The 72089-nt window shown below is 32.7% G+C and overlaps 4 protein-coding genes, 1 long non-coding RNA gene and 1 pseudogene across 7 annotated transcripts; 2 read left to right on the plus strand and 4 right to left on the minus strand.

Moving 5' to 3' along the window:
- The first annotated feature begins 5999 nt into the window (after positions 1-5999).
- On the plus strand, positions 6000-8588 carry LOC120180952. The gene is made up of 2 exons (XM_039186220.1): positions 6000-6847; positions 8459-8588. Exons 1-2 carry the CDS (start codon positions 6000-6002, stop codon positions 8586-8588), a joined length of 978 nt encoding a protein of 325 aa, XP_039042151.1.
- Positions 8589-10754: 2166 nt separating this feature from the next.
- LOC120180881 lies at positions 10755-11752 on the minus strand. Of its 2 annotated transcripts, none has more exons than XM_039186167.1 (2): positions 11462-11752; positions 10755-11360 (listed from the first exon to the last, which is right to left on the minus strand). In XM_039186167.1, exons 1-2 carry the CDS (start codon positions 11702-11704, stop codon positions 10848-10850), a joined length of 756 nt encoding a protein of 251 aa, XP_039042098.1. In that variant the 5' UTR covers positions 11705-11752; the 3' UTR covers positions 10755-10847. The 2 variants fall into 2 exon arrangements, with proteins under 2 accessions (XP_039042098.1, XP_039042099.1); XM_039186168.1 differs by having other exon boundaries at positions 11465-11751.
- Positions 11753-20141: 8389 nt separating this feature from the next.
- LOC120180883 lies at positions 20142-21091 on the minus strand (annotated as a pseudogene).
- A 1351-nt stretch (positions 21092-22442) lies between these two features.
- Positions 22443-39726, minus strand: LOC120180885. Its single transcript, XR_005521715.1, has 3 exons — positions 39717-39726; positions 38326-38332; positions 22443-22569 (listed from the first exon to the last, which is right to left on the minus strand). It is a non-coding gene; the product is annotated as an uncharacterized LOC120180885 (long non-coding RNA).
- On the minus strand, positions 22568-36013 carry LOC120180882 (probable E3 ubiquitin-protein ligase ZFP1). Of its 2 annotated transcripts, XM_039186170.1 has the most exons (8): positions 35760-36013; positions 35290-35407; positions 24931-25086; positions 23944-24690; positions 23459-23868; positions 23126-23224; positions 22899-23036; positions 22771-22788 (listed from the first exon to the last, which is right to left on the minus strand). In XM_039186170.1, the coding sequence occupies exons 3-8, from the start codon at positions 25034-25036 to the stop codon at positions 22786-22788; spliced, it is 1503 nt and encodes a 500-aa protein (XP_039042101.1). In that variant the 5' UTR covers positions 25037-25086; positions 35290-35407; positions 35760-36013; the 3' UTR covers positions 22771-22785. The 2 variants fall into 2 exon arrangements, with proteins under 2 accessions (XP_039042100.1, XP_039042101.1); XM_039186169.1 differs by lacking the exons at positions 22771-22788; positions 35290-35407; positions 35760-36013 and adding an exon at positions 22568-22732 and having other exon boundaries at positions 24931-25051.
- Positions 39727-56144: 16418 nt separating the features above from the next.
- LOC120180953 (zinc finger protein JACKDAW-like) lies at positions 56145-58495 on the plus strand. Its single transcript, XM_039186221.1, has 5 exons — positions 56145-56646; positions 56738-57134; positions 57265-57437; positions 57516-57805; positions 58484-58495. Exons 1-5 carry the CDS (start codon positions 56514-56516, stop codon positions 58493-58495), a joined length of 1005 nt encoding a protein of 334 aa, XP_039042152.1. The 5' UTR covers positions 56145-56513.
- Positions 58496-72089: the final 13594 nt, after the last annotated feature.

Below are 72089 nucleotides of genomic sequence, written 5' to 3' on the forward strand. Positions count from 1 at the left end.
GTTACATTCAATTTCACACGAGCACTCAAGAATTTCATTTTTAGAACGATATTTTTGCACTTCCTTTGTTAGAAGAATTTACAAGGCTTGAACAAATGAAAGATTTCAGAGAACTGAAATAGAAGGTTTAGTAATTGATTATGCTAGTTGCGTCATTTTGTTCGCATCCGATTGAAATACCAATCCAAGAAAAAGGGGCACATTGCAATATTTTGATGGCCAAAGCCTTAGAAAATAGGAGGCCAACCTGAACCAACTCATCAACTTAGACATTTTTCAAAGAACTATAACTCTGAAAGCATTAAAGAGCTATTGATTCTTTTGATATTCTTCTGAACTCATGTTTATGATTTGATTTGATTATGACCCTGAATTAAGGAGCAATGTTTTACAAAATTCTTCTAAATTAAGAGAAGTGAGAAAAACATTTTCAAACAGGACAGTCTCAAATATGAAAGGTCCTTGAAGCTGAAACCCGAGAAGAAAATGGGGCACAATCGATTCCCAGGACCAGATCGGCAGACGATGAACGGGACTCCATCCAGGAGATAAAATAGAACTAATTCATATTGCATGCATCTTAGACATACTTAAGAGCATCACATTCATTATTTTTCACATACATATTGTTTTGCAACTTTTAGAGTCAAGTTTCGACTCCAAAATAAAAGATATTCAATTCAAAAGCACCTTCAACAAAAGACATTCAAGTTCGATTACACTCAGCTCAAAGGCACATCCAATTTACAGCATAACTCAAGGCGAAAAGAGTTATCTGTCAACCAAGACCTTCGAGTTCTATTACACTCAGCTCAAAGGCGCATCATTTGTAGCATAGCTCAAGGCGAGAAGGGTTATCTGCCAATAAAAGACCTTCGAGTTCAATTACACTCAGCTCAAAGGCACATCATTTACAGCATAGCTCAAGGCGATAAGGGTTATCTATCAACCACGACCTTCATGTTCGATTACACTCAGCTCAAAGGCACATCATTTACAGCATAGCTCAAGGCGAGAAGGGCTATCTGCCAACAAAAGACCTTCGAGTTCGATTACACTCAGCTCAAAGGCGCATCATTTGCAGCATAGCTCAAGGCGAGAAGGGCTATCTGCCAACAAAAGACCTTCGAGTTTGATTACACTAAAGGCACATCATTTGTAGAATAGCTCAAGGCGATAAGGGCTATCTGGCAACACAAGACCTTCGAGTTAGATTACACTCAGCTCAAAGGCATATCATTTACAACATAACTCAAGGCGAGAAGGGTTATCTGTCAACCAAGACCTTCGTGTTCGATTACACTCAACTCAAAGGAGCATCATTTGCGGTATAGCTTAAGGCGAGAAAGGTTATCTGCCAACAAAAGACCTTCGAGTTTGATTACACTCAGCTCAAAGGCACATTATTTATAGCATAACTCAAGGCGAGAAGGGTTATCTGTCAACCAAGACCTTCGAGTTTGACTACGCTCAGCTCAAAGGCACATCATTTGCAGCATAGCTCAAGGCAAGAAGGGTTATCTGCCAACAAAAGACCTTCAAGTTCGATTACACTCAGCTCAAAGGCACATCATTTACAGCATAACTCAAGGCGAGAAGGGTTATCTGTCAACCAAGACCTTCAAGTTCGATTACACTCAGCTCAAAGGCACATCATTTACAGCATAACTCAAGGCGAGAAGGGTTATCTGTCAACCAAGACCTTCGAGTTTGATTACACTCAGCTCAAAGGCACATCAAATTTACAACATAGCTCAAGGCGAGAAGGGCTATCTGTCACCACAAGACCTTCGAGTTTGATTACACTCAGCTCAAAGGCACATCAAATTTACAGCAAGGCTCAAGGCAAGAAGAGATATCTGTCAACAAATACCCTCGAGTTCGATTCCATTCAGCTCAAGGGGATGTCAAATTCATAGCATAGCTTAAGTCGAGAAAAGCTATATGTCAACAAAAACTTTCGAGTTCGATTCCATTCAGCTCGATGACTTATCGACTACTTTCCGGCTAAAGTTTAAATCAAGGTCCTTAAGTCAAGAAGAATACCTCGGTTAGTCGTGCCTTAGTGATAAGAAACCATTTTCCAACAGCATAGATTAAGTCGAGAAAAACTATATGTCAACGAAGACTTTCGAGTTTGATTTCGTTCAGCTCAAGGGCCTATCAACGACATGGTGGAGTCAAGGAACTATTTTCCAGTCGAATTTTTAAACCAATGTCTTTAAATCGAGAAGAAGACCGAAGTTGATTACAATATGGTAACGAGAAGCCACATTCCGATTCAAATTCTGAATTACGGCTTCAATTCCATATCATTTTAAGATGGACTCGACTTCGCGATGGAGGAGTCATTTGCAGCTCAATTCGACAGAGAGTTATTCTTAAATGAAATACCATAATCAATTATCAATTCAATCGGGCGAAAATTTGTGTCCTTTTTATCTTTGTCCTATTTTTCGTTACACGAAAAAGGAAAAAGAGGGGCAACTGTGGACACTTACTTTCGTTCGGGCAAAAAGAATATATATATATATATATATATATATATATATATATTATATTAATATTATTAATTTTGTTTACAAGCCCACAAAATAAGACCCAGCAGTACATTTTAAACAGGCAGCCCAAGACCCACGAACCGGTCCACTGGAGCAACCCGAACCCGTGACTCGAATCAATTTAGATAGGGTTTGCAACCCTCTTCTCACGTCTTTCCTCACGTCACGCGCCTCTCCTCACGCCAACAACGCCGCTTTTCTCGGCAACCAGCACAACGAAGTTGTGTTGTGGGACTCCAAAGTCAGTCAATAAGCAACAAAAGCTGGAGTTTTAGTTTACATAGAATGCTAAAAATAGGATTTGTAATATTATATATAGACACATGTAAACTAAAGAAATGGAGGAAATTACACAAGAAATACGATGAAAAAACATGACCGGGAAAGAGAGAAGTTACATACGAAATACGGAGAAGAAGTATAGCAAAAAATACAGTTAGAAAAACATCAAAAAAAACCAAAAAGAGGAGAAGAGTAAAAAAATAATATCGAAGCCTTCCCTTGTCTGGAGAGAGCACCGCGCTTCTTTCATCGAGAGAAGAAGGATTTTCGAGCCTTTGAAGATAGATAGCCATGGTGAGCGGCGGTCGATCTCACTCTCCCTTTAACCCTGGCATGAACATACTCTTTTATTTAGAGATGAAATCTCTATGTTTTGTTGAAAAAGGTAGAATGAAGTTTGTGTTTCTTAATATCCAAACGTGGAAACAACAAAGATGAAAGGGAAGGGACCTACATGTCTTCATTAGGGGTTATTCGCATCCTAAAGGCTTTATCTTTTGTAATCTTTACGATTTGGTTACTAAATTTGATTCATATGCTGATTTGGATTTCCAATTTTATTATGCTTCTGTTTTAGTCACTATTTGGTATTTGGAATTAATTATTGTCTAGTCCTCCTAACCTTTTATTCTTTGTTTTTGTAGCTCATTTTTTTAATTCCAATTTGATCCATTCATTTCAATTGGTTTCAATTTAATCCTCTAAGTTTTTATTTTCTTTTCTTTTCTTTTTTGAATTGTTTTTTACTTCGTATTGCTACTTTTAAAATTTAACACTTTTTTTCTTTAATTTATTTAACATTTTTTAATTTGTTTTATTTAATTTGTTTTTTAATTAATTTTTTTTGATTTATTTATTTTTATTTCTTTCTTTTTCCTTGAATTATTATTCTATTTATTATTTTATTTTATATTTGGTTTATGTAATATTCATTATTATTATTATTATTATTATTATTATTATTATTATTATTATTATTATTTCCTCTAACATTTTTTATTCTTTTTTTAGAAGAATTCCAATCGATCAAAGGTAAGTAATTCGAATCGAATTTTTAAATTTTATTTTTTTTGCAATTAAGACAACCGACAAGTTAATTGGTACCGAAAGGGTTGTTCAAGGGTGCTAATCCTTCATTGACTGTAACCGACTCCCGAACCCGACACATTTCTGGTAAAACGTAGATCAGGTAAGATGGTGTCCGATCTACTTAAATGTTTTTAAAGTGATCGGTGACAACTCTAATCCAATTCATTCACGTCGAAACCCAATTCCAGGCCTACCCAAAAGACGGTCGTGACATTAACGATTTTCGGTTAATCTATAAAACTGGCAGATTGATCGATAAAGAAGGATATGAATTACTATCCTCTTTTGAGTGGTCATCCTTTTATCAAATTTTTAGTTTTGTCATGTAATATAGATTTTGCCACCATTATACTTTTATAGGGTTTTCTTAAGCAAATTTTGATATATCAAGAGATTTCATTGAAACGCAACATTACCAAAAGTGATTATGCACTCTCTATACGAAAGATGAGAGATGTATGATTTTCGATCTCCATCTTTTTATGAGTGTCAAAATAAATGATGTATTTAACTTAAAACCTCACAACCAACCGAGATACATATAAAAAGTTAACCTGGTTTAAATATCCGATAATGACATTAAGGAATGTTTTCTCGTATGGTAAATAAATAGATTAAAGATACGATCTTTCTCTCGTTAAAATTATATAAATTATTTATTAAAAGTATATTAACAAAATAACAAATAAAAATAACCTTGACAATAAAATTAGTTTGTTTTTCATTTGTGATAAATGTATTGAAATGTGTGTCCTATGCTAATCGTTGTTCTCTATTTTTTACAATCGAATAATAACTAAAACAAACAATATATTCATTATACTCATATAATAAATAAACTAACAATAATTAAATAATTACAAAAATTAAATAAAAATATTTACATCATGTTTTAAAATTTCATGATTTCTATACATCAAATCCATATTAAATAACAAATGTGGAGTATCCACCAAAAATATTATTGAGAGTGCAATTTATATTAATGTTATAATAATTAAAATAAACAATTTATTGATTGTTCGAATTTAATAAATAAATAAATTATACAAAAAATTAAATAATTTATTTTTAAATCAGAATTATGAACATCATATTTAAAAGAGTTCATGTTTTTTGATACACTACAAATGCAGAGCATACACAAAAAAGTATTCGAACTAAAAAATTTATATTTGGCATAAAAATATTAGTATTATATAATTAAAATAATAATAAACTCGTGAAATTATTATATACATTTTTTCAATTTAGTCTTTCAACTTTACACGATTTCCTTATTCCTTCAATTCTTCATTCATTTTAAGTTATTTTTTACCAAATTTGAATCACGTGTCTTAAACTACTGTAGAATAACTACATATCTCAAATTCTTAATTTTATAACAATTTTTATAATTTTCAATTTAGACTCTTAACTTTACATGATTTTCTCATTTCTTCAATTAATTTTTCATTTTAAGTTCATTTCTTCAATTTTTACCAAATTTTTATAATTTTAGATACCTAAATTTTATCTTTTTAAAATCATATTTAATATTTAGTATAGATTTTAATTGGTATTTTATCGTTAAAAAATTAAGAGAATTGTTTATATAATATTTTTTTACTTTTTTTCAAATAATGATGTGACACGTCAATATCATCGCTAAGTTTTTAATGGCAATATATCAAAATAAAACTTAAACTAAACGTTAAGTATGATTTTTGAAAGAACTAAAGTTTGGGTACCAAAATACAAAAAATAATAGTTTAGATACTATACGTGTAATTTTTCCATATCAAATAGAAACATAAAACCAAGCTAAAAGCAGAGAGAAAAAACAAACAAGGAAGGTGAGCAGAGAGCAGTGTCCAGCATTACCCTCTTCACTTTCTTACCAGAAGAAAAGACACTCATTCACACATGCTTTTACACAAAGACGAAATACGCCACTGAACAAAATCTTTTCAATTTCCAAACCCAGAAACCTTCATACAAAAACACTCAAGGAACTTGCATAGATAAAGATACAGAGAAGAAAGGAGAAGTCTTCAAAGAGGAAGAAAGGTTTATTTTTAGCTAAAAATGAAGCTGTCGTCGAAGCCCACATCGAGTCCGTGTGGGCCGGAGAAGTATCCGCCGCAATTGATGCGGTTTTTGAGAAGCAAAAGTGCAAGTAGAAGCAGGGGAAGGTCACGTTCCAGCCCAATGTTCGTTAAAAGAAAGAACGCAGCCAATGAAATCCAAGAGCCTTCTTCTCCTAAAGTTACTTGCATGGGCCAGGTTCGTGTCAAACAAACCCGTTCGAAATCCGGTCCACCGGGCAACGGCCGCTTCAAGTGGATCGCCGATGCTCTGTTTTGCCATAGTTTCACCGGGAAAGTCAAAGTCAAGCCTCTTGTTACACCCCAGGAGAAATGGGGAAGGTTCTTTTTCGGCTCTTGTATAAAACCCAACGCTAGAGAAGATTTATCGAAAATAGAAGGAAATGAAGAGGAAGCTAAGATTTTCACATCTTCTTCTTGTTCATCGCCACCGAAAATTGCTTTGAGTTTAACACATTGTCGATCTGCTCCGTACAGATCTTCTTCTTTAGCTTATAGATTTTGGGAGGCGCCTTTAGCCAGCCATGGAACAAATCAAGAAACAGAGATAGAAAACAGAGTATCTAAAGAAGAAAAACCCGAATCAGAGAAAGAGTCTATGTCTGAAAATTCGAATCATGGAACCCAAATGGATTCGGAAACTGAAGAAAACCCAGATTTTTGCAAAAAGATTGAAGAGAAAAATGGAAACAATGAAGAATCGAAAACAGAGGAAATGGGGAACGTACGGCCTCTAATTCTGACAAGGTGTGTAAATCAGAACCGGCAAGAACAGCTTAGGTGCCCGACTCCATCCTCAAATGAGTTTCTGGAAGAAGAGAACGTTGGGTTCCACGTGATTCATTTTATTTCATTTCGTTACCTTTTAAGTAATTTTCTGAATATTTTTCACCCCGTTACGAAAAAGCATTTGGATGCCTCCACTATGCCGCTTTCTCTGACCTTTCGGTCGCTTCTCTCTTCACGCGCGCGGCCGCCCCGTTACGAAGTAGCATTAGTCTGCATTTGGTATTTTTTAGGGGTAAATTACGTATTTAGTATCTAAGCTATCAGTTATCAGTTTTGATTTATTTTATTACATAAACTTTAATTTTTTCAATATCATACCTAATGTTTAGTTTTTGTTTCATTTTAATACTTATCATTAAAAACTTAATGCGTTTAATATATAAACTATCAGTTTTAGTCTGTTTTACTACATAAATTTTTGCTTAGTTTTTGTTTCATTTTAATACACATTGTTAAAAACTTAATGCATTTAGTATATAAACTATCAGTTTTAGTCTGTTTTACTACATAAACTTTTGTTTTTAAGTATGGTAGAGGTACTAAACATGTTTTGGTATATAAACTTTTGTTTTTCTCAACACTTAAGTTTTGATATTAAAATGAAATAAAAATTAAATTTTAAGTATGATTTTGTAAAAATTAAAAGTTTAGACCATTATAAACCCAAAAAAGAGACCTATGTGGTTTAACTTAAAAGAGATGGAAGTAATTGGTTTCCAAATGATTAGTGGGAGATTATAAAACTAGTTTGTTAAAGGAGTGGTTCATATTAAGCTAGAGATTTTGTGATTTTTTCGGTTTTTTATTTTATTTTTAGTAATATAAAATGATTACAAGATAATATATATTTAGAATTTTTTAAACTATTAATTCATATGGGTATAAAAGTTTATCAAGTAGATATTGTTATTCTATTTTCTAAAATATCCTAAAATAATTTATTGGTTCTAAAAATTTAGTATAATAATATTTCTATCATCAAATTCTATATCTTTTAGTTAATTTGATTTTTATTCTTAATTTAAAATAAATCAAACTCTAAAACAAAAGTTAATATAATTTGGATCATAAACTATAGCTAAAACATCAATTTATTTCTAAATAAAACAAATTAACTCTAAAAAATCTTATCTTCCTCAACTAATTCATTCACAAAATCAACCCTCACCACTCAATCATCGTATGATTCGTATCACCATCAATATTTTTTTAATTTTTTCACTCAAGTATCATTCATTAAAAATTTAATACTTATTTTAACCCTATTTTCTAATTAATTCTCAGATTATCGTTCTTTTTTGTTACATATAGAAAAGGTTCTCTCTGTCAGAAGCACCTTTGAAAGCTGTTTTTCATAGAAAAGGTACTATTTGTTCAACATCGATGTGGTCTATTAAAATAATATATCACATCAAACTCGTCACCTTAAGATGATGAGTTTTAATATGACGATAACATTTGTTGTATTCTTTAAAATAAAAATCTGGTACCTTAATAGGCTAAATAAAAAATCTGGATGGCCTATTCGAAAAAAAACCCCTAAATGTGATATTATCACACAAATATGGAAATCAACCCATACGAATCAAGTCTATTAGACCCGAGTTTAAACCCTGGTCCAATTAGGTTTAACTTCAAACGGCCCATTAGGCGCTCTTCGTCTTCTACTGAATCTCAAAATGCTCTTCGTCTTCTACTGAATCTCAAAATGCTCAAATACTTGACAGTGACCAACAAGAATCCCAATAGCCCCATTAGTCCCGGTCGATCATCGAATTAGTTTAATCGAGGAACAATTAATAATTTTTTAGAATTCAGTTAGCAGTTAATTCGGTTTGAAATTATTTAATTGACCGAATTAACCGAAATTAAATTTAAAATTTAAAATATTTTATATATAATATATAGGCTCAGCCCAAACCATTTAAAACATAATTGATAATTTAAGATCTAGTAACTTTTAAACCTAAATCAATATTAATTAATTAATTAATTAATTAATTAAAGAAAATCCAAAACTAAATGACCTTTTTTTATTTTATAATTAGATGTTATCTAAATTAATTGTAAACTGTTTTTTAATTAAAAAATATTCAATTTTTATATAAATTATAACATTTTAAAAAAAACCGGTTAATTTAAAAATTGACCGAATTAACCGAAATGTGTTCGGTTCGATTAATAATTTTTAAATAAATTTCGGTTCAATTAACGATTAAATAAAAATTTTATTAATTCGATTATGATTAATTCGATTCGATCGATAACCAAATTAACCGTTTGAATACCCTTATATATATATATATATTTGATTTTTAGTCCAAATCTATTGGGTCAATAAAATTTTTGGACCCACTTCCCATTATATATATATGCCCAAATGTCCCCTTGATCAAACCATCTTATCAATTTGAGGTGTTGATGGCAAATGTATACTCATTAGGGTTGGGTAAAGTTTGACTCAAAAAATTAATTTTTTTGATTAAAAAAATTTAAATTCAAGTCGAATTATAAAATAGAACTCGAATAACATAAAAATTTTAGTAATTAGATGATTAATTTTCAAGTTTGAGTCGAATCCCTCAATTTTATATGATATATGTATATCACATATGAAAAAAATGTGAAGAAATATATATGTATTGTATATGGTTATAGAAATTAAAATCAAACAGTATCATAATATTATAAATATTTACAATTCAATTTAGACATAAACTCAAACAACTCGACTCAAATTTTATAAACTCGATTTGATTAAAAAAAGTTCAAATAAAATTTGAGTTATAAAATAAGATTCATCAACTCAAATAACTCAAAATTTTTTTACTCGACTCGACTTGACTCGATCGAACACATACATATAATACTCATTATATTTTGTCTCCTCATTTGCAAATACTGAGAAAATAATGTTATGCTTTCATTAATTGAAGTCAGAAAAAATTCAAGTCATTAACTTTCTACAATCTCTCAACTTGAATAACTTAGAATTTTTTGACTCGACTTGATTGAACACTCATTACTAATACTCATTATTTTTATCTCCTCATTTGTAAATACTGAGAGAATAAGGTAATGCTTTCATCAATTTAAGTCATAAATATTCAAATCTTAATTTTCTACGATCTCTCAATTTGAATAACTCAAAAAAAAATTATTCGATTCAACTTAATTTGATCAAACACTCACCGCTAATACTCATTATAAGATTTCATGGTATAAAAGCATTTTGAGCCTTATATATACAGACATTTTAACACTTTTTAAAATCGTGAGTTAAATATATTAACAAGTGTGTTTAATTAATTTAGATGTTATCGTCAAATATAGTTTAATATATTTAAACACTATCGATAATAAAAAAATTAATTTGAAAAATGAAAGTAGTAATTAAATATAACTTTTAATTGATGCTAAACATAGTCGTATATGACACTGGGAAGTCCATAAATGCAAATTGTGTCCTGTCCAAGCATTGGTTGGTAGACCAAACTGAAAAGCAATGCCCCTGCCAAAACATGCGACTTGTTTTACATAGCTAGCATGGGACGCCATGTCTAAAGCCTGCCTCACCAAACTGTAAAATGATTGAACATGACAAAAAAACTACTACTTTATTAAAAATAGTAATGAAAACAGATCATGTAAAAGAAAAAAACAACTCATTTTCGTCTCCGATTTGATATGTTAAAACATGTGATTCGGACTGATTTGATTTGTCAAAAACATGAATACTGCAAGTCCGGGAAGACAAAACTGAAGATGGAACACAGAAACTGAGTGGACTCGTGTCATTTGTCTGCTGTTACAACTTACATCCCATCTTTTTTTGTCATTCTGTCTTTTACCCACAACTTGGTAGGACAGTCCTCTTAATGCCTTATCTCTTCTGCAATTCGGATGAACAAAAGATAAAGATCCTATTTTTCCAGTTCAAAAATGGTGACAAAAAGAGCTTTGGCTAATCTTTATTTATATACTCTCTCTCATTACAGTTTCTCTTTTTACAGTTTCATCAGCTAGGCTTAATTTACTCTTAGCATTCTTGCTGTACTACGTACGCAACAGTTTGAGCCCAACACTTGAGATGTTTCTTCATATCAGCAGCTGCAGACACCCTTGGTAATTTCAGATTCAGCAATGGTGAATCAGGTCTTTTGATCAGCCAAGCCTCTGATAAATACGGTCTCATAACACCGTTTTCCTCTTGTTTTCCGATACCATCGGCAGCGAGATTCGAATCGGTTTCGAAAAATCCGAGCCTGAGCAAGCCGGGGACAACGTTAATCATTCTTAAATCTAAATGTTCTTTCTTGAATATGAAACCGAGATCCATGAACCCTTTTACTTCTTCCAGTTCCAACTCTTTCAAGCTCTTACAACTCGTGGATTTCCATAGTTTACCCCCTATTGCACATGAAGTTGAGTGCCTGTGATTCCTTTGATTCTTTTGAGATGATGGAGATGAAGATTGTGAACGGCTTCTGGAGCTAACACTCCCTCTTCTAGCTCTTTTCTCCACTTTCTCTTCTTCACCTTCTTCTTCTTCCTAGAATTAGTCACCATGAAAACAACAGCAAAGTTATCAAAAACCGGTGAAAGCCTAAACTTTGAGAAACATATTTGAACACTGTCGAGGATCTTTATTATTACCGATGGAGTTAATTGTTCATGGTCAGGGATAGGGCAAATAGACGCTGAGAAATTTTCTTCTGCAAGAGATGATTCAGATCGGCTTGATATTGGAGTTGTGCCGCCGGGAGATTCCGAGTAGGGCTGCTGTGGCTTAAGGGTTTTATGGGAAAATAGTGAAAAGGGTTCTGTGTAAAGAACAGTCTGGTGAAACCAAAGACGATCCATGGCTCCTATTATACATGAGAAGTTGTCGGCCATGGCTAGACTCTAGAGAGAAGGGGGAAGAGAATGAGAGAGAAGTTATTTAATAGGAAAAAAATATGAGTGGATATAATTGTATATATATTATTTTGGATTTAGGTAATCTAAATTAGAATAAATTTATTCTAATTTTAAACTTGAATTATATTTTTTTAATATTATATGGTAATTATAACGTAATACATATTCAACACAAACTGATCTTGATGATAAAAGAATTATTATTATTTATCGAGATTTTAGGTTCGAACATCATGAATATTAAGAGTTTAAGCATTTAATATCAAATAATTGAGAGTTATCAACATCAAAACTTAAATGGTTAAATTATGATTATCAAGTGGAAAAAGAATAAGATAAAAGAAGATGCAAAGGAATATAGTAGAAAAAGTTGAAGTGATGGAGAACGGAGGAAATGGATTCCTCATTCCTCCAACTCCTTATCTTTCACAAGCTAAATTAGAGGGAGCATCAGTCCCATATTTGATGTGGATACTATTGGTTATATTCGTATAACTCAATTCCAATATCATATTCAACCATAGGGTAGTGCCAATAATAGTGGACCCAAGCCAAAACAGTCCAAATCCAATTAAGAACAACCGGGTCTTGTAATATGAACTCTCTTAATCCTTGTTTAGGGATCAAATGTTCAAAGTGATAGATGTGCCATACATATATATAATTATCTTTCTTTATGTTATATCGTTGGGTTTTTGAAAATCTCCAAAATCTCCGTCAAATTAGATGTTAAAAATATAAGTTCTTTATTAGTTAAGGTTTTCAAATTTCTCCATTTATTAAAGTCACCAATCAGCATACATACTTGTAATATAGACTTATAGCCAATTATAGTGTATAGATAAGACTTCTAACAAGTTCATAAATATGTCAAAATGAAATTTAAGGTCTAACAACTAGATCTATTTAACTTTTTAATCTACAAATAACAATAATGACCCTACGATCGATGCACGCACTAAAATCATACTTCAACAAAGACTGAAAAGGAACTGGAAACCCTCGCAATCTGAATATCGTCTTTGTCATCCTCGTGATGACTTATTTTCTTCTTCACTCAAATATTGATAAAAGATCGTTCTCTTATCAGTTGAAACTCTTCGCTCATGAATAAACTACCAACTGCTGACGAGACAACCACTTTTAATAGAGAAAATGTCATGTCTTAAGGTGAGATGATCAAGTTTAACAACGGGATTAAACAAGTAGTGTCTGAAGAAACATTTTTGCTCCAAATCCACAGCCATTGGATTGCTGTTTTGTAATGGAAAGTTACAGTGCGGAGCTAAAGTGACATTTCAGTAGCTTGCAAACGTTGTTTGTCTTTGCTAATCTGAACCTTTCAAGATCTATATATAGTAAACACGTGATAGTCATGGGAGATATAACATATGATACGTTGTTTGTGGACCAAAAACATATATTTCATAATTTATTCAGTTGTTGCTTTTGATTATGGAAGTAAGGGAATAGAATAATACAAGACCGAGTTGATGTTACGTGGCTCTTACAACACGTGAAATGGTCTGAGAAGGAAAGAAAAAAAATATATGGAATTTTGAATGCAATTGCAAGCTTTGTTTCACACTTGGGCAATTAGGTTGAACGAAATTGAGAAAATCGAAAAATCGATAGGAACCGAGTAAAACGGTTTGATTTGTTTTGATTTTATACGGTTCGGTTTTCAGGTTGGTTTAAAGTCTTAATTCTATTAATTCGGTTCGGTTCGGGCATATGGAACCCATTTATTCCATATTGAACCGAATAGACAATTTTTTTAAAAAAAATTATAGTTTCAAGTGAATTTTTCATTGAAAAACCGATAAACTGGACTGTTAAAAAAAACCGAACCGAACCGAAAAAATTGATTTCACATAATTCAGTATTTTAACTATTCGATTTCGGTTTAAATTCTAAAAACCCATTTATTTCGGTTCAGTTCAATTTTTAGTAAAAAACCGAATCGAACTGAATACACCCTTATATACAATATGTGATGGCATGTCCCCAAGGTCATGTTGTAAAGTAAATTTTGAGGGATAAAAATTTTCTACAACCCACATTCGTTACCAACCCTTTTAATTAAAAAAAAAACCTTAATATATATTTTGAGTATGTGAAATTTTAGCTTTTATTATTTTTTAGGGTAAAGTATATAAATGGTCACTGAACTTTTCAGATACTTGCATTTAGGTCCCCCAACTTTTAAAACTTGCAAACAGTCACTAAACATTTAGTTCGTTTGCAATATGGTTCCCGATGTAACGGTCATTTCACTACCATTAGGGTAAATTATATAAATGGTCACTAAACTTTTCAGGCGCTTGCATTTAAGTCCCCCAACTTTTAAAACTTGCAACACAATCATCAATTACATTCTAGACCCCAAAATCCAAAATGCTTCAATTACATTCTAAACCTCAAATTCCAAAATACTTCAATTACATGCCCAACCCAAATTCATAATTCATTCTTAAAATCTATCATAACAAATTAAACTTGAAGCAGCAACCTTAAACCCTCAAAACATAACTGTTTCAAAAAATTTAACCAACTATAAGTGAATAATAAGTGATTATGTTTGATTTAGGGTTTAGGGTTATATTAGACCTAAATACTTGTTAGGATTTAAAGAGGCTCAATTTGAACAACCGAAAGAGTTGCAAATCGGGTATATAGATAAAAATGAGTTTAGGGAGAAAGGAGAGCAAAATATAGAAAAAAACAATTGGCACAAGGATTTAAAGTGATTCGTCTTATCAACCAAGTCTACATCCACAACCTTAGCTCATCACTAAGGATTTTCTAAAAAATTCACTATTTTGTTCTTTCTTTTTAAAGGATCAATAGATAACCTTTACAACTCCATATCTTTTGAATTGGCTAAGATAGAACTAAAACCCCTTTACAAAAGGTAAAAAGAAGTAAACAAATAAACCTCTCAAAGGTAGGGTATTTACAAGAATTTAGCTCACACAAACACAATATTTACAAGAGAAATGAAAATAAGAATGAAAAAATCTTCTCTTGTGTTTGATTGTTTGGATAGGTGTTTCTAACCCTTCTTCAAGTGTCCTCAACTTGTATTTATATGTTTGAATGTTGTAGTGACTGTTTCTAGTCGTTGGGAGTGTTTTGGAGCCATTGGGGATCAAATTTCATGCAAAATAAAGCTGTCAAGAACAGAGGGTATCGGTACTCCTAAAGGGAGTATCGGTACTACCTTTGTTATATTTAAATTAACTAGCCATTACTAGTCGTTGGGGCCTGATGGTATCGATACTATGCTCATGGTATCGATACTACTATGTAGAGTAGTATCGGTACCCCTTTGGGTATCAGTACCATTTTTGCATTCTGGAATTTGAGCAATGTTGGTAGTATCGATACTACCTAGTGAGTATCGGTACTTCCCTTACCTTTGGTATCGATACCATATGAACAATATTGGTACTGTTCATGAGGTATCGATACTACTTGTCCAGAAAATCATTTTGTGCTCAATTCCATTTTTAATTGGACTTTGAATTATTTTTGAAAACTTTGAATAAATTCAATTCAAGTCCAAAAACATTTTGCCTTAATTGTTATATCAAAATATAGTTCAACAATCTCTCCCTTTTTGATATAACAAAATATTTGAAAAATTGTTTTTGACAAAACTCCCCCTTAATAAAATGTTTAATGAAAAAGATATCAATTGTTGAAAAATATGTGAAAATGTTCAGCTCTCCCTTTTTCATTAAAAAATTGAATTTTTCAAACCCATACTTCTCCCCTTTTTGTTATATAAAAAATAATTCAACTTTAAAGTTCTAAAATAACTTTGGAGAGTAAGTGTTAAATTTTATCATAAAATCATTTGAAAAATCAAAAGCTCCCCCTCAAAAAGTGCATTCCAAACAAAAATTAGCTTTAAAATCTTGACACTTAAAAAAAATTGAATTTCAAAAAATAGTAACAAACATGTTAGTAACACATGAAATTCAATATATCCAAGTCTAAAATGAGTTGCAAAGGGGGTGAATAGATAAAAATGAGTTTAGGGAGTAAGGAGAGCAAAAGATAGAAAAAAAAATTTGGCACAAGGATTTAAAGTGGTTCGACTTATCAACCAAGTCTACATCCACTACCTTAGCTCCTCACTAAGGATTTTCTAACAAATTCACTAATTTGTTCTTTCTTTTTAAAGGATCAAGAGATAACCTTTAAAACTCCATATTTTTTGAATTGGCTAAGATAGAAACAAAACTCCTTTACAAAAGGTAAAAATAAGTAAACAAATAAACCTCTCAAAGGTAGGATGTTTACAAGAATTTAGTTCGCACAAACACAATATTTACAAGAGAATGAAAATAAGAATGAAAAAAATCTTCCCTTGTGTTTGATTGCTTGGATAGGTGTTTCTAACCCTTCTTCAAGTGTCCTCAACTTGTATTTATATGTTGGAATGTTGTAGTGACCGTTTCTAGCCGTTGAGAGTGTTTTGGAGCTATTGGGGATCAAATGGCGTGCAAAATAAAGCTGCCCAGAACAGAGGGTATCGGTACTCCTAAAGGGAGTATCAGCACTACCTTTGTTATATTTAATTTAACTAGCCGTTATGAGCCGTTGGGGCCTGATGGTATCGATACTATGCTCATGGTATCGATACTACTATGTAGAGTAGTATCGGTACCTCTTTGGGTATCGGTACCATTTTTGCATTCTGAAATTTGAGCAATGTTGGTAATATCGATACTACCTAGTGAGTATCGATATTTCCCTTACCTTTGGTATCGATACCATATGAACAATATCGATAGTATCGAATACTACCTAGTGAGTATCGATATTTCCCTTACCTTTGGTATCGGTACCATATGAACAATATCAGTATTGTTCATGAGGTATTGATACTGTAAGAACAGAATCGGTACTATTTGTCCAGAAAATCATTTTGTGCTCAATTCCACTTTTAAATGGGCTTTGAATTATTTTTGAAAACTTTGAATAAATTCAATTCAAGTCCAAAAACATTTTACCTTAATTGTTATATCAAAATATAGTTCAACAATACTCAATTCAGTTTATAAAATAGTTGACTCGAAATTTTTTCGATTTGAGTTTATAAAATTTAAATCAAGTCGAATTGAATTGAATTTTCGAGTTTCTGTTTAAATTTATTTATAAATATTTATCATATTATAATATTATTTGATTTTAATTCAGTTCAGTTTATAAAATAGTTGGCTCGAAATTTTTTCGATTTGAGTTTATAAAATTTAAATCAAGTCGAATTGAATTGAATTTTTGAGTTTCTACTTAAATTTAATTATAAATATTTATAATACTATAATATTATTTGATTCTAATTTAAATAGATTTTTAACCATATACAATACATATATTTCTTCATATTTTTTTCCATATATGATATACATATATCATACAGAGTTAAGGGATTTGACTCAAACTTAAAAATTAATCCACTAATTACTAAAAATTTTGAGATAATCGAGTTGTATTTTACAACTCGATTTTAACTTGAAATTTTTTAAGTTGAGTTTATGAAATTACAACTCAAAGTCAATTTGTATCAAATTTTTTGAATCAATTCAAGTCGAAAAATAATTTTTTCGAATCGAAATGAGTATTGTTCACTTATAGTTGGTTAAATCTAACTTTTAAATCCTAAACCCAACATAATCACTTATTGTTATGGACCCAAAATGAACTAAATGTTGTTGATTATGTTGGGTTAATTGGTGGGGAAATTTAGCATTTAGGGTTATATTTTGAGGGTTTAAGATTGCTGCTTCAAGTTTAGCTTGTTATGGCAGATTTTGAGAATGTATTATGAATTTGGGGTTGGGCATATAATTGAAGTATTTTGGAATTTGAGGTTTAGAATGTAATTGAAGCATTTTGGAATTTGGGATTTAGAATGTAATTGATGACTGTGTTGCAAGTTTTAAAAGTTGGAGGACCTAAATACAAGTGCCTAAAAAGTTCAGTGACCATTTATATAACTTACCCTAACGGTAGTGAAACGGCCGTTACGTCGGGGATCATATTGCAAACGAACTAAATATTTGGTCACTGTATTGCAAGTTTTAAAAGTTAGGAGACCTAAATGCAAGTATCTAAAAAGTTCAGTGACCATTTATATAAGTTACCTTTTTTTATTCTATTGAGTGGCTAGAGGAGGGTTATTTTTTTTCTTAAGGTCTTAGGTTATAGCAGCTCCATTTATAAGGTGTATATATGTTGTCAATGGTTAAGAAAAATTATGAATATATACTACTTTATATCACTCCAAGACTATTTGAAAAATTATTTTATTTTTTAGTTAAGTTACTATTATATATATATATATATATTTGTCTCGGATCAGGTTAGGTACAGATTTTTACCTTAAAAGTAACATGTGAAGAGATATTATACTTGAATCAAATTCTAGTGAGCTAAAAACATAATTCCACCTTACCCATATTAAATTTGACATAATGATAAAATTATCTCTCAACATTTGCACAATGATTACTTTGACTCTTATTCTTTTTCTTAGAGTATTTTAGCTCATAACATTTCATTTTTGTAAAAATAGCTTGTATTGGATGAAACCTATTAGTTGACTAACAATCAACGTGTGTCGTTGACGTATAATTTCAACATATGTTTAATTGCTGACATGACATATGCAACATTATTAAATAATAGTGTAGAATATATCATGTTTCTCAAAATAATGATGTGTCATATATCATGTCATTCAAAATAATAATGTCTACATCGCCTAAATGATGACATGATATATACCACGTCATCTGAAGTGATGACATAACATAGATAATGTCATCCAAAATAATAACATGACATGTGTCACGTCATATAAAATAATGATGTGTTACATGTCACATCATCAATTAAACAACTGTAAAAATACAACGTTAATAACATTTATCGATTGTTAATCAATTGACAATTTTCATCTAACATATACTCAAGGAATGAGCCAAAATGGAACAAACTATAATTAAAAATAAAAAATTGGAGAGTAAAATCTAAATAATGAAAATTTAAAGATCTAAATAGGTATTTATATATTTTCTATTGATAAAAATTAAGAGGACAATAGTCCCCGGACTTCTATACAACTCTGTCATTGTAAAATTTATTTTAATAAAAAATTAAAACGTTAGAAACTAAAATAATTTAAAAAAATAAAAATATGTGCCCAAAGCGACCAAAGCTAACTTTATGCCATTAAATATTTGAAACTATATTGGATTTTTTATTCACGTATTAAAATAAAGTACCGTGAAAGATTTTACAATGTCGTTTTAGTATTTTGTTCCCACGCTTTCTATCGCCTCATCAATAATTCAACATTTATCATAAGAAATTCCAAAGTGGAAAATATGAATTATTGATTAAATATTTATTGAGATAATTAGTTGTCTTAGTTAATTAACTTGGCCCTTCCAAAAGCCATGGTGAGAAAACAATAAGCATAATTGCACTTAAATATATATTTAGCACCTACGCTAACTATCTATTCTTTTAAGTTAATGTCTAAAATAATTTTACTCTCAAGTTGATCTTTATATTAAACATTTTTTTAAATTAATATTTAAAGAATTTTTTTCTTTCAAACTTTAATCTCATCTAATTTTTTATATATATTTTTTAATTTCTAAGAAAACACACATATAATCTTTTATTTTTAAATTATCAAAAATTAATATTAATAAAAATATTAAACAAAATCAAAGTTTAAGTACCAGTTTAATAGTAAAATTTGTTTAAGAACCAATTTAGATGTCAATTTGAGAGTATAGATTCTTAGTAAAAACTTGAAAATAAATATATAGTCCCAATACTAAATATATATTTAAGCTTTACTAAGAAAGGGTAGAGATGGAACTAGAATGGAATATTAAGAGAGAAAATATTTAGGTGACTAATCTTAAAACAATAATAACTTATTTAGTATTTAATTCAAAAAATTAGAAGAACAAAAGTTTAAATTCACAAGGATTTTAAAATATTATCAAACCACCAACCCATATTATTTTAAGTGATAAGTAATTTGATACCACTAAACATATCTTGAATTCAAATATTTATGTATAAAAAGAACTCGTTAAAAGATTCACCAATCAAAACCAGACGTACAACTTATAAATTGATTCAAATTGATTCGGATTAGTTATTGAGAACCAGAAAGGGAAAAAATACTATCAAACCATCCTTTATTGTCAAAGGGTATTTAGGAGTATTTTATTATCCGATTGCATGCAAAACCAGATTATATCAGAGCATGATTTCAAGTTAATATACGTTAGGGAAGAAGAAGAGGTTAGTATATTTTCTTTTTGTTTAAATTGACTTAGAATTTTTGGAAAAAGTAGAATGTTTAACTTAGAAATTCAAACAATATTAATGGCATTAATCCCCAATTCTTTACATTATAGTTTCAAGAAACCAACCCCAGAAATCAAAACATAAAACAAGCACTTCCCTTATGGCTTATTATCACAAAATCATAATCTTTTAAACATCAAACAACACAGGTTATTAACTTTCTCATACAAAATTTACTGCCCACCACGGAGACGAAGAACAAGGTGAAGGGTGGACTCTTTCTGAATATTATAATCAGCCAAAGTCCTGCCATCTTCCAATTGTTTACCAGCAAAGATGAGCCTCTGCTGATCCGGTGGGATCCCTTCCTTGTCCTGAATCTTAGCCTTAACATTATCAATCGTATCCGAGCTTTCAACTTCCAAAGTAATCGTTTTCCCAGTCAAAGTCTTTACAAAAATCTGCATCCCACCACGCAGCCTCAATACAAGGTGAAGGGTCGATTCCTTTTGGATGTTATAATCGGCTAAGGTCCTCCCGTCTTCGAGCTGCTTCCCGGCGAAGATCAAACGTTGTTGGTCCGGTTGGATCCCTTCCTTGTCTTGGATCTTGGCCTTGACGTTGTCGATGGTATCGGAACTTTCGACTTCAAGGTTATGGTCTTGCCGGTCAAGGTTTTGACGAAGATTTGCATGCCTCCGCGAAGGCGTAAGACAAGGTGGAGAGTGGATTCTTTCTGGATGTTGTAGTCAGCGAGGGTTCGACCGTCTTCGAGCTGTTTTCCGGCGAAGATGAGACGCTGCTGGTCGGGTGGGATACCTTCCTTGTCTTGGATCTTCGCCTTGACGTTGTCGATGGTATCGGAACTCTCGACCTCGAGAGTTATGGTCTTGCCGGTAAGGGTTTTCACAAAGATTTGCATCTTTTGAATGGGGTTTGAGATGTTTGAATGGATTCTATGAATCTAAATGGATTAGGGATGTTTAAATAGGAAGGGAAGGGGTTGGAAATTTGGATTTCTTAGCTATGAAGATGCCAAGGAAAGGTCGGGAGAATGCGAGAAAGTTTCGGGTCGGTTGAGTCCGCCTAACTTTAAATTTTAGCCACTCCTTTGTCCTTCAAAATACTCAACTATTATTATTTTCCTATTTTATTGTCCGCGTAATTTAGAAATCATATCAAGATTTTTTTAAGGAAAAAATTGGGTTTTAAAGTTTTTATTATTAAATATTTTTTAAGATGTAGAGTCAATTTATTTTTTTAAATGTGTCAATATCTTTTTAAAAGTTGTCATTTTTTATTTTATATTATATATATAATTTGTAGGGTAATTTAAAAAATAAAATTTTAGAGTGTCAATTGACACTCCGAGATATATATTGGTTTCGTTGGTATTTGTAGGGAGTGCATTCATTGTTAATTAATTAAGAAAATTTTGAATAAATATTATTTTGTAATCAACTGAAGTTAATAAAAAAATCCAATAAACTAGAAACATATATCGTTATCTTATGAGTGCAAACTCAAGAAAATATGAAACTATTTAAATAAAGTAATTATTATATAGTTGATAAAAAAAACAATTTTTAAGTTAAATTGTTATTCAAAATTTTTATGGATGATTTTTATTTAATTTTAAATAATTAAAATTTATATTCTATTATAAATATTATAAATATAATTTTAGAATAATTTAATATTAAATTTATAAAAATAACTATTTAGTTATTTTTTGTTTTGAAATAATGTTAAAAATAATTTAATTATTTTAATAATTATATATATATATATATATATATATATATAACCATTAACGTTGATGAAATATGAACAAAATCTTAACTTAATGAATAAACACTTGATTATTTTAATGAAAAATTTTAAATTTAAGTGATCAAATAAATAATTTGTCCTTAAAATAAAGTAAAAATAATATATTCAAAAAATTAATTAAAATAAATAAAACCAAAAGTTATCATCTCAAAATCCTTTAGTTGTTGATTAACAACATGAATAAAGTGATTTCAGTAGTTTAAAAATGATTTTTATCCCTAAAAGTTTTGAATTCGAGCATAACGTCTGTAAAGATGTTTGAATATTAATTGTCAAATAATTGAGAGTATTTCTAACAGATACTACCATATAACCACCCTAGATTAATTAAAAAAATGTTGATTAACACGAGTGCAAATGATTGACCTAATGGCCGAGGCAACTTCCGAGAGGACTCCACTGCTTTCCTTTATTCCATCCATTTGTTTCACAGAGGAAGAAGGTCCTAATGTAAGCAATGGAATTAAGTGCATTTTATCTTTTGCAACATATGATATGAACAGAAAATTAGTCCAACATTAGGCTCTAATTAATTGAGAAAGAAACCAAACAAATTGATTGAGAATCAATCTAACATTACAAATTGCCCTAACCAATGTTTGTGATTCTGTTTGAACAAGTCTAACTAACATGTATATACAAGAATGATAAATGATAAACTATAATGAGTTATTATTTATCCTTCGTAACGTCGGCCGCAACTGAAGCTTTGCAGATCGGACATGTGATCTTTATCAACAACCACTTCTTGATACAAGGGGCATGGTATTTATGACCACAAGTCTTTAATGCCCCAACTTCATCCATGTCCTTGTAATCTTCCTGTATATTACCAAAATCGAAGTTTTTAGGCGATACAGTTCGGACAAATGGGATCACTGAAAAGTAGTAGCGAACCATAATCAACGTGTGCTCAATCTGTTCTCGATAATTCCTTGTTGAAACATAATACAAGACATTTATGCTTCAAATAGAATAAAATTCTTACCAGGCAGATCACACAAGAGGTCTCATCCTGGTATTGGTCTGAAGAGTGGTAAATTGTTTCGGCTAAGCACTTAGATATCGAATCTTCTGACAAACCTGTATTAACGCTCCCTATCCTTTCCCCTAATGCAAGTAGTTCCTGCTCGAGAATTCGTCGAAAGTCATTTTAAAGAAAATACTATGAAGAATGAAATAACACCATAATAAAGAGGAGAAACGGGTACATACCTCGTAAGTCATGTTGTCTATGTCTAATCTCATATCTCTATGCTGATCAAACATATTTCTGGATCCATAAAAGGCAGAGTGGTCCGCAATCATAGAACCCTGCAGAGTGAAAATAGATTATAACATACTGCTAATATGCAAGAAATTTTCCAGCATCTCATTGGCAAAACACTTGATCTGAAGTAACAGAGTAAAAAAAGTGCATCAAGATGAAAAATACAACACACTAGAAATACAACGTGCTCAAAGCTAGTCAAATGGGTTTTCGATACATGTAAGTCCACCTCAAGTGCTGATATGAAAGAACATAATTCCTTCATAAGTGGTAAATACCTCAGATGTAAATCGACCATGGAAAACTGCATCATCAGCTAGAGACCGGTATCTATCATGAGATATCCTTGGCCTCCCATTCCGCTCATTATTACGCCATGTTAGAGCTGATGATGACCGAGGGTGCCTGGATGAATAACTTTCAGAAACAACCTGCATCCCCTCTTCTGAGGGTGCTGCATGTCCTAAGCGCATACTGCTGGAAGAAGTCCTGAAAATTGGGCCAGGTCTCTGGGAATAGTTTGTTCGAACACCTCTGACAGATTGTCCTGAGTTTCCATGGAAACCCTGGGGAAGAACAGGATTTCTACCAGAAATGAAATCATGCTGAAGTGCACCGACCTCAAGAGAGGCATTTCTAGCACTACCACCCGGAAAGCGGTTTATCTCATTATTAAAAACATTTGAATCTGCAATTCCACCAGCAACAGACTCAGAAATAATGGGAGGATCAAAATCAAGAAACACAGAAATGTTCAACTAACCATCAGGTAGAATCCTTCCATGAGTAGGAGACATTCTCAAATGGCCCCACTCCCTTGAAATTGCATTAGAGCTCTGACCTGAGATATCCACTGAGCTAGAATGTTCAACTGGGTGGCTTGTAGGGTAAAATGTATGAGAACTATTGCTTGATAAATTGGTCCTAACAAGGTTGGATTCAAGATCAAGTGCTGGACGGCTTCTCACATTCCTCATAGAATCCTCGCCCCTAATTGAGAGGCCATTGCCTCTACAACTCGGAGGAATGCCAACATGATCCCAAAGCATGTGCTGAGGATCTAGATTAGGTTTCTCTTGCCAAACAGAAGGCATGGGAATATCAGATGAACTTCCAGCACTAGCATATCTGCTTGAACCACCCCTCTCACAGACTGAAGGAACTCCCGGGCTTTTTCTCTTGTGAGGTCCTCTACCACTGCCCTTTGTGAGATCAACAAAACCACCCTCAATTCCATGGAAAGTATGCCTATCATAATTGGAAGAAGATGCACGATGCATGTAGTTCTCAGGGGCTGCACCAAATGTTCCAGGCGCCGATGGATGTAGAAAAAAATCATGAGATGGACCTGAAGTGTCAGGTTGGCAGCGTGGAGCATCAACACTGTGGCTTGAGGTAGCAAAACTACTTGACATAGGCACAGGATTCCAGTGGGAGGAATAACGCACTGCATCAAAAGACATATTTTCTACAGGACAGAAGGAACCATGTTCTGTAGTGCTTGACCTAGCTGCAGAAAAAAAAACAAGCAGTAATAACCATCAGGACAATAGCTTTTGTACAAACAAAGGATCCTAATAATGGAAACCCCAAAACCTAGGCCCAACTCTAGATAGGAGAATATGATGAGTTCAAACCCAAACACATTGGGAACATGTTTTCATACTGTAAATCAATATATATTTGTCATCAACATCAACCTTTTCCCCTTAATTAAAATGCAAAAGTAAAGGCAATAAAATAACAATACCTAGATTTGCATAAGGTTGCTCCTCATGCATATGATTCCAGCCCTGCTCATGCTCATTCTCATTCTCAAACATTTGGGATGAGCCAAATAAATGTCTATGCCCCATAACAAAGCCACTTAAGAGCAAAAGATAAATGTCTCAGAAGAAGAGTCAACCTATAAAAAGGGGAAAAAATCAAATTTGTAGAAGAGAATAGAGTTATTAAGAACATTTAATTTCCAATCCCAATAAATAATTAAAACAAAGGATGCATTCACCGTTTCCATGACATTTTTACAAGCAAAACAAACTGGTTATACAGCATTCCATTCCTTATCAAGAACTTCCACAAGTTTGGCACAAATACTATCATTTTTTGGATCTCATAATTTTCAGCAAAAAGAAGAAAAATGCAACATTAAATTAGTTGATACTGGGCAGAGAAATACTCGATACAAAGTTATACTCATTGTGTTCCTACCCATAACTGTTTAATCCATTTAAAAGAGAAGAAAGTCATCATGCTAGTAAAACCCTAATAGGATGAAGTGGCAAACACTACAAAGAACCAGAATACACATACAGCCTTATATATTTCACTCTTCTGATATCAAATAATAGTAAAACTATTCAAGTAAAATTTATAAATATATCATGCAGGCAATTCCAGCAGAATTAAGGTCAGCCACTGCACAGGCACTAGCACAAACTGATAACTGAAAGGGCCATCTAGACTAGATTTTTATGCAACTAAAAAAAACTTACTTTGGCCCACTAAATAAAAAATGTGCATCAAGAACAGTAGTCACATGTGAGTTGATTCTTAGGAGTAGGACAAAATGAGCTGCAACAAAAGCATTAGGGTGCTTTTTGCCGTAGGCTTTTGCACAGGAAGTAGACAACCCTAAAACCAAGTGTAAAAATATGGTCTTAAAAACTGACATGTCAGCCATAGACCATAGTCCTGTCTCTTGTAATTATCTGCTTATACATTGCTCACCATTCCATAAAATTGGAGAGCATCCTTCATATTCTGGGGTAAGAATAAGTGAAGGCAAGATAGAGAACACTAGATTGTAATTAAAAATAGACTTTAATAGGTTGCCAGCACTAATCCATAACCCCGATGCAATAGTACCTCAGATTCAGGAATCAGGCTAGAGGAAGCACTAGAAGCAGGATTACACATCAGGACATCAGCCGGAATTGATTTATAACTCAGCAGACATGAGGGATCAAAATGGTAATAACTTAACCAAGAATGGATACAAAGCTTGTGAAGTCACAGTAACAGCAGAAGAATAAGGCCTCCTACTCCAGTCATGAAATTAGTAACCGAAAAAATATAGAAAAAGACCAGTCCCTCTTTGGTTCAATAAAAGAAAATAAATCAATTTGCATATAAGTAACTTTTGTGATATTGAACTTCCAGTCTGTAAGACAGGACAATAACCTATCTATTATGAAGACAAGTTAGAAGAACAGAAACATTAAGATAGTAAAGAAATGAAGATTTCAAATTCAGAGTATGCTGTAAACTTTTAAGGGGTTACAAGTTGATAAACTGACAGTAACATATAGCAGAAGCAAGCATCCTCAAAGAAATTGAAGAGGCAAAATACAAAACAAACTACAGTTTTGAAATCATTCATCTTCATATGGAACTTAAGTAAAATGCCATGTGTAAGTATAAATTGTTTATTTTTTTTTTTATAGGAATAGAAGGCCTCATTAAAAACCTCCCTCATAGATAGCCCTTTCCCAACAGAAAGGATCCACTATTAGAGGGAGGAAAAGAGTGCCTCGTTTTATTGCTGAACCAAAATTACATAAAACTTAACAATTACACCAAAAATCCTGACATAAAACTTAATAACTCCACCTACTTGAGAAACCTACTGACTGGGAAGGAAAATAACAAGTATCTATAGTCTTACAATCAACCAATCCCCATCTTTGCTAAACTATCTGCCTCCCCATTACAAGCCCTTGGAATCAACCTAATTAACAACACCTTTTCAGAGAAGAGTGATAGAATTTCTTTAACTAGAGGCAATAAGAAAACAGGTGCCAACGCTGGAAAGTGAACCTACTCCACTGCTGACTTGCAATCACTCTCAACAATCAGCCTAGTAACAGAAAACCATCGTGATGCCAAAAAGATTCAATGCCTCTTTTAATAGCCTTTAACTCAGCAACTGGTGGGGAACCTTGACCGATATTCTCTGAAAAAAGTCAACAGAGTGCAACTATTCCAATCCCTAAGGATACCTCCAATACCACCAACTAAGTCACTTAACCTTACAGCTCCATCGACGTTCATCTTCAAAAAATCAACAGGGGGTAGCCAGCAAAGCACAGAGCAATCCTTTAATTCAGAAACCGAAATTCCATCTGCAAGTGAAGGATCCCCAATGAGCAAATCCTCCTGTATAGGAATTTTAGGATACTTGGCTTTAAACCACTTAGATAGCCTAAATCTTGCAATGAAAAACAGAGAAATCCTATCAAGAGATAATCCTTCAAACACAATCTCATTCCTTGCTTTCCAAATAGACCAAAAAATGACTCCCGGGATAAACTTCCAAATCAATGAATTCACCCTCAAATTCCCCCACGAGATAAGTAAAGAAGGAGGGTCCTTAGGTAAAACTACAGATAAATCCCAAAAGCTTATTACCTTATTCCATAATTCCCAAACTACATTACACGTAATAAACAAATGTTGCACTAATTCCTCATGCTTCTTACAAAATGGGCAAAGGATATCTTCCCCTAAGGACATTCCTATGTTAACCAACTCCACTTTTACTGCCACTTTCTGATGGGCTAACTGCCAAAGAAAGGCTTCAACCCTTGGTGGGGACAGTCTTAACCACACCCCTTTTGACCACAGATCCTTGTTCCCAACTTCCAACCCGAGCGCATTCCTGCAAGATTTGACCGAAAATAATCCATCCCCACTAGCTAACCACGAGAGACTATCCTCTACAGAATCTGAAATTTTTATATCCTTCAATTTCAACATCAAATCCATCCATTGATCCAACTCCCAGTCAGACAAATTCCTCCTAGTGCAAATATTCCACACCCAACAATTTGATTCATGACTGCCAAATTCAGCCACCTTGCCCCATTTGTTAGGAGATAATGCATAGATTCTAGGGAAAAGATTTTTAGAGGAACCTCTTCCATCCACGGATCAATCCAAAATAAAATAGACTTTCCATTACCAACTTGCAGCTTCGAATTTGATCTAAGACATAAACCCACCGAATCATTCTTCCAAAAATTGTTGCCAATACTTCCCAAAATCCAAGAAGATCCAGGTGAAATAATCTTGCTGATAGACATCGAGTTGCAACTAATCTTGTGCTTGCTACATATCATTCTTTTCCATACGGAATTCTTTTCATTTGCGAACTTCCACACCCATTTCCCCAATAGTGCTCGATTCGTAAGATTCAAATCAAGAACTCCAAGGCCACCACTGCTCATAGGTTTGCAAACTGAACTCCAATTAACCCAGTGAATCTTCCTCTTATCCTCGTTGTCACCCCATAAAAATTTAGCCATTAAAGAATTTAACTTCTTGCCTACTTTGCAAGGCATTTTAAAAAACGATAAGAAGAATATGGGCAGGGAAGATAACACAGACTTCAACAGGACTGTCCTACCAGCCAAAGAAAGAGAAGAAGCTTTCCACCCGGCTAGTTTAGAATTAAATTTTTTAACGACTGGCTCCCATAAAGCTTCTGAATTCTTCCTAGCACCGATGGGGAGTCCTAATTATTCTGTTGGAAAACGATCAACTGAACAGCCCACTTCCAACGCCCAATCAAATAGGATTTCCTCATCAACGTTAATCCCAAAAAGTTTACTCTTCACTAAATTTAAATGCAACCCCGCCATTATACTGAAAATCCTCAAAATTCTTTTAACGTTTTTAATCTGGGTAAGTGAAGCTTGAGAAAAAATGATGAGATTGTCAGCAAACTGAAGATGTGATAGCCGAAATGAATTTTCAGAATTCCCAATAACAAAACCTTGGAACAGACCTTTATCCATTGCTTTAGAAAGCATCAAATGCAACAGCTCCCCTACTATATTAAATAAAAGCGGCGAGAGACTACATCCTTGTCTAAGCCCTTTAGCCATAGAAAACTCATCCGAGGGGGAGCCATTTACAAGAACCGAAATAGAAGCCGAGGAAAGACACTGTGAGATCCATGAGCACCATTTCATACCAAATCCCATCTCTTTCATTGCTCTGAGTAGAATAGGCCATTCAACAGAATCGTGGGCTCTCCGAAAGTCAACTTTTAGTACCACCCCTTGTAGCCCTTGTTTTCTCTAATAGTCAATCCCTTCATTAGCAATAAAGGCACAATCCAACAACTGTCTTCCCGATATAAAAGCGAACTGGGAAGGACTAATGACATCACCAACACAATAGCTTAGTCTCTTAGATAAGACTTTTGATAGAATCTTGTACAAACTGCCCACAAGGCTAATTGGTCTAAAGTCTTCTATATTTTCCGGATTTAATTTCTGCGGAATTAGAGTAATAAAAGAGTGATTTACCCCATGCTCCCACTTCCTTCCAATATAGAAATCTTTAAAAAATTTCAACACATGCTCCTTTAATGCAGGCCAGAATTTCTTGAAAAAACCCATTGTGAACCCGTCCGGTCCTGGAGATTTAGAGTTGTCCGAAGTAGCAATTGCTTGCCAAATCTCCTGTTCTGAAAACTGCTCCTCTAACTTAGATGCCTGATCCCGTGACAGTTTTGTAAAGTCCAAAAGCAATTCCTCCACTTCCATTGTCAAAATTGAATTAAACTCGGTCTTGAAAAACTCTGAAATATGAGTCTTAATCAAGATATGATCTGAAACAACACTTCCATTGATCTTCAAGCTAGTAATGACATTTCTTCTACTTCTATTTAGAGCACACAAGTGAAAAAAATCTTGTGTTTCTATCCCCATCTTTAATCCATCTTGTTCTTGCTCTTTGAAAACAAATACTTTCCTCAATCCTGTATAACCTCCATAGATCTGATCTAAGTTGCTTGACCTGTTCCCATTCCTGAGTAGAGAGACTACTACCTTGCGCCTTAAATTCCAACTCATTTATTTTCCTTTCGGAATCTTCAATCGACTCAGAAATCCCATTAAATTTCCTGCTTGACCAGATTCTAATTGATTTTTTAGTTCCCTGTAGAATACTGAAGATGCCACTTCTTTTGTTCCTCTCCCTCAAGCCATCCATGGTTGATTTAACCAAGTCCTCAAAACCTTCTTCCTCTAATAGATAATTATAAAATTTAAAAGGTTTAGGGACCCACTCCACAGACGATTCCTCTAAAAAAACTGGATTGTGACTACCCTGGAAAACTGGTAAGACAATTCCCAGAAATTAAGAACCTATCCAGTCTGACCCAAGTTGAATCTTCTCTGTTATTACTCCAAGTAAAACTTCCACCCACCAAAGGAAGATCAATTAGATTCGTTAACTGCAGGAAATTTCTAAGAATATAGACATAATGCAAATTTTGAGACATTCCCAACTTCTCAGCCGGATCAAGATACAAATTGAAGTCCCACCCCCAATGCAAATTGAATTAGTTTGAGCAGAAACAAACTCCACCAACTCCCTGAAAAATTCATCCTTTTCTGATTCAATTGACGGACCATATACATTTATAATCACACTCATCTTCCATAGTCTTAAACTTCCCAAATATAGCTATAAATCTGCCACTTATATGAGTTTCGGAAACTTCAAATTCTTTCTCATTCCACAGTACCAACAGTCCACCTGCAGTCTCATTAGCTGATGAAAAAACTCCTCCCTTAAGAAAATTCCCCCCTATCCTTCTCCTAAGAGCCATAGAACAATTAGCTAGCTTTTTTTCTTGGATGAGTAAGATGCACGGCTTATTCTTTTTCACCAAACGGTACACTGCTCTGGATTTCTCCTTTTTACCCAGCCCCCTAATGTTCCATGAAATAATATTGATAACTGTCGTAAAAACAAAACAATAATAACCCAACAGCCTCTGAACCACGTAGCACCAAATCCCAGACCGCTACTTTCAGCAATTCCTACTATCCCCCAAACCCTCCTCAAGCTTTACTATTTTTTCCAAAAAAGCCTTCTTCCCCTCTTTGAAGGAAATCCCCAGCATCCTACTAACTTCCCACGTAGCCAATGCCTCATCCAAAAACAACGAGAAAGAAGGAGAGTAGGCCGTAGGAGAACTAACTTGCTTCCCTTATTAAAATCCTTCTCTCTCTCCTTCTCTGTTTCCCTGCCCCTGCTCCAGATAAGCAACCTGCTTGAACCTCTTCTCCAATCTCAAAATGCTGGAATTTATCAGCATCTTCTTTTGGAGAAGAACCACCTTCCTCATCTACACAAATGTCCTCCATTAAAATTGGAACCGAATGAGTGTTCACGATATGATTGGATGCTTTTCCATTTTGGTCAATCAACTCAACTGAATGCAATAGCCCTTCTTCTCTACTCGGATTGTACCAAACCTTTCTTACTTTTGTTCTTCTGTAGACTCTATTACAATTACCTCTATTCCACCTTCTAACCGGAACGGTTCTAATAGCCAAACTTCTAGATAAATGAGCCAAAGGACTCCAGCTCCTTAGACCATTTGATAACAAACCCTTAGAAATTTCCAGTGGTTGAATTCCAGCTGGTTCAACCGGTAAAGCTTCCTTTTCCACCTCTATATCTACCACAATCTTAGCCACCTTGTCCAAGTCCACCCCATCCTCCACCACTTCATTCCTTGGCTTATTCAAATCCTGTTTAAATGGGGAATAAATCTTCCTTTAGACCCTTCACTAATCCACTTTAAATTATACGCAGGCCCTGAAGGACACAAAGTCTTCATATTTGACATTGAACTCCAACTATCATCCTCTTGGGCTTGAACATCAAGGCCCATTTCTTCCCTCAACCCAAGACCCACGTGATCCCCTTTATGATATTTTCCTTTTCCAAGAAAATCTGACAACCCAAAAATATAGGTATCAGTATTTGACTTTTCTGGAATAAACTGCTCCACGTCCCCCTCTTTCAGCCAACTACTCTGACCCTGATCAAGCAACCCATCTACCTTATGCCTAGAGTCCTCAGATTTCTTGTGATTGTCAACTTCCTCCAGTGACTGTCGGCGGCTTCTCTCTTCCTCGGAAAAATCATTATCACTGTTCCCAAATTTTGAAATTTCACCAGCCTTCTCCCCTGAGAAATACTCCGATTTTGAATCAATCGAACCCAATATGACTTTGACTTTGTCTGATTTACCGTAGGACCCAACCGTGACCGATTCCGGGACGTCAAATGGACTCGCCACCCTAATCAAAACTCTTGCCAACGATAAGTCTGACCTGTTTTTTGAGGATTCTTTAATGCAAATGAATTTCCCCCATTTCTGAACAAGTTTCTCCATAAACTCCCCGTTCCAGCACAATAACGGCAACCCCACTAATTCCACCAGGCAGAACGCTAATGGCACTCCTTCATTCAGCAATGGAGCCATCCATTCAAACCAGTAAAACAGATCCTCCTGATTTTGTGCCCATACTTCGGAATATTCTTCAATCGAATTAAAAGTAACGACACAGGCATTCCATGAATAACCCCCATCTCGCTATTTTAGCCTGCATACCTTCATTCTCCAAAGCTTTCTGCACAAAATCCTGCTCGAATGGAAGCTTGATTACCCCTGTAAAGGACCTTTTAACCCAGTCCGAATCCTCCTTAGGAATGTGCATCTCCCAAACATTCCTTAACCAATTTGCAGACTTCATTGTTCTGTCTCTAGCTCCCTCAGTAACATTTTCACTCTCCTTTCCATTAATCGTTTCCACCACCTCCTTGTATGATCTACTATCCCTCAAATTACCCAAAAATCCCACATGATTCAGTCCTTTTGTTTTCTCCACCCTTAATGCCTTTGAACCGATCCTCTTAGTCCTACTTTCAGAAGCTTCACCTTCCCGACTTTTTCGATATTTTTCTATCCCTACTGTAACCCTTTTCCCGTCAATCCAAGTTCCATCTACAGACTGTATAGCCCTCCTTCTCCCTTCCTCACTTGCAAACTGAACAAACGCAAAGGTAGAATTTGTATACCTTGGCTTCAGAGTAAACTTTGGTATGAAAATCCTCACAACTTGACCATAATAATGAAATATTTCCCTTAACTTTCCTCTTGAAATCCTCTTACTAAGATTATCAACGAAAATCGTCCACCTCTCCCCAACAGAAGAATGTCCTAACACTCTTTCTCTCTCTACGTTTTTTACTCTCTCACTCATGTTATCAGAGATTTATATCATAGTTGTATAAATTGTTTATTAGACAAGAGGAAAAGTAAAGTAATTAGACCATATATTAATGTACATGAACAAGAGCATGAAGTTCCACCATCTCTAAGAGAGTACAGCCTGCTGTGATCACAGATAGTTACTTTCACCAACAAAACAGAATAGATCAATCTTCACCAAAATAAAGTAGAAGGATCACTTAAAACCAGTAATTTATATTTTCTTGATAAAATCACCAAAAAGAAAGGAAATAAGAAGAAAACATGAATGTCTATAGTTTAATTAAAAAGTAGGTGACGGTCACCATACCCAATATAACATTTCTATCCATCGAAAATAGTTTTTGCTTCAACATGAAAGGTCTAGAGAGATTCCTACATTACCTTCTTATCATGCAACATTTGAATTAGAGATGAAGTGGTTACATGATTGTATCTCTTATATTGTGCGTCATAATGTCTGTCAGAAAATTTTCTAGTTCACACAATTAGGTGAGTATTAACAAATAAAATATTAACTATATATTATGTACATTCATTAAAGAAATCTGCCATCAAATCAAGAGCTTGTTCAACAATCGTGAAATGATTCCCCAGGAAGCTTTAGAAATAGAAATCAAGGGAAAGATATTACGAGAAATAGAAAAGCTTAAGATGTTATTCGAGAAATAAAAAAATTTCAAAATGTGTGAATAAACTCCCCAGAAAGAGGCACATACAAGAAAGCCTAACAAGAAATCAGCAAAACCTTACAAAACCCAACTCCACAACTCCAGTCAAGAAGGTTCAATGCCTTGAATCTTCAGAGTAATAATCGTAAATTTTGGCTTATACTAAGCCACTACATCCAAGTACAAGTCAGCCGTCCGCCTCAATAAAATATGTGAACCAATGTTTGCAGAATTATCCATCCTCTGAGGCAATAAGTCTCCACAAGCATGATTTCAACTGCTAGTCTGCTAGTGTTTTTCCTTAGTTTTTAACTACATTCATTGATAAGCAATACAGAGATGGTCTCCACAAAAAGGATGTAATGGTTTTCCAGCAGACAATACCAGTCACAATGTTCAGCAAAGTCATCACATAGCCACTATAACCAGAAACCAAAGATTGGTTGACTAGGGGAACTGTAAAGGCCACGGAGATGCCCCCAACAACCCCTAGGGGTTTCTCAGGTCATTACGTTCATAGAACTGCACACCAGAAGACAATATTATCATTTCCCTAATCTCAGCACTCCCTAAACCAGTGGTGGATCTTCACACTCAACTCTGGATAAGGGGAGGCAACTAATTTTCTTTTCTGAAGAAAAGGGTATCATATGATGTGTGTATATATAACGCAAAACTTCGACTAGTATTTCTTCAATAGAATGAACTCTTAAGAGTTAAATAAACCAAAATGAATTTGCCTCTATATATAGTAGAAAGGAGCCTAAAACTGTCTAAATACTATGTGAGATTGTATAAAAAATTTCAATTTTCCATCAATTAAAAAAATGCCATGGTTTGAGAAATAATTAAAAACAAAAGACAAAAAACTAGAAAATAACTAGCTTGTAGGATAAGCTAACATTTTGAAAAATAACTTTAACTCACATATTTGTTACTTATCATTACGATAATTTCAGTCAAATATATAAAATTTATATTTTTAGGGTACCAATTTAATTTAATATTAATATATATTAATGGGAGTTTTTTTAATAAGGGGAAATAAAAAATACTTTGAAACATTTTAAGGGGGTCAAATGAAAAAAAATTAAAAATTCAGGGGGCTATTAATAATTTTTCAAAATTCTAGGGGGGCATGGCCCACTCTGGTCCTGCTTACAATCTGTGATTGCCCTAAACCTTCTGTGACATCCTAAACATTAAGGAGGAAGGTCAAATATGATAGATTTAAGATAATGGCATGACTAAATCATCCCCCCCCCTCCAGTCTATGGAGTGAAAAGATCCTGATGTCAAAGCAAATTCCAATTGAACAAGGTCTAAGAATTCTGCATATCGGTAGCTCAAATACCATTTACTTGCTCTCCGTGTATGACAGCAGACTTAAACACTCCAAAATGAGTGCACATGACCCTAATAAAGAAGACACGGGAAGTTTTCCTTCTGTTGCCCAATCCATCAATGCTTTCCTGCAATACCATTTGCAATTCAAAAAAGAGAAACAAGAAAGACCACAACTTAGCTATTTAACAACTCCAGAAAAGTGTCTATGTATGGTTAAGTCAAAGGAATGCTTCATCTACATCAAAACCATTTGCAGCTGAGAAAACATTGATAAAGTGAGGGAACTAGGAAAGGAACTATAAATGAAGTGAAGGCGCTGCAAGACATGATGAGGTAGAGTATGATGGAATGAAGAGAATATAAAAGTTGCTGGAATACTACTTAAAGTTTACAGCTATAAGAAATATTGATGTATAACTTCTAAGCAACTACTTCAAAACAAATTGCGCGGAGACAGGATAATGATGAAACCCATACCTTCAGATGTAGACAGCTATCTTTGCAAAACTGGCATACTAATCAGTGTGCATGCTCAAGGGTAAATTCAAGATGCACTGCAGGAACGAAATGCCAATGACTAACCTGCATAAGGAAACATCTAAACCTAGGTGCTGCTAAAGCAAAGCAAGAGAAAACTATGTCCAATCCTATCCAATATAGCATCTTGTCCAACAAGCAGTTAGTTACCGAACATGATAGAAGGTACAACAAGTTAGTCGACTAAGATTAAAACTCAAATTTCTACCGCTACAGCAGCCCAAGGGGCAATTTATGAAAATTATGTTCTATTTCTTTCCATAAAGTAAATCTTCAAACCAACATTGACAGTGTCAATGTGCTGGACCAAAAAAATGAAATGTCAAGCTTAACACAGATATCATGCAAGGAAACATTTGAGATTCAAAATCAGGAAAATTAGTAACGCAAAATACAGGGTATAATATGCCAAAAAAGCCAAATTCTGTTCCCTTGATTTGCTTCAATGAACTCATTTCATGGCATCAGAAAATAGAATACCCAATGACAAATTGGCTAACAATTTTGTACGTCAAATCATTCCCATTGAAAATATGAAAATGAACTCTTGTATCAGTTTTAAAATTCTTAGCATCAGGATTCTCTGAAAAAAAGGCAGACAAATTTTCAGTTAAGTCTACGAAGACCGAACTTGTAATTACTTCCTACAAATACAGTTTAAATATGATAACACCATTAAAAAAAATCTTTCCTTAAGCTACAACAAGTACAATCACGTCAAATTTAGAAGCAACCGATTATCTTTAAATCAAGCCCAATAACCGATGATCAACAACGAAATATCTCAGCTGATGGTGATGGTCATGGCCACGATAACGAGTTCGGAACTAGGAAACTAATTTTAACGGCAATTTTTTTCTTCAACATCTCAAATCAATACAATATTTTAAGAGGATCTAAGAATTTTAAATAAAAAAAAGCAGAAACCATTACGGATTAATATGTACAATCCAGATAAATAATTCGATTAACGAAACTAATCAAATGATCAATAATCATACCTCAGATAAACAAAATTTCCAGAATCAAAGTAGGTTCAAAACAATTAACAAAATAAAAGACAAGGAAAACCCACCTCGATTTTTTAGGATAAAATTCTGAGAGAAATACTAAAATTATTGCTTATAAAAGAAAAGGGGGAGAAATGGTGAAAGATTATGTTTGGGCCAAGGAAGAAAGCCGAAGGAAATAAAGCGTTTGGGTGCGTTTATCTGGCCTTGTTCAGCATATAGGCAAAAATTACCACCGATTCTTTTTAAAATAATCTGTGCAATTTTTATTGATAAAATAATTCAAAATTCTTTGATTCAAGATTTAATTCTTATTCTAATTTTAATATATTAGATCTAATTACTAATTATGATGTCACCTCGTCACACCGAAGAAAAAAGTATTTTTTTAGAAAACAATTAAACTACATTTTAGTTTTTATTTTATTTTAAAATGGGAAATTTAGTTTACTTTTTCAAAAATAATTTTTTAAAGTGAAAATAAAAAATAAAAAATTTAATTTAATTTAATTTCATATTTAAATAATATAGTGTACTTGCATAAATATATAGTAATTATTACTCAAGTACTTACACTCACTTATAATTATAGAGAATTTTAATTTTTATATTATCTTCAATAACAAAAATTGTAATTATACAAACATTTAAATTTAAATTTTATATTAATTATAAAATTAAAAATATAATTATGCACGTAAATATAAGTGTAAGATAATAAATTATAATTATAATGATTGATGTACTAATAAAATTTTTAAAAATTGGAAGAAAAATAAATTATGTAACTTAAGAAATTAACTCGGATGTAAATCTAATATAAAATGCTAAAATATTTTTTTAATAAATTTTAAATACCAAATCTTTGATCATTGTTTGAATCATTATAACTATAATATTTTTTAGGGTTAGGATCCGTTTACATAATCTAAAATTCTTTTAGTTTTACACAAGACCGTTGAATAAGTGAAAGTATATAGATAAACTCTTTTTTTTATAGTAATATTTTCTCATTTCTTATTGTTAATCTCAGTCATCTATTTTTACTCATCTAACGATCTTAAGTATGACTAAAAATAAAAGATTTTACATTGCATAATAGGGTCTTATCTTTTTTTTATATTACTTTTCATATTTCCATCGTAACAAAATAAATATCATAATATAAGCAAAAAAATTAAATAATGGGGGTGAAAAAAAGAGTGACTCATTTAAAGTGTAGGAAATTTATTTGTTAAAATAAAACATTTGCTATAATATGGGTGAATACAAGTAGACTATTTAATGTCTTTAAAAAAATGTCTGGACCACTAGACGTCTTCTAATTTACTATTTTGTTAAGTTTTATATTTTCACTATATGCAACTTGAAGTAGATGTTATATTTTTCAGACGTCTTTTTAAATTCACTATATTTTTCTATTAATATTGTAGCAAATATCATATTTTAATAAATAAATTTCCCAACACCTTAAATATGGTAATATATTTACCAACACATTATCTAATATTCCCCCAAACATAAGATAAATTTTATAAATATATTGTTACATTTAACTATTTCGTGAAGTTAGATAATACCCAATATGCAAAGAAAATATTAATCATTCAAATGTCAACATCATGTCAAAATACCGTAAACATTACAACATCCACTTGTTTGAAGATTGACTAATTATTAGAAGGGAAAAGTACATATTTAGTATCTTAATTGTTACTTTTGTTCTATCTTGGTCATTCCATTAATTTTTATTTAAAATCATATCTTGGTCAATAATCATACCTCAGATAACAAAATTACTGACATGCTATTTTTAAAAAAAAAATCAATAATAAAATGACATTATCTTATGATGACATGTGAACATCACCGCTAATCAAAATGTAACGTTAGATATGATTTTGAAACAAAAAATAATTGAGTGGCTAAAATAAAACAATAGTTGGGGTACTAACTAGTAATTCACCGTTATTATTAAGATACAAACTGTGTAATACTTTTTATTTAAGAAAATATTGTCATATAATACATAAAGAGAATGGAGATGAAGAATAAACATTATTTTTACTGGTATCTCAATTCATCATCACTTTCTCTTTTCCCAAATCCAATTTTATACTCTTCTATTATATTAGAAAGGAACCCTACCCTTACAAATCTATGGCTAACTTATTGTCCTTAAAAAAATGGAATTTAATGGCCATAGTTATAAGTCATGTGCAACTCATACCATTCCAAAGTTCAATAATTGATACTAATAAAAAATTTATTGAACGGTCGTAAAATAGTATTGTTTTCTCTAAAGGCTCTTAACAAATAGGTCATGTGCAACTCATAATATTCCGAAGCTCAATCATCAATACTAACAAAAAATTTATTGAATGGTCTTACTAGTAAAGAAACGTTAATTTCGAGTCTGAACAACTACATCTGAAATATATGTGTACATTATAAATGGTTTAAAAAGATTCTTAACAGATATTGCATTATAATTACCCTAAACTATTAAAAATAATAACAAAATCAAGCATTATTTAAATTGAAAGTTCAATGCTTCAATTAATAATAAATAAAAAATTGTTGCGAATAAAAAAAATATACAATTCAAATTATATAATATGTTATAAATTCTTGTTTTATTTTATCTTTATTTAATTATTATTGAATTGAAAATTGATGGTTCATCCGCAGCTAAATGAGTAGCTAACGAAGATTTTGGAGCCACATAATAATTGGTCAAAATATGGTTGTTGGGTTAAAGACGAAAATCATCCTTATTCCTTGGGTACTTTTTAACATATAAGAGATTAGAAAGGCAAAATTAGAAAATTATCGTGGGCAGAAAAGAATTTAAGGAAATACGGACGGTGAAAAATTATTTAAGAACTTATAACATTTGTTATGGCGATTTGAAACTCGTCACGAATACATGACGAGTTATATGGTCAAATTTCATAAAATATATTTTTTTAGATAAAATTTATCATGTCCTCGTAATAAATTTTAATAAAAAAATTATATTTATGTAACTCATCATGTCTTTACAATGAATTTTTAAATACTTTAAATCCTTCAATACTTTTTTTTATCAATAGCCTATTTTAGATTATTTTTGACACCAACATAATTGCGCTAAATTTACCGATAAGAAAGGCATGAAAAAGAATATGCCGTGAAGTAATCGAGTCCCACGCAATCCGACCATTGTGTGTTTACGCAACTTAAGTAGAAGTATTCTCATTCCATAAGTTATTGTATTAGAATAAATGGTTCATATTTACCAGAAAACAGTAAAATTTTAATTATTGAGTAATATTATTAAAACTAGATATGGGATATCCATCCTGGCGGTGAAAACTAATAGAAAATGTTAACAATATAAAGTGGAAGATAATTAAGAAATATGGGGAAAATATAAGAGATAAAAGGAGTTTTTTTATTTTTAAAAGCTTAGGGGTTGGAAAATATATGATTGGTTTTTAAATGAAATTAGGATAAATTAAATAATTTATAATTACAATTTTTCACTTTTATTTTGATCATTAAACTTTAAAAAATCTCAATTTTGTTACTTACTTTTTGAATTATTTCTGTTTTGATCACTCTGTTATTAAATATGTGACCACGATATGAAACGATAAACGACACTAAAATGATGTCGTTTTGAAAAGTTAAATCTACAACAAAATGACATCATATTGGATTCCTATATAACTATTTTTCTTCTTCTTTCTTTTTTTCCCACGCCTCTCAATCTACTCATATTTTGACCATCGTTCACCACGAATAGTCATTGCATCGACCACCGTGAGTCATCATCGATGGTGACTGACAAGTTCTAAATTTTTATACCGAACTCATTTCACCTCCTGAATATTAATCAATTTGTTCATTTAATTAAAAAAACCCCCTCAAATCGTCGTGAATCTAACTTTAAACATTTCAATTCTTTATTCTCTAATCTCCATAGTTTAATGGAACCTAAACAAAGATATATTACTCTTTGACTCAATAGGAGTCTATCTATTGTTGGTATCTTCAAATAAAGACTGATAATTGAAGATACACCATAATTGTAACACCCGCTATTTGGTTTAATTATAAAGATCGGTGGTGATTCCATCAATTATATTTTCTTTTTAATCAGGTATAATATCATTTTTTATAATATTAAAAAAAATTACTTTAATTCTCAAAATGTTTTTTTATCATCGGATTCGGAAAAAAATTCAAATAAAAAAATCGAAGATGTTACAGATTATGTTAATGATATCTTCACAAACCATTGGTTGGTTGCTTTGTTGATCTCCAAAGAAAGCTCAATGTTTATGTGTCTGGAGAAATATCAAACACTGGTTTACAAACTCAAGCGGAAGAAGAAAAGTGATGGGGGGAATATTATTGAAGATATTTTCTTCTCATGTTGATTGTTGAACTAACCAAAAAAAAAACTGAAGTTTAGAACTAAGTTGTTAGTTTATTGTATGTAGGGGTGAGCATTTAATCGAGTTGAGTAAAAAAATTTCGAGTTATTTGAGTAGACCCTATTTTATAATTCAAACTTGTTTAAATGTTTTTTGAGTTAATTCGAGTTTATAAAATTCGAGTCAAGTCGAGTCAAGTAGAGTTGTTCGAGTTTCTGTTTAAATTTAATTGTAAATACTTATAATATTATAATACTATTTGATTCTAATTTAACAATTTTCTATAATCATATATATATATATATATATATATATATATATATATATATATATATATATATATATATATATATATATTATATATGTGATACACATATATCATACAAAGTTGAGGGATTCAACTCAAACTTAAAACTAATCTACTAATTACTAAAAATTTTGAGTAATTTGAGTTCTATTTTATAACTCGATTCGAATTTGAAATTTTTTCGAGTTAAGTCGAATTTATGAAATTACAATTAGAAGTCAATTCAAGTTTAAATTTTTTGAATCGAGTTGAAAAGATCAATTTTTCGAGTCGAGTCGAATGTTGTTCACTCCTAAAGATGGTTAGCTTGTTGGGCTTAGGAGTGTTGCTCATGTTTTTATCAAAAAGGCAAATTGCACCCCAAATTCCCCGACTCTCACATGTAATCTAAACCCTTTTTACTCTATTTAGCCCTATTTCTCTCACTTAAAACAAATCTTAACCCAATAATCCTAGTCAAGCCCACCGTTTGATGTAATATGGTTATATGGTTCGGTTTAACTTAGAATTTTGGGTCATTATATGCTCTTACAAGTTTAGTTGTCGTGCGAATTGAACCTTACATATTATGCTAGATGTTAAGTTGAATTTTGCTAGATTGATTATGACGTGAGAAGAATTTTAATTTAATCCTTGTCTAGAGTCTAATTTTGAATCTCTTTAAAAAATCTAGAAAATTATTCAATCGTGATATCAAATTGTTCTGTAATCTCAATATAATATTATTTGTTCTGTAATCTGGTAAAGGAAGTATATGGTGGTTTGGTGAGCATGGCAGGAAAAATGTTTTGATACGAGGGGCTTAAACCACAAGCAAATTGAAAATCTTTGGCAAGACTAACAAATGTATTTGAATTCCTTATTGTCATTCGTATAATAGCTAGTAAATACAGCCCACGTGAGAACCGTGCATGTTTTATTAGTTGTGTATTTTTAAGTTTTATAACTTTATTAATACAAAAAAAAATCAATAAATAATCTTCCTGTTTACTTTTATTTTAAGAATACACGTGAAAAAGAACCTTTCTTGTGAATCACGATGTAACTTCTCACACCATTCAAAGATTTCAACATTTTATGTTTTTCGGCATTGTCTCTATAGTATTCGATCTGAATGAATCGATTAATGAATTTAATATAGTGGTTATATTAATAAAATGAAAAATGTCGTAAATTATGTGGTACACCTAAATATTTTTGCATGTTAACATGATGGGAAATACATATATTTCAATCGATGGGCATTTTAAAGTCTTCATTTAGCTCGAAACATAAGAAAGCAAATATATTTGTCTAAAGCAAACTAATTTTATAATTGAGATGGTGCCATTTACAAATTGGAAATCTTCCAGTCTATGAAAGAAATTCACATTTAAATTTGTTTATGAACCATATTTCAAGTAATATATTAAAAAATTCTTTCCTAAAAAGCATGATTTCTTTTAAATCATAATAATCTCAAAAAATTAAACCCGACTTGAGCTAAAAATAGGGTTGTAAATAGGGATGTTCATTGTTCGATCTTAACTGATCAAACTGAAATTTAATTTAATTAATCGACTGAATAATTTGCGGTTAATGGTTAAGCTTTTTTTTTAAATTCGGTTATTAGTTAATTTAGTTTGAAATCGATTAATTAATCAAAATTATTAAATATTTAATATTTTATATATATTACATATATATTTTAAGTTCAAAACCTTTATGAGTTAAGATCCACAGGTTTTTTTTTCATCACTAGACCTATTAAACTTTCAATACCCAATCAAATTTTAACCTAAATGAAGAAAAAAACACCTCTAATAAATTCAAATTTATAAAAAATTTCAATTAATTCAATTAATTGATTGAATTAACCAAAATTTATTTGATTCGGATAAAAATTTTCAAAAATGTATTTGGTTTGACTAACAGTTAAAGGGAAAAAAAATTTATTAGTGAATTTTGGTTAGTTCGATTCGGTTAGTTAACCGAACCAACCGATTGAACACTTCTAGATGTAAATGAACAAAGTATTTAACGAACTGTTCATTAACTGTTCGTACAACATTCATTTACGTTCATTAAATAAACATATATGAACAAATTTTTTATGTTCATTTAATAAATGAACGAACACGAATACAAGTGTGTTTGATTCGTTTATGTTCATGAAAAAGTTCAATTATTGGCTCATTTATAAGATCGTTTATCGATTCGTTTATGTTCATGAACAAGTTCAATTATTGGCTCATTTATAATGTAACACCCCAACCCGTACCCGACCCGAATACGAGTCCGAGGTGTCACATTGACTTTTAAAACCTTGACACTTAAAGAAAATTCCCGGGAAATTTAAAACTTTATTTAAAACAAAATACTTTAATTTACATAGAAGAGACTACAAAATACAAACTCGATCAGAGTGCTCATAATTAACGACTTATTACATGCCAACACTCTATACACAACAAAATACATACTTTGTCGATTACTTCTGATCTGATCTTCTAGTAAAAATACTATCATTGCCACTTCTATTCTTGCTCTTCACGTTTCTTGGTACCTACGTGTAAATCACTTACACGCTAAGTCATAGACTTAGTGAGGCCATAAATAAACATGTAACAATAGTTTCATGAATATGCATTCTTACCATTTGATCATGATATTTCAATATGCATGGATATATTTCCTATGACATATATAACCAAGTCATGCACACATGAAACTTACCTTCATGCATCACTTTCACTTTAATTTATATTTCAATTGTCGTTGTTGTTGCCCATGTATATTATTGAGAATAGATGTATGTGAGTATATTGAGGTTGTGCACCAATGCTGTCACCACAGCTCGTATAATTTCCCTCATGGGGCACCGAACATTTGTTCAGTATTCGTCCCAAAGGACTGCTATATATGTCCCGTAGGACCACTACAATCCCTCGACTCTTGGCATGCCAACTATACCTATAGCTCTCGTTTCATATACTATGGGCATTTACGATGAATACTTTTCTCATCACTTGTTCTTTCTTTTCTGTCACATACCCCATGTATGTGTAACCATGTATTTCATATCATATCACATGTATCATGTATTGCATATTCATATATCATTTCATATATTCACATAACTTATCTCATTTCACATTGATCATGTCTCATAGCATATATCACATATGTATATAATCATGTATATCATATCATATATTTTATGTTTCATGCTCTTATGTCTATGCATATCATATAACATATATAATAACCTATACCCATTTCATGTATTCATGCATATATAAGAATCACAAATCAATTAATATTTTAAGAGTCACTTTTTACCATAGTAACTCCATCACTAGCTCATCGCAAGCAAATGTTCAATAATATAAGTACAATTAAAATTGCCCTCACCTTAGCCTTGCTTTGATTTGATTATAATCCTTTGATTATTCCGGAACTTGTTTAGGCTCAATATCTACATAAATATAACATTTCAAAACAACTATCAGAAGCCTAAACCTTAAACTTAATGTTAACAACTTAAGCCAGATTCTTGAACCCAATTTCATTTTTCCTTTAGGGGGAATCGATACCCCCCCATGGGGAATCGATACCCCCTGGACATACTGGAAATTTTCTCGTTCTAGAAGGGGAATCGATTCCCTTCATAGGGTATCGGTTCCCTATGCCCAGAAATTGTATTTTAAGCCCGAAAATCATCAATTTTCACTTAATTCTTCTATTTTAAACCCCTATCATGTCATTAAACTCAACTACCATCACTTAAACCAACTTATATCCATGAAAATCATCTATAACTTCAAAATCCTATTTCATATGAAATTCAAGAATCATACTCAAATTTCAATATGTTCTAAATACAATTCTAACACTTCATATTCCTTAATTATCATGATGACAAGTCAAATTTAACTTCAAATTCAACTTATCAACTCTATTTCAAGATTTCATATAAAAACTCGTTTTCTTAAATCTCTTATAACTTCTTCATATTTTGATTATAAGACAACTTAAACTTTCCTTAAGCTTAGTTATCATCTAATGATCAAAACCTAACCTTTAATTTAACAAATAACCAACAAATCAGAAAACCCTTACCTTTGCTATGGCTTTCTCTCGTATGGAAGAAAAAGAGGAGAATAAGATATATTTTTCTTATCCCTTTCCCCCATATATATATCCTCCACATAACACAAATTAATCATTTAATGGTTAAATGGCCATTTTGCCCTTTAATTCTTTGGATAATTACTAAAAACTTTCAAGAAATATTTCCGAACAAATCATCGGACTATACAAATATCCCACTTAAATCACCAAACTCTGAAGTTTTATGATTTAGTCACTAACTCGTATTTTGGGATGTTACAAATCTTTCCCCCTAAAAAAAAAATTCATCCTCGAATTTTCATTGTACAAAGAGATAGGGGTATTGAATCTTCATGTCTTCTTCTCGTTCCCACGTCGCTTCTTCCACCTTGTGATTTCTCCACATCACTTTGACTAATGGAATAGTCTTGTTCCTTAATTGCTTGACTTCGTGAGCCAATATTTGAACAGGTTCTTCCTCATAAGTCAAATCTGATTGAACCTCGATCTCTTCGGTAGTCACTATATGAGATGGATCGGATCGATATTTCCTAAGCATGGAGACATGAAAGACGTTGTGAATTTTCTCCATTTCAAGTGGCAAAGCTAATTGATATGCCACTGTTCCTACTCTCTTAACGATTTCATATGGTCCAATAAACCAAGGACTCAATTTTCCTTTACGTCCAAATCTCAATACTTTCTTCCACGGAGACACTTTCAAGAACACTTTATCTCCGATTTGAAACTCAATTTCTTTCCTTTTTAAATCAGCATATGATTTCTGTCTATCAGCTGCAGCTTTCAGATTATTCTGAATTACTTGGACTTTCTCTTCCATTTCCTGAATCAACTCAGGACCAATAACTTCTCTATCCTTAAGTTCATACCAATTCAAGGGCGTACGACATCTTCTTCCATATAAAGCTTCATAGGGAGCCATTTTGATGCTTGACTGATAACTATTGTTGTATGCAAATTCAGCAAGTGGCAAATATTTTTCCCATGATCCTTTAAATTCAATAACACAAGCTCTTAACATATCCTCCAGAATTTGGATAGTTCACTCAGACTGACCATCTGTCTGAGGATGAAACGCTGTGCTAAAATTCAGTCTTGTGCCTAATGATCCATGTAAAGACTTCCAAAATCGTGACGTGAATCTAGGATCCCGATCAGAAACTATGGAAACAGGTACACCATGTAACCGTATAATCTCTCTGATATACAACTCAGCATATTTATCCATAGAGAAATCAGTTCGTACCGGAATAAAATGAGCTGACTTAGTCAACCTGTCTACAATCACCCATATTGAATCTCTTTTGTTCGGAGTTAAAGGCAACCCCGTCAAAAAATCCATTGTTACATTCTCCCATTTCCATTGAGGAATTGAAATTGATTGTAACAGTCCCGACGGAACCTGATGCTCAGCTTTAACTTGCTGACAAATCAAACATTTTGATACAAATTCCGTAATGTCTTTCTTCATTCCCGGCCACCAATATCGACACTTGAGATCTATATACATTTTGTTTCCTCCTGAATGCATCGTTAATGGACTACAGTGAGCTTCCATTAATAAATCATTCTTTAATTCATTAACATCTGGAATCACTAGCCTCCCTTGATAATATAGGTTCCCATTAGTTTTCATCTCATAATCTGTATATTCTCCATTCTTTATTTGCTTCAACTTCTTTGAACACTTTTCATCTTTGGCTTGCAATTCTTTAATTCGATCTAACCATGATGGTTTGATAGTTAATTCCGCACAAATTGCACCATCTCCGCCTAATGATAGTTTAGCATCCATAGTTCGTAAGGCTGCAAACGTCTTTCGACTTAAGGCATCAGCTACCACGTTTGCTTTTCCGGGATGAAAATCAATCACAACATCATAATCCTTGAGAAATTCTACCCATCTTCTCTGTCTTAAGTTCAACTCTTTCTGGGTCATCAAGTACTTTAAACTCTTGTGATCTGTATACAAGTAGCATTTTTCACCATACAAGTAGTGACGCCAGATCTTAAGAGCAAACACTACTGCAGCCATCTCCAGATCGTGTGTCAGATAATTCTTCTCATGCGGCTTTAATTGTCGTGAAGCATAGGCCACCACCTTGCCTTCTTGCATTAACACACATCCCAAGCCATTATGAGACGTATCACTATACACTACAAAATCCTTGCCAGACTCAGGTTGAACTAATACTGGAGCTTCTATCAAAATCTTCTTTAACTTTTCAAAACTCTCTTGGCATTCTTGAGTCCAAGTAAATTTTACTTCCTTTCTCAACAGCTTAGTTAGGGGTAATGCTATTATTGAAAAGTTTTTAACAAACCTTCGATAATAACCAACTAACCCCAGAAAACTTCGGACTTCTGACACATTTCTTGGAACTTCCCACTCCAGAAAAGCTCTAATCTTTTGAGGATCCACTCGAACTCCTTCTGCAGAAATTACATGCCCAAGAAATGTCACTTCATTCAACCAGAATTCACATTTAGAGAATTTAGCATAAAGCTTCTTATCTCGTAAATTCTGCAAGACAGTCCTCAAATGAGAACTATGCTCTTCCTCTGACTTTGAATATATTAAAATATCATCAATGAAAACCACTACGAACTGATCCAAATAGGATTGAAAATTTCTGTTCATTAAATCCATGAAAGCAGCCGGTGCATTCGTAACTCCAAACAGCATTACAATAAACTCATAGTGACCATATCTTGTTCTAAACGCCGTCTTTGGAACATCTTTCTCTTGAATCTTTAATTGATGATAACCCGAACGTAGATCGATTTTTGAGAACACTGAAGCTCCTTTTAATTGATCAAATAAGTCATCGATTCGAGGAAGTGGATATTTATTCTTGATAGTCACTTTATTGAGTTGCCTGTAGTCAATGCAGAGACGCATTGAACCGTCCTTCTTCTTAACAAACAAAACTGGAGCTCCCCAAGGTGATACACTTGGTCTAATAAAACCTTTGTCCAGCAATTCTTGTAATTGAATCTTTAACTCTTGCAACTCTTTTGGAGCTATTCTGTATGGCGCCATTGCAATGGGCGCTGTTCCCGGCATTATCTCAATCTGAAATTCTACCTCTCTGTCCGGAGGTAAACCTGGCAATTTTGCAGGGAATATATCAGAGAACTCTCTAACGATAGGAATTTCTTCCATCTCTTTGTCTTTGGCTCTTACATCCAACACACTAGCAATGAACCCTTGACATCCTTGTAACAGTAACTTCTTTGCCGTCATCACTGAGATCACATTCGCCAATGGATTCCACCCTTCACTAAATACAATGATTTCTACCTCTTTTGGACTTCTCAACGTTACTCTTTTCAGTCTACAATCGACATTAGCATAATAACGATATAACCAATCCATTCCCAGTATCACTTCAAATTCTTCAAAAGGTAATTTCATCAAATTAGCAGGGAATTCAATTCCCTGAATTCGTATAGGACACCCTCGACTCACCATATTTACCCGAGCACTGTGTCCTAATGGATTCGTAACTATCATTTCATTACTAGTAGCTTCTAACGGAATGCTCAATTCTCTCACTAACTTACTAGTAATGTATGAATATGTAGACCCCGGATCGATCAATACCGTAACATGTTTATCAAACAGCAGAAAGGTACCTGTTATAATTTTCGAATCATCCCGATCTTCATTGGTCCTGAGATTGTACACTCGAGCAGTGGAACGTATCTCTTGTTGAGCAGAGGACTCTGACTGATTTCTTCCTCTACCTCTACCTCTTCCCCTTTGGCCTGAAGAAATAGACCTCTATGGCTGTGCAGATTCATCGACTACTCTAGGACAATCCCGAACAAAATGTCCGGTCTCCCCACATCTAAAGCAAGCTCCAGAAATCCTTCTACATATCCCAGAATGATTTTTTCCACAATGTGGGCATTGTCTGTCTTGACTCTGGTTAAATCTCCCAGTTCCAGATCCTGCTGACTGAGTTTGTCTTCCTCTTATCGGATTTAATCCTCTAGCTGAGGATACCACTAACTCCGATCTAGCTTGAGGTCGAGAACCAGCATCTCTACCTCTTTTTTACAGTGTGGAACTCGAAGAAGCACCCGTTCTCTTAACTGTTTGAGTCCTTGAATTTTCAAATCTCTCATTCTGAGCTCTTTCCAAAGCTTTGGCATGATTGACTACCTCTTGAAATGAGGATAGATTCAATACAATCAACATCTCCTTCAACCGAGGACGTAACCCCTCTACGAACCACTCACAAGCATCCTTCTCAGTAGGAACAAGCTCGGCAGCAAAGCGGCTCAACTTATTGAATTCACACTCGTACTCATATACAGTACGATTCCATTGTTTCAGATTCATGAACTCTTGCTTCATTTGTCAAACAAATTGATCTCCGATGTACTTATGTTTGAATTCTTCTAAAAACAAAGACCAAGTTACTTGATCATCAGACATTCTCAATGTAACGTTGGTCCACCAAATTCTCGCTTGCCCTCGAAGCAAGGAGACGACTCCATCCAACTTGTCAGCATCGAAACAATGAAGTCCCTCAAGCATGATTTTCACATCATTAAGCCAAAGGTCCGCAGTAACAGAACATTCATCAGCTTCCCCTTTAAACTCTGGAGCTCCTAAACCCTTCAACTCTTTTGCAACATTCATTTTTGTAGTTGAAGTAACAGGAGGTTGAAAACGCGTCAATACCGCGTCTAAAGTTTTAAAGAATACATCTTGATCATTCACAGGCACTCCAGAGGGTGTCTGTTCTTTACCTTGCCTGGCTAGGGCAGGTGAATTACTGCTCTCAGCAGGCCGATCATCTCCCGCTTGACTTCTATAACTATCATGTACGGACATCTATTAAGAATAAACATATCGTTCTATTAGCAAAACAACATACTTATTATTCCATCAGATCAGAAGTTTTAACTATTTTATTGGCATGTATACCTTATAAAATACTCTAGACTCCGGTTTATGCCGAGAATCGACTAAACCTTAGCTTTGATACCATTAACTATAACACCCCAACCCGTACCCGACCCGAATACGAGTCCGAGGTGTCACATTGACTTTTAAAACCTTGACACTTAAAGAAAATTCCCGGGAAATTTAAAACTTTATTTAAAACAAAATACTTTAATTTACATAGAAGAGACTACAAAATACAAACTCGATCAGAGTGCTCATAATTAACGACTTATTACATGCCAACACTCTATACACAACAAAATACATACTTTGTCGATTACTTCTGATCTGATCTTCTAGTAAAAATACTATCATTGCCACTTCTATTCTTGCTCTTCACGTTTCTTGGTACCTACGTGTAAATCACTTACACGCTAAGTCATAGACTTAGTGAGACCATAAATAAACATGTAACAATAGTTTCATGAATATGCATTCTTACCATTTGATCATGATATTTCAATATGCATGGATATATTTCCTATGACATATATAACCAAGTCATGCACACATGAAACTTACCTTTATGCATCACTTTCACTTTAATTTATATTTCAATTGTCGTTGTTGTTGCCCATGTATATTATTGAGAATAGAGGTATGTGAGTATATTGAGGTTGTGCACCAATACTGTCACCACAGCTTGTATAATTTTCCTCATGGGGCACCGAACATTTGTTCAGTATTTGTCCCGAAGGACTGCTATATATGTCCCGTAGGACCACTACGTCCCGAAGGACTACAATACCCTCGACTCTTGGCATGCCAACTATACCTATAGCTCTCGTTTCATATACTATGGGCATTTACGATGAATACTTTTCTCATCACTTGTTCTTTCTTTTCTGTCACATATCACATGTATGTGTAACCATGTATTTCATATCATATCACATGTATCATGTATTGCATATTCATATATCATTTCATATATTCACATAACTTATCTCATTTCACATTGATCATGTCTCATAGCATATATCACATATGCATATAATCATGTATATCATATCATATATTTTATGTTTCATGCTCTTATGTCTATGCATATCATATAACATATATAATAACCTATACCCATTTCATGTATTCATGCATATATAAGAATCACAAATCAATTAATATTTTAAGAGTCACTTTTTACCATAGTAACTCCATCACTAGCTCATCGCAAGCCAATGTTCAATAATATAAGTACAATTAAAATTGCCCTCACCTTAGCCTTGCTTTGATTTGATTATAATCCTTTGATTATTCCGGAACTTGTTTAGGCTCAATATCTACATAAATATAACATTTCAAAACAACTATCAGAAGCCTAAACCTTAAACTTAATGTTAACAACTTAAGCCAGATTCTTGAACCCAATTTCATTTTTCCTTTAGGGGGAATCGATACCCCCCATGGGGAATCGATACCCCCTGGAGATACTGGAAATTTTCTCGTTCTAGAAGGGGAATCGATTCCCTTCATAGGGTATCGATTCCCTATGCCCAGAAATTGTATTTTAAGCCCAAAAATCATCAATTTTCACTTAATTCTTCTATTTTAAACCCCTATCATGTCATTAAACTCAACTACCATTACTTAAACCAACTTATATCCATGAAAATCATCTATAACTTCAAAATCCTATTTCATATGAAATTCAAGAATCATACTCAAATTTCAATATGTTCTAAATACAATTCTAACACTTCATATTCCTTAATTATCATGATGACAAGTCAAATTTAACTTCAAATTCAACTTATCAACTCTATTTCAAGATTTCATATAAAAACTCATTTTCTTAAATCTCTTATAACTTCTTCATCTTTTGATTATAAGACAACTTAAGCTTTCCTTAAGCTTAGTTATCATCTAATGATCAAAACCTAACCTTTAATTTAACAAATAACCAACAAATCAGAAAACCCTTACATTTGCTATGGCTTTCTCTCGTATGGAAGAAAAAGAGGAGAAGAATATATATTCTTCTTATCCCTTTCCTCATATATATATCCTCCACATAACACAAATTAATCATTTAATGGTTAAATGACCATTTTGCCCTTTAATTCTTTGGATAATTACTAAAAACTTTCAGGAAATATTTCCGAACAAATCATCGGACTATACAAATATCCCACTTAAATCACCAAACTCTGAAGTTTTATGATTTAGTCACTAACCCGTATTTTGGGATGTTACATATAAGATCGTTTATCGATTCATTTATAAGCTCGTTTACTCGACTCTCATTTTCCTTTTATTTTTGTACATTTAAATATTGGTGAAATTAAGGACTAAATTGAACATAAGATAAATTTTAAAGTTAAAATTGTGAAGCCCGAGAAACTTAATGACTAATGATGTAATTTCATCATTTTTCAAAAGAGTGTTGGTTGGCTAACATTAAACAAACGGTAAATAAACATGTTCGTAAATATTAAATGAATATGTTCGTGAACATTGAACGAACGAACATTAACACCTTAGAAAATAAACAAACACAATACAAAAAATTTAAATGAACAAGAATTAAACATAACCATGCATCTTAAAAGATAAACAAACGAATACACACAAATTTTATTCATTCAAACTCGATCGCAACATACTTTAATTAGTAATTTGATAATAATAATAAAAAAAAGACAATTATCTATCTTTTCAGATAACAATCTCCACGGTCCTTGGATTTAGACACTGATATGGCCCAATATTTTTATATAACGATATTTTAATTATTTTAATTTTAAATATTAATCAAATAATTTTTTTTTTCAATTTTTAAATTTAAATATATAACAAAATTTTATTCTTTTATTGTAAAGTAATTTAAGTCTTTCTAATATTTTATTTTGGTTCTATCATGATTAGGGATGCACGTAAGATCATACGTTAATGAGGCAAACTTTTAAAATTTTAGAAGATAACGAATTTATAAAATTCTAAGATGAACGAACTTATAAACTTTTAAGAGATAATGAACTTGTAAAATATTGGGGCGAAAACAAATTATCAATTGAAAATAAAAAAATTAAAATATATATTAATTTAAAATTTTCAAGGATGTCACTGATGTCATTCATTTCCCGTCGCTCCATGGTAGAAGGAAAAAAACCTTTCGAACCCGGTCTAAAAAACAAAACGATGCGTTTCAGGGAACAATATCTATTTTTTGAGAATTAAAAAAGTGATTGGATATGATCATATGATGTATTTTTTATTATTATTAATCTAAGGTGATTATAAGTAGTATATGTTCTAAAAATTCTCAACTATTTGACAATGAAAACTCAAATACCTTTATAATCTATGGTGTTTTAATATGGAATTTTTAAGGATAACGATCATTACTTTAACAACTGAGATAATTTGGTTTGTGCAAATATGATGTATTATTACCAAACAAGTTGTTGGGAGAGAATAATAAAGTAAGAGAAATAGGGTATTGATGCTCCGATAAGTAGCAGAGTGGGACAGAGATCGGGAATCTATATGCAATGGATGAATGTGAAGGATGTCGTTTCTGGTCGGATACATTAATATTATTTATGAAAACTCATCCCCCTCCCTTCATAATCTATCGTCTTATAATTAGGGTTTTCTAGATATTTGAAAACAAAACAAATAAAAAAGAAGAAGAAACCCTAAGAAACGGGACATGAGATATTGTTTGTGTGTCGTGTCCCTACGTCTGCATGTGTCTCTACTCATGTTTTTCAAACAAAAATCATAGGATACCAAGGAATGAGGGGCATCATTTTTTTGTGGAAGTAAGCTCCGAATGCATGGTGCCAAATGCTCGAATTATCTATTATTAATATGCCTCAAATTTTGCATCCTATATATATATATCTTATTAAACCTAATACATATCCATGGAATTATAGGTGTGAGGGTAACTCCCTTTCGATAGTTTAATTATTTCTTAAGTCAATAGTAAGTTTAAAATCATTATAATTAAGTCTTTGTCCCTCCTAAAATATTTTTATATAATTATTTTAAAACATTGTCAGTGTTAAAATTAATGGATTTAAGTCTTAATCCTAAATTTGTATGGTTTAATTGCGTTCTAAGACTTCTGAATTTTAAAATTAATGAAATTAAACCCTTAATCTCTTAATTTTTATGATTTAATTATTTTTAAGACTCTACATATTTCAAAATTAAACAACTTACTCTCTCATAGTTCAATCCTGACTCCATTCATGGGTCTGGTTGAAGTCTGCCTAGATAAAGACATTGCTACATGAAAGGCAACTCACCTAATGTAGACGCTCGGTTAATTTATATAGGTTACATATTGATTTAAATTTCGATTAGAAATTTAGTTTAATTCTGTTATAATTATAGTGATCGAAGATTACTTGACAATTAAGTTTATTTAATTAAGAATTCTTATGAAATAAGTATTCTTGGTGATTAAATATTTAGGTGTACAAATAAGAACATGTCTCCTTTAGAATTATGATTGGTAATTATTTTGGAGATATATAATAATCTTTGTAATTTTTGTAAGGATATTGAGAAAATCTTTTAGGATATACCGAATTTTAAGATATATATTGAATTATGAGATACATTTTGAATGTTATGTATTTATACTATTTGATTTCTATATTTATAATAGATTATTTATATCTCTAGTCGGTAGAGATAAACAAATCCAAAGTATATATGATAAATCTTACATTTTGAAATAGTAATATTTTATTCGGCAGTAATGTTTTGACCAGAGTTGTATGATATTTTAAAAGCACACAAGGATAAGAGTAGTATAATAATATTTTTTTTATCTTTTTGTGTGTGTGTATATTTTAAATAAAATAATTAAACAAATATAAAAAGAAATAAATTTAACGATACTGAGTGAATGATGCACTCATTCAGTAACTCAAAAGAGTACTGTTATAGATGCAGAAGTGGAGAGCATGAGTATAGTGATAACAATAGGAAGAAAAAAAACGTCAGTAAACAAATAAAAAACAAAGGCAAGTACAGATATATCAGTGGCACTGGCAGCAACATTGCATGCTGATGCTGGTGCAGCATCGGAATCACACAGTCCAAATCTGGGTCCCTCTCCCCAGACATGTATCACGGACCGTCCTATCATCTCTCTCATTCATTTCTCTTCCTTTTTCTCCCCCTCTCTGCAACTTCTTCCTCAATTTCAATGGCCTTTTACCTTTTAATTATGGTTAAATCATTTCAATCTTGATCGATATCACTGTAAAGGCAACTCACTTTTTAACCTCCACTCAAAGCACTAGACAAAAACAACATATAATAACCCCCACAAGTCAATAAAATATTAAGAAATTTATTGCTGCTACTAGATGGAGCATTGAACTGAAAAAGGCTATCTATACGAGAGAAAGGACACGAAAACCCATACACTTTTTCAACTGGTTACTCAAAAGCATCGGCTTGCTTCTTGCACACACATTTGCCAACTTTCACAATCGTGCGGTTTGTGTATGGAAGATAAAAGAAAGGGTTATTAACTATTGAGATAGAGATGGGTATATATATATATATATTCTCTTTAGTCATCATGTTTTTTTTGGGTGTTTTCTCTTGTAATCAAACGAGATAATTAAAAACCAGATATTTCTGTAAGAACTAAGAAGAGTCCGAAAGGTTTTTTGTTTTAAAGTTGTTTATATTTGTGGGAAGGCCTTTAGATTTAAGCTTGAGTTGTGCTTTTCTTTGTCTCTTTGGGCAGAAACTGAGAGAGTGAATATATATTATTACCAAAGATTTATCTGCTTGTGTTTGGAGAAATCCTTGTTTTCTACTGTGTTTTTCGCCTTTTTGAAAGCTATCACTTTTAGGAATTTAGCTGCAAAATACATTAAAAAAAAGGAGAGGAAGAAAGAAATTATGTCTGGTGAAGCTTTCTCTATCCCTTCTTCTTCAACAGGAGGGTTCATTCAAGACCAAAATAATGCAAACCCTAACCCTAAAGCTAATCCAAATCCTGTTAAGAAGAAGAGAAATCTTCCAGGAAACCCGGGTAAACTTGATTCGATTTTTCTTTCTCTTTTGATAATACCCTTTTCTTAGTTTTTGTTGACGATCCAATCTTCTGTTTCCGGCCTTAATAGATCCAGATGCTGAAGTTATTGCTTTATCCCCCAAAACTCTCATGGCTACAAACAGATTCGTATGCGAAATCTGCAAGAAAGGTTTCCAAAGAGACCAAAATCTGCAGCTTCATCGCAGGGGACATAATCTTCCATGGAAGCTGAGGCAAAGAACCAACAAAGAAGTTCGTAAGAAGGTTTATATTTGCCCCGAGAAAACCTGCGTTCACCACGATCCGTCCAGAGCTCTCGGCGACCTCACCGGGGTAAAGAAACATTACAGCAGGAAACATGGGGAGAAGAAGTGGAAGTGCGATAAATGTTCGAAGAAATACGCTGTTCAATCCGACTGGAAAGCTCACTGTAAAACCTGTGGTACTAGAGAGTACAAGTGTGACTGTGGCACATTATTTTCCAGGTTTCAAAATTTTTTTATACGTTTCTGGGAATTTTCTTACAACGTTGCATCATAAATGCAAACCTAATGATTAGGTAATAAATATAACTGATTGTGTTTCTGAAATTTGGGTCTGTTTTAATCCAAACAGAAAAGACAGCTTCATCACCCATAGAGCCTTTTGTGACGCTTTAGCTGAAGAAAGTGCAAGGCTTACTTCTGTTGCAGCAACAAGTTCAACCTTAAATTTCAGAAACGATGCTATGAATCTGCCTCAAGGATTTTCTGGTTTTCCTCAAGATTTTCCTGGGATGCCTGCAGCAGGTAAACTTCTCAATTTCCTGTAAATGAATCTGTTTGAGTATATTGTGACTAAGTATTTGTGTTTATTGAATTTGTCAGGTTTGACTGAGATGGTTCAAATGGCTCCAAGCAATCTCTTTGGTTCATCTTCACACTTTCCTGGATTCGAAGACGGTGGTGGAACTTCGTCAAATCACAATCTTTCCTGTAAAGAAGAAGGAGGAAATGAAGGCAGTTTAATGGAAAGCCTGTCGTCTCTATGCTCCGATTCTCAAAACAAACAATCCAAGCCTACTGCTTCTCCTATGTCGGCGACCGCACTCTTGCAGAAAGCGGCTCAGATGGGTTCAACGAGAAGCAATCCATTGTTCTTCGGGAACAGTTTCGGTGTAATGAGCAGCAGCTCATCTTCCTCCTCGCACACGGCCACTAATTCGTTCGATCAAAGCTTGACAAGGGACTTCCTTGGAATGAGCAATGATCAATCTGGTCGGCCTTTTTTATCCCAAGAACTAGCCAAATATGCATCATTTGGTTCAACAATGGGTCTCAGTCAATTCACCAGCACCAACCACTGAGTTCAGCTACCTTTCAAATACCGTTACATGATTACAGCTCTGTGTAATAAAAGTGGCAACAAAAATATACGATCGTGATCCTATATATGGAATATATCCATATATGTGTACAAAGGGCAATGCAAAAACCCAACCCCAAGAAAATAAGCACAGTAACTCGGGCTTGTGAATGGTCTGTGAAACTGCCGAGGTGGCCCCGATTCCATGTTTGAAATGACTCAACAATGAGCCAACCCCGGGTCATGCATGTTCCCCCCTTTGTTGTTGTTCTTGTTTTGCTCCAAGTCTTAGGCTCTTAGCTCTCTTATCGTTTTCTATCACTGTTTTATTGCTATTTGTTTCCTTTTGTTTATCTTAATTAATTATAATATATTAGTATTAATTTTCTCTCCATTCCTAAATTGAATGGCTAAAGTGTTTAGTTGACTGCTCGCCAACGTTGGTAGGCAGGCTTATGGATCAGGAGAGAGATCGAAAGGTCCGAAACAGATCAATCAGTAAATTCAATAATTACTGGTATTTATCTGTTACTTAATATGCACCTTGTCAATTGCATTAATTAATATTTTTTCATTAATCTAAGGTGATTACAAGATTAGAGGTGACAATCATGTCATTTGGATTGAATTCGGGTTGAATAGTTTCGGGTCGGATTATTTTGGGTTTAGAGTACTTCGGTTTAGATTCAGTTCGGGTATATGAAAATTCAGTTTGGGTCAGTTATCGAGTCGAGTCAAAATCAGATTGATTGGTTTTTTGGTCGGGTTAATATCGAATCAATTGGCTTCAGGTTGGATCAATATCGGATCAGTTGGTTTCGGTTTGGGTCAACCATTAGATTTTCGCGTCAATTCGGACCGGTTTCAATTCGAGTCAACCTTTAGATTTTTGGGCCAACCTTTAGATTTTCAGGTCAACTGTTGTTGCTCTTTGCCGTCATAATTTTCAGTGCTACTCTTTATTACTTATAATTTAAAAAATTTATGTGAATATATATTGTCACATCCCAAATTCAGAACTATAAGTTTTAGTTTTAATAAATCGAATCAATAAATCTTTAAAATCAAGAATTTTATGTGAATATTTTGTCACAATCCATATTCAGAGTTAGTTTTAATAAATCAAATCAATAAATCTTTAAAATCAAGAATTTTATGTGAATATATTGTCACATTCCATATTCAGAGCTGGAAGTTTTTCATCGGATATAAAAATAGTCTTTTAACTGAGGAAATATTATATTGAACTATTTAACTATTACTATGAGTGATGTTTAACTTGTAGTAGAATATGAAATAAGAATAAAACATACATCATTTTACTATTTATCAATGCTAAAAATAGATAATAATAAATAAATAAATAATTCATTCATTCATTTAGACTCAATTATCGGGTTAAAATCGGGTCAAAGTTTGGTTCAGATTATATATGAGTAAACTAAATTCGGGTCTCTTTCTTTTTGGATTTTTTTGATTCGAGTTACTTTTGGTCCAACTAAAATTCATGTCGGTTCGGTTCGATTTGGGTTATTTTGGGTTTCAAATCAATTTTGGTCATCTTGTTCGAGTCTATATCAAGTCTCGGATCGGGTAAACCGATTCAAGTAAAGGGGTACGAGTTAAATTTTCCAGGTCTATACAAGATAATATATGTTCTAAAGATTCTTAACCATTTTACAAGGAAAGCTCAAACATCCTTGCAATTTTTAGTTCTAAGGATCTAAGAATAATAACCATTCTTTTAAGTTTTAACCACTGAATTAGTTTAATTCGTGTCATTAATTAAAATCTTTAAAGTTTATTTTGAATTGTCATTTTTGTTTATACATTTACGTTTATTATTTTTTTGGTATAAGGAGTATTTAGAAGAAAAAAGTTATTTTGCAAGTCTGTTATATAGTTTGGAGTTGAGTTAATTGCATCACGTGTCCTCAAATTATGATACTCATTCTGAACCAATTCCTAAATTTTAAATATTCCAATTTCTTCCCTAAATTATGACTATCATTCTAAATTAATACTCAAACTTTTGAATATTTTAGTTTCAACCCCAAACTATGATCTTTATTCTAAATTGGTTACTAAACTTTTTTGAAGATTTCAACTTCATCCCAAATTATACATATATACTATTCACATCCATTGTTAATAAAATATTTTGGCCAAGTTATATTATTATATATTTGATAAAAAAAAATTTATGTTAAACTATGGTTGAAACAAATTACATATTTGGATGAATTTGGAGATAAAATTGGAATATTCAAAATTTTAGGGACCAATTTAAAATGAGAGTCATAGTTTGGGGATGAAGCTAGAATGTTCAAAAGTTGAAGGACTAATTTAGATTGATAGTTATTGTAATATCCCAAAATCAGGGCTAGTGACTAAAATGGAAATTTTGAAACTTTGAGGTCTAATTTTGAAAGATTTCAAAGTTCATGGACTAAATTGGAATGTTTAGTGGATGATTGTTTAGTAAATATTAAATGAAGTCAGGGGTAAAATGGTTTTTTCTAAGGAAGGATTTTATTTCTCCCTTTATATAAGAGAGCAACACGTGTAAATGGTGAAAAAAAGGAAAGAAAAGTCTAGAGCTTGGGTTGTCTTCTTCCTCTTCTCTTCCCGTGGCTCTATTGGTAAGATATCGATCGAGAGCAAAGTTCGAACAAGTTACAAGTAATAGTCATCGAGAAGATATAAGGGTTTGGTATTGACTAGTGAGGCCAGGTGAGTGCATATTATTTAGTAGATGATGTTTAATGGAAATAAGACTTGCAACAAGTCTATTTCCAATAGTAAAATGCATGAATTCATAGATAGAAGTATGTGTTTGTTATGATCTATATGTGTGCATGAATATATGTGTTGACATGTTGTTGTGTATGTTACATGATTTATGTACAAATATATGTTAGTGTGATAAGTCATGTGGAATAGTACAAAGGATATATATGATTATATAAGAATATGAAATAAGTTATATGATAGGGACATAAGGAGTTGTATGAACATATGATAGGTGACCATACATGTTACATAATATATGTGATCAATTATAAGAATCAATATAATAGAATTATATAACTAAATGAGAAGGGTGATGAGTTAAATAAGATTAGACTATAAAATAATATGAGAACAATATATTAGTGAGGAGACTTGAGTATAAATGATGATACCAAACTATAAGATAAGAGATATAAGGAAGATTTATATACATGTGTGATAATATGGAAAAGTGAACTAAGTTTAATGATATTGAACCGTATGAGTATAAATATATGTGATATGTGACATATGAATGTGGAATCATATGAAAATAAGTAATGTGCTTACATGGTCACAAGACATGAGATATATGAAAAAGAAAGTAAATGTGATATGTGAAAGTGAATCATTTGTCTATATGAATATGAGAAATGCTATGAAAGAGAATGCCCATGTTATGCGAAATGAGAGCTAGAGGTATAGTTGGCATGCCAAGAATCAAGGGTTACCTATGTCTTTCGAGACATATGGATAGTTTACATATGTCCTTCGAGACATATGGACAGTTACCTATGTTCTTCGGAACATATGGATAGTGGTCATTTGGGACAAATTCATATGCCCCTTGTGGGACCTTATACGAGCTGTGATGACAACATATGTGCACAACCTCTATGTACTCACATATCTATAATTCTCACATGTGTACTTGAGCTAACAAAGAGATAACAATAAATATATTACATGTAATATATAAACTTTTGTGTGATATGGATTGTATTACATGATTTATATGAGAATGTGTGTAATGTTTGATTTAAAATGTTAGATATAAGAGGATATGCTTAAAAGATATAAATGATCATAATGTTGATAGTGAAATAAGGTAAATGATGAAAATAGCGAGTGATATGCATATATATATATTTGATTATATGAAAGCGTATATATATATATATATATGAGTGATTTTATGTGATGTCATAGTATGATATATTCATGCATTGTTAAGTATATTAAGTTTCAATTATATATATGTGTTTTATGCCTCACTAAGTCAACGACTTAGCATGTGATTGTTTCACACGTAGGTTCGAGGAGATTATGGCGTGATGAGGAGCAAGACAAGTTAGCATATCCCTTACAAAGTTCAGATCAGAAAATCAAAGAGATGATTTAGATGTATTTTGTTATTTTGAATATAGTTGGCATGTACAAATTGCTTGAATTGAATATGCTCTGATATATTTTGTAAACCAATTGATTTAATTAATGTAAAATATTTATTTTCTTGAAAGGTTAATTTAAATTTTAATCAGTTTTTAAAGGAAAATGATTTGAAAAGTCAATGTGACACCTCAAACTCAGATTCAGGTCGAATATGGGTTGGGGGTGTTACATTTAATGGCATTAGAGCTAAGGTTTATCCGATTATAGGCTTAAACCAAAGTCAAATGAGTTTTAAAAATGTGTACATGCCAACTCAAAGTGAAAATTTCTGATTTAATAGTGTAAGGAGTATGTTGTCTTGCTAATAGAATAAGATTTGTATGATATAGTAGAAATTGATTATAGGAATTGTCGAAGTGAATCGATAGCTGATAAACCTGATGGTGGAAGTAATTCACCTGCCCTGGCCAGGCAGGATGAAGAGCGAACACCTCAGGAAATGCTTTGAAATAACAAAGGTTGTTTTCTGGAAGTTAAAAACATGTTAGAATAATGTTTTAGGATCTCCACTGTTCTGAAGCGGAGAAGTTAGATGAAGTAGTTTAGCTATTCTACGTATAAGTTGAAGTATAGTGAACATATGCTATCATGAGAATGATAGAAGATTAAGTGATGTGGTTATTAGTTTGGAAAAGTTCGATAATAGTATCTCGGTGATAAGTTCTTCAGAAATATGAAGATATAATTTATGAATTTGAAACAGGAGAATCGTAATGTGTATGGATAAGAGTGCAGTTTGATAAGTTGAATGAATATTAGTCAGATAATTTGAAGGAAAAAGAGGTAGATATGGTTCAGAAGAGTTTAATAATGAATACATTGGTGATTAGTTTATAAGACAGAGGAAGTTGGAATGTTGAGTTGAGCAAAGGAAATTGCATAGTGTATGAGGAATGATATAAATTTGATAAGTTAAGTAAATTATTGCTGGGTTAATTTTGACTGGAAAGAATGTATATGAATGGTTCGATGAAGATTTACGCTTTAGATTAGAAGAACCGGTGTTGATTAATTTAGTAGTGTATTAAAGTTAAAAGATTTGAAAATGATGTCAGTGTAAGTTAACCAAGAATGATGTAGATTTGGATATAGTGGAGTATTCTGAGTATGAAAATGTAAGGTAGTAAACAAGATAAGGATCGTTGTCCGCTCGGTATGAGTACTATAAATGAGTGTGAATATATGTGCAAGTATACACAATCGAACAAGTAATAAAGTAATAAGTAGAGTATCGTCTCCACAGGGAATTAGAGAAGTCAAATAGGTTTGTCAAAGGCACTTTGTCACCTAAGTAAAGTTAGTGATGGTATGTACAAATGATAATGCTGTGGCAAAATGAGATGGATATTGTGGAAATGGAATGGTGGTATGGTGGTAGCAAATGGATATATCGTGGCAAAATAGATTGTGTTTAATGCAAACAAATGAATATGTCAAGGAAAAATAAAATGTAAATACTAGATTTAATTTATAAGACTTTAGCTTTCTTACACGACAAGCAGCAATGGGAATGAGCAATGGGAGTCACTAGGAAAACCTAAGTCTATTTCTCTGAATGGTACTTCCTCTATGCTTAACCTGTCCGACAGAGTCTACTAAAGGTTTCTAAGCTATCTCTATTAAGGGACTCGACAGATTAAAGATGCCCTGGCAAATCCGATTGGCGTAAACTCTTGCAGTGATCTTATTGGTTCATATAATAGGATATATCTCGGTAATACCTTTTTGCGGCAGCATTAACATCTAACCTATCGGTTATGCTCTACTCATTTTATTCGAATAAAAACCTATTCTTATCTCTAAGATGGATTAGGCCTAGTTACTTTCTAGAACCCCTTTATTTATGTAGTTTCTCCCTAGTTTCTCTCGAAGACTAAAGATATTTTGCCTAGGCATTCTCTCGAACCCTAAACACCTTATAAGAAAAGACTACTCTCATAGCTCCTACAACCTTAAAGCATTAAGTTTCACAAACAAAACAGATTAAAACATAATAAAGCAACCATTCATTGAAAATAAAACTTAGAAATCCAAGCGAACTCCCACCAAATAGGATTAGTTCATGGTGGAGTTCGAAATAAACAAGTTCAAGACAAGTTCTATTCGTTCCTTACAACCCAACAACAAAATATGAAAGAAAAGAACTAAGGGAATGAGAGAAAGCCTTCGACATGCACTGCCCAATGCTCATCTCGGCCACCAAGAACTGCTCCCAACGGACTGGGTCCTCTCGAACGCTCAGAACGCCACTCCCTTCTGCTAGTCAAGGAGAAATGCCACGACAAGACGGATTGACTGAGAGAGGTGAGACATTCTCACTATAACTTTTTAAGCTCAAATCTAGGTAGAACTAAAGTCTCTAACAATGTGGCTTCATCCTCTATTTATAGGGGAAAATTAACCCTTGAAATAAGAGTTGACTTTCCCAAACCATGGTTAACTTTGCTTGGGAGTCGGGCAAGATAGGTGATGATACAACCTGGGTAGCTGGCTGAGTGACCGGCATAATCCCGTGGCAGACGCCCAAGGACAGCCAGGATCTGCAGGGCCAGGTGGCGTCATCAGCAGAACCAACGGTTACAGCGCTGATCCCTCAAGGCGTATCTTCGAGGTGGATTTCTCGGGCAGAGCTCTCGGATAGCTGGCTTCCAAAATATCTTCCCGCACTTATAACACTTTCGAAATGTTGGTTGACCACATCAAATTCATTTTGCTCAGCAATCTCCTTATGTCACGACATTTTCTTTCCTCTTCTCCTTACTCTCAATACCTGCACATCATCAGACAAGTAATTTTCCCATAAAGTAGCACTGCTGTAAAAATAAAATGCCACATCAAACTGAAATCCACCACATGCAACTAAATGCTTCTAAATGCATCTACATGGTCCTAAATGAGCCTTTAAACATTCAATAACTTAAGTTAAAAGGCCCTAAAATGTGGCCTTTTACGGATTTATCAATTGTATGTTAAGGGAAATACAAGTACAAGAGATGATAAGGAATGAGGTTCTGTATAAGTAAAGTTAACTATCAAAGTCATGAAAATGTGATAAAGAGTGATAGTTTGGGATAAGTATAAGTGATATAAAAGAGTATTAGAGTATGGACAAAATATATGGTTTAGTTATGTTATAAGAAGATTTTGATTATGAAAGCATAAATGGATAAGGAAAATGCAAAGATGGAGTTTAAAGGATCAAGGGTGACAAAAATTATATGGAGGACTAGATTATAAGTTTGATACAAAAATAAGAAAAGTATGTAATATTGTATAAAGAGATTGTTGATTTTGGTAAAGTGTATGTTTTAATCATATATGATGAAGGTTTAAGGTTGTGTTTCTTGGTCAAGTAGACATAGTCAGAGGAATAATATAATTCAAAAATAAGAAAAATGATTTATAGGCATTAAGCAAGTTCAAAATACAGTTGAATTATTATATACTCTTTTGATCAAGTTATCAAGAACAAGCAGGCTATTTAGATGGATAAAGAATTAAAGGTTGAGTTATTATTGTAAGTCAATTAGAGATTGATGAAGGAAATCAATTGATTTATGATCTTGAGTGATAAGAGTGAATGTTACTGTTTATATAATAAGTTACATGATATGGATTGTCAACGGTTAAAAGTAAGTGCACAATAGAAGAAGAGAAAAGATATAAATAGATTGGATTCTTTGGAAATTGAAGGCAAATCATTGATTGCAATTGCGAAGGAATAAAGTAGAGAAAGAAACATGAGAACATTAGAAGATATGTTCTTATCGATATGTGCAATGAAAATTCGAGGATGAATTTTCTTAAAAATGAGGGGAGATTTGTAATATCCCAAAATCGGGGCTAGTGACCAAAATAGAAATTTTGAAACTTTGAGGTCTGATTTTGAAAGATTTAAAAGTTCAGGGATTAAATTGGAATATTTAGTGGATGATTGTTTAGTAAATATTAAATGAAGTAAGGGGTAAAATGGACTTTTCTAAGGAAGGGTTTTATTTCTCCCTTTATATAGGAGAGCAACACGTGGAAATGGTGAAAAAAGGAAAGAAAAGTCTGGAGCTTGGGTTGTCTTCTTCCTCTTCTCTTCCTGTGGCTCCATTGGTAAGATATCGATCGAGAGCAAAGTCCGAACAAGTTACAAGTAATAGTCATCAAGAAGAGATAAGGGTTTGACATTGACTAGCGAGGCTAAGTGAGTGCATATTATTTAGTATATGATGTTTAATGGAAATAAGACTTGCAACAAGTCTATTTCCAATAGTAAAATGCTTGAATTCATTTATAGAAGTATGTGTTTGTTATGATCTATATATGTTCATGAATATATGTGTTGACATGTTGTTGTGTATGTTACATGATTTATATACAAATATATGTTAGTGTGATAAGTCATGTGGAATAGTACAAAGGATATATATGATTATATAAGAATATGAAATAATTTATATGATAGGGACATAAGGAGTTGTATGAACATATGATAGGTGACCATACATGTTACATAATATATGTGATCAATTATAAGAATCAGTATAATAGATTTATATGACAAAATGAGAAGGGTGATGAGTTAAATAAGATTAGACTATAGAATAATATGAGAACAGTATATTAGTGAGGAGACTTGAGTATAAATGATGATACCAAACTATAAGATAAGAGATATAAGGAAGATTTATATACATGTGTGATAATATGGAAAAGTGAACAAAGTTCAATGATATTGAACCCTATGAGTATAAATATATGAGATATGTGACATATGAATGTGGAATCATATGAAAATAAGTAATGTGCTTACATGATCACAAGACATGAGATATATAAAAAAGAAAGTAAATGTGATACGTGAAAGTGAATCATATGTCTATATGAATATGAGAAATGCTATATAAGAGAATGCCCATGTTATGTGAAATGAGAGCTAGAGGTATAATTGGCATGCCAAGAGTCGAGGGTTACCTATGTCTTTCGAGACATATGGATAGTTTACCTATGTCCTTCGAGACATATGGACAGTTACCTATGTTCTTCGGAACATATGGATAGTGATCATTCGGGACAAATTCATATACCCCTATGGGACCTTATACGAGTTGTGGTGACAGCATATGTGCACAACCTCTAAGTACTCACATATCTATAGTTTTCACATGTGTACATGGGCTAACTAAGAGATAACAATAAATATATTACATGTAATATATAAACTTTTGTGTGATATGGATTATATTACATGATTTATATGAGAATGTGTATAATGTTTGATTTAAAATGTTAGATATAAGAGGATATGCTTAAAAGATATAAATGATCGTAACGTTGATATTGAAATAAGGCAAATGATGAAAATAGCGAGTGATATGCATATATATGTATTTGATTATATGAAAGCGTATATATATATGTATATGAGTGATTTTATGTGATGTCATAGTATGATATATTCATGCATTGTTAAGTATATTAAGTTTCAATTATATATATGTGTTTTATGCCTCACTAAGTCAACGACTTAGCGTGTGATTGTTTCACACGTAGGTTCGAGGAGATTATGACGTGATGAAGAGCAAGACAAGTTAGCATCTCCCTTACAAAGTTCATATCAGAAAATCAAAGAGATGATTTAGATGTATTTTGTTATTTTGAATATAGTTGGCATGTACTAATTGATTGAATTGAATATGCTCTGATATGTTTTGTAAACCAATTGATTTAATTAATGTAAAACATTCATTTTCTTGAAAGGTGAATTTAAATTTTAATCAATTTTAAAGGAAAATGATTTGAAAAGTCAATGTGACACCTTGGACTCGGATCCGGGTCGAATACGGGTTGGGGGTGTTATAGTTATCGTTTGGGGGATGAAATTGAAATATTCAAATGTTTAAGTATCAATTTAAAATGAGAATCATAGTTTGTAGACATATGATACAATTAACTCGTTTGAAGCTTGAATTTTTCCTCTTAATAATTTTAAATTTACGATCTAAAATTGAATTCTTTCTTTATAAATATAGTATATTTTACTATTACGTCCAACATTTATTAATGAAATTGTGCATTATTAATAGATTTATATAAATCTATGAAAAATTTATAAAGTTTTACATTGTGTAATAAAATCTTATCTCATATATAAATATTTAATATGTAATTTAAATATGAGAAATATAATAATGATTATATTATTAATTCAATTGCTTTTTGATTGTACTAATAAATTTTTTTTAAGTGGATTGAAGCTAAGCAATGGCCATGTTCGAAAGAGAGTCCTTAGTGTAACGATAAATGCGCTGAAATTATACATGTATGTATACACTTGCAGATAATTTTTCTTTTCCCCTTTCTTTCTATCATTATTGCAATAAAATCTTTGTTGGTATAATTTTAATCTGTTATATTTTATTACTTATGACACATTAAACATAATTAGTCATTTAATTTTATATTCAACGTATTTTTCATCGAGAAATAATAATCATTACTTTAACTACTAGAATCATTTGGTTCATGCATAAACACAAAACTTTTTAATTTTCCAATGCAAAGACCTGTATATAGGAAACCCAATTTGTAGTCTCTTTCAAGACAATACATGTTTACATATACTAACATAAGTTCATATATGTAACCAAAATTTTACCCCATAATAAAACGAATATGTATAGAATTTTAAAAGTATTAAATTTATTATACCTCTTTTGGAGTTTCACATCTTTTCAAAATATTTGAAGTTTTGTGTATTCCGGACAACTATAATATTTTGATGTGACATACACATGATCTACAATATAGAATATGATAATTAAAATTATTTAATCTGTTAATAAATGAATAGTCACCGTCGATTTATTTCTATTACAGACTTTAAAAGTCACTATAAAATCTTTTAAGCAAGATTAAGAAATGAGTTCTTCTTCTCTTTCATAAGCCATTTTTCACCTTTAAATTTTAAAAACCAAAACGATTTTAATCATCGATTACTATTCTTCATTTAAATAAAAAAGTAACAACCATCACTAGAAGACAATTGTCTCCATCAATTGAATTCATATAACAATGAGGTTTTGAATGTGATTGTATGGGACCAAAATAAACTTTTGGTGGAAAAGGTAAAAAAAATATACAAAATCTCTTGGTTTGGAATACCTAGTCTATGGCAGTGTGGTGTTGTCCCTAACAGCCCGTTGCTTGCCACAATTTGTACGAAGATAGTGTTTTTCTTTTTAATTGTTTTTGAAACTTGGAAATATACTGGGCAATGGATTTAGAGAAGGAACCAACGGTGAGGCCAAGGGCATAGTGTAGACTGAAGAAAAGATCGGTGTGGCCACGAAATACACAAAAGGAGAGATACCCAACATCTTTTAATTCAGATATTATTTATTAATAAAGAAAGTGGAGTTCAATTCTAAATATAAATTCAATGATTTTCACCTTTTTATTGGTACTTGTACTTTTTTTTTAGTCCTCCATGGACACCATCTTTAAGTTTTGTCTTTCAACTTTGATGTTTTGATAAAATTAATGGCAAATGGCGTAGGCTATTGAATTATTGAAGATTTTAGGTTAGGAAAAATGGAGAGAGCGTCAGGAAGGAGAGATAAAGTAGTGAGAGTAGCTCAGTCGTCAAAGATTCATGTTGTCTTTGTCAATAATGTGAGTAAAAAGATTCATCCATTAACACTCAAGGAAGCATTCCAAGAGTATGATGCAGTGATTGATGTGTTCATTGCGTTCAGAAATAGAAAGAGATTCTCAGCTAGCTCGGAATGCGGATAGGAGGTTGATGGATGGATGAATACAAGATTAGAGTTTATCGTGATAAAGCATTGGAAGTAAAAAGTAAGAGACTTGAGTCTGGAAAATTGGTTAAAAAGGTGTGGAAACCTGATTTAAGAGATTCCAGGTCATTTAAGGATGTTCCAGGTCATTTAAGGATGTTCTGAGCAGTCAACATGTTGAAGACGGGTTGTCACAGGAAAAGGATATAGCGAATAAGCAGTTAAGGATAATAGAGTATGGTGTTGTAGTTCATGTCAGTATTTCGGAGGAATGTTCTTCAAACTTAGTTCCGAATAGTCAAACACCTAGTACGAACATCGTTGTTCCAAAGAATGAGTTACGATGGAGAGAGAGTTGTTTGGTCGGTAAAATTAAAAGGATGTATAATGAGGACATTATTCAAATAGCTTTCAAAGCAGAAGGTTTTGATGTAAGGGTTATTTATTGGCACGAGATGATGGTGGTTATCCAATTCAAGGGGGAATCGGCGCGACATGTATACTGGGATAGAAGAGAGGATTGGATTCGAACCTGGTTTGATGAAATGAAATTCTTAGAAGGAGATGAACAAAGAATCAAAATAAAAATTTGGGTTGTTTTGAAAGATGTTCCACTGATATTATGGAGTAATAAGTTCTTTAAGGATTTAGGGAGTTTATGGGGTTCAGTAGTATCGATCCATGAAGAAACCAGTAAAAGAGTTAGATTTGATGAAGCTAGGTTACTTTTGGAAGTCCAGTGTGTATCGGCAGTACCGGAGAAATGTGCTATTATTATTAATGGTAGGGTTTTCACCATTAAAATTCTTACAGAGGTCCAAGAAGAGGGAATAGTGATCATTGATGGCACTTCGGCCGGTGGTGAAGCGTGGCAAACAGACGTTGACGGAGAAGAGATGTTTCCAAGGCTGCAAGAGAAATTTGTTGTAGATGTTGGTCTCAATGTAAGCATTAATTAAGAAAGGATTAATGATTCGCTAAGCCAGAGGAGTGATAATGGTGTTTTGATAGGTAGAAATCTGCATGCAGTTCTTAAAGTGGAAAATATGATGGTGGTGGTTGATGGGTTACACGATGTGTCAATCCTGTCTAATGATGGGCCTATTAATCAGTTGGCTGATGATAGTATTGGATTTGTGGAAATTAATAGAGAGCCAACCCATTTGGGAATGACCCAATCCATTTCTAATAGTTCAAGGCTATTAGAAGTGCTAATAGAAGAAGTCTCATCGTTACAAGCCCGGTGGAGGGTCTTTGGGCAGTAGCACATGTGGTCAGCAAAGATAAAGCTCTAATTTTTTTTAAGGTGTTCCTAAATCTGCTGTGGGAAATTCAGGAAATTATGTTAATAAGGGTTTATACCCGGAGAATGGAAGACTGTCATAGTCAAGAAATAATTCCTTAAGAAAGAAGAAGAGTGCGAAAGGAAGTAGAGTGAGGATAAATTCTGTAAGACCTCAAAATTGGGGCGGTACCTTCAGTGGGGATAATTTCGGCCGGTCTCTGAGGATTGGAAACGAAGCTGAAGAATCCTTAGCGGTGACAGATTCTTTGGGTGTCCAATTTGAAGCTTTAAGGAAGAGGGTGCTTGAGAGATTGGAGTCCATTGCGTTATCCGGTAAGCCTTAATACTTCTATTGAGTAATGGGTAAGTTTTGCTTGTAGGTTTTATCATTACTTTATGGAATTTGGATTATCTATATTAATGTGGAATATTAGAGGGCTGGGGAAGAAGGAAAAAGTTGGAGCGGTGAGTCGGGTTATTGAATCAAATAAAGTTAGCGTGGTGTTGCTACAGGAATCTAAAGCTATGGTTATACCTGTTGCTATAGAGAGAAGGTTAAAAGGTAGGATTGATAGGGAGTTGGTTTTTACTCCGGCGGATGGTGCCTCAGGTGGTTTGATTTCATTGTGGATTGGTAATGTTTTCAATGTTAGTTGCCAAACTATTTTTAGGATATTTATAGTGTTAAAAGGCTTGTTTGTTCTACATAATTTGGAAATCGATATTATTAATGATTATGGTCTGAATGATTATGGAGAAATAGTGAGCTTCTTTGAAAAGTTAAATAATACTAATGCAAA

This window comes from Hibiscus syriacus, unplaced genomic scaffold, assembly GCF_006381635.1.
Source record: "Hibiscus syriacus cultivar Baekdansim isolate YM2019G1 unplaced genomic scaffold, ASM638163v2 tig00112503_pilon, whole genome shotgun sequence".
Classification (NCBI taxonomy): Eukaryota; Viridiplantae; Streptophyta; class Magnoliopsida; order Malvales; family Malvaceae; genus Hibiscus; species Hibiscus syriacus.

Bases quoted from the DNA above. Each gene is read 5' to 3' on its own strand.
- LOC120180953 (XM_039186221.1), top strand. From the start codon at position 56,514: ATGTCTGGTGAAGCTTTCTCTATCCCTTCTTCTTCAACAGGAGGGTTC. The intron at 56,647-56,737 runs GTAAACTTGATT...CGGCCTTAATAG, and splicing joins AAATCTTCCAGGAAACCCGG to ATCCAGATGCTGAAGTTATT. The intron at 57,135-57,264 runs GTTTCAAAATTT...TAATCCAAACAG, and splicing joins TGTGGCACATTATTTTCCAG to AAAAGACAGCTTCATCACCC.
- LOC120180881 (XM_039186167.1), bottom strand. From the start codon at position 11,704: ATGGCCGACAACTTCTCATGTATAATAGGAGCCATGGATCGTCTTTGG. The intron at 11,361-11,461 runs ATAATAAAGATC...GACTAATTCTAG, and splicing joins AACAATTAACTCCATCGGTA to GAAGAAGAAGAAGGTGAAGA.
- LOC120180952 (XM_039186220.1), top strand. From the start codon at position 6,000: ATGAAGCTGTCGTCGAAGCCCACATCGAGTCCGTGTGGGCCGGAGAAG. The intron at 6,848-8,458 runs GTTCCACGTGAT...ACGGCCCATTAG, and splicing joins CTGGAAGAAGAGAACGTTGG to GCGCTCTTCGTCTTCTACTG.
- LOC120180882 (XM_039186169.1), bottom strand. From the start codon at position 25,036: ATGGGGCATAGACATTTATTTGGCTCATCCCAAATGTTTGAGAATGAG. The intron at 23,225-23,458 runs GTATTTACCACT...TTCACTCTGCAG, and splicing joins ATGGTCGATTTACATCTGAG to GGTTCTATGATTGCGGACCA. The intron at 23,037-23,125 runs GTATGTACCCGT...ATTCTCGAGCAG, and splicing joins TAGACAACATGACTTACGAG to GAACTACTTGCATTAGGGGA.